The 72,089-nt window shown below is 35.0% G+C and overlaps 3 protein-coding genes and 4 long non-coding RNA genes across 8 annotated transcripts; 4 read left to right on the top strand and 3 right to left on the bottom strand.

Moving 5' to 3' along the window:
* The first annotated feature begins 15,393 nt into the window (after positions 1–15,393).
* LOC123308003 lies at positions 15,394–20,048 on the top strand. 2 transcript variants are annotated; one of them, XM_044890525.1, is made up of 3 exons: positions 15,394–15,533; positions 18,587–18,771; positions 19,078–20,048. In XM_044890525.1, exons 2-3 carry the CDS (start codon positions 18,694–18,696, stop codon positions 19,414–19,416), a joined length of 417 nt encoding a protein of 138 aa, XP_044746460.1. In that variant the 5' UTR covers positions 15,394–15,533; positions 18,587–18,693; the 3' UTR covers positions 19,417–20,048. The 2 variants fall into 2 exon arrangements, with proteins under 2 accessions (XP_044746460.1, XP_044746461.1); XM_044890526.1 differs by having other exon boundaries at positions 15,394–15,555.
* Positions 20,049–24,787: 4,739 nt separating this feature from the next.
* On the top strand, positions 24,788–25,548 carry LOC123308004. Its single transcript, XR_006537031.1, has 2 exons — positions 24,788–25,110; positions 25,211–25,548. It is a non-coding gene; the product is annotated as an uncharacterized LOC123308004 (long non-coding RNA).
* Positions 25,549–30,931: 5,383 nt separating this feature from the next.
* On the bottom strand, positions 30,932–31,424 carry LOC123308007. Its single transcript, XR_006537034.1, has 2 exons — positions 31,044–31,424; positions 30,932–30,980 (listed from the first exon to the last, which is right to left on the bottom strand). It is a non-coding gene; the product is annotated as an uncharacterized LOC123308007 (long non-coding RNA).
* Positions 31,425–31,749: 325 nt separating this feature from the next.
* Positions 31,750–33,454, bottom strand: LOC123307011. Its single transcript, XM_044889213.1, has 2 exons — positions 31,873–33,454; positions 31,750–31,778 (listed from the first exon to the last, which is right to left on the bottom strand). The coding sequence occupies exons 1-2, from the start codon at positions 33,452–33,454 to the stop codon at positions 31,750–31,752; spliced, it is 1,611 nt and encodes a 536-aa protein (XP_044745148.1).
* A 464-nt stretch (positions 33,455–33,918) lies between these two features.
* Positions 33,919–34,567, bottom strand: LOC123308005. Its single transcript, XR_006537032.1, has 2 exons — positions 34,031–34,567; positions 33,919–33,967 (listed from the first exon to the last, which is right to left on the bottom strand). It is a non-coding gene; the product is annotated as an uncharacterized LOC123308005 (long non-coding RNA).
* Positions 34,568–34,623: 56 nt separating this feature from the next.
* On the top strand, positions 34,624–37,645 carry LOC123307010. The gene is made up of 3 exons (XM_044889212.1): positions 34,624–35,364; positions 35,428–37,522; positions 37,617–37,645. Exons 2-3 carry the CDS (start codon positions 35,569–35,571, stop codon positions 37,643–37,645), a joined length of 1,983 nt encoding a protein of 660 aa, XP_044745147.1. The 5' UTR covers positions 34,624–35,364; positions 35,428–35,568.
* Positions 37,646–37,817: 172 nt separating this feature from the next.
* LOC123308006 lies at positions 37,818–38,463 on the top strand. Its single transcript, XR_006537033.1, has 2 exons — positions 37,818–38,351; positions 38,415–38,463. It is a non-coding gene; the product is annotated as an uncharacterized LOC123308006 (long non-coding RNA).
* The last annotated feature ends 33,626 nt before the right edge of the window (positions 38,464–72,089 follow it).

Raw genomic sequence — 72,089 nt, 5'->3', positions numbered from 1 at the left:
TTATCTAAATTCAATATGTAATTTCAAAAGAATTGACAGCTCGACTTTGCTTACTTTCAATCACTTTTTCACCAACGCTCTGTTGGCGCTGAGGGTTCAAAATGAAGAAGAATTCAACAGAATTTAAAATAATTCAAAATCTCGGTGAGCACATTAAACATTATCACCGAAGGAATAAAAACAGGACAGCAGACATGTCGAAAAATTGACAAAAATTATGAATTCGTCCTGTTCCTATTCCCTTGTGACAGGAGTACCATGCAAAGTGAAAATTGAATTTCTTAGAATGAATTATTTAGTTTTTCATGGCAATAACGAAATTTCAGTAAGGGATGTAAAAAAATAGAATTTGGGGCTTGAAAAATTATGATATACCGAGTATTGCCCTGAAAATATTGATATTTCATGAGTCATTTGAAACAGCATAAAATTTGAACAATCCCTTAAAATTTGATCGAAATCGGACCTTGCAGTCTAGATTTACAGTTATCGCAAATTTAGGCCAATGTTCATGAAGTAGATACTGACCATGGACGTTTGGGTCTCATTTCACCTCATTAGTTCAACAACTCGATTTGAAAAACGATACAGAGAGTCGACAAAACTTACTATTATTCAGATTTCAAATTGGAAGATAATGTCGAGAGCATATTTCAAAAGAATATAAATCCAGTTTATGAAGTGAAAAAGAAGAGCCTTCACTCCCAAAAAAATATTCTGGAAGGTAAATTACCTTTCTTAAACTTCGTTAATAATAGGATCATTCAGTTTCAAGCAATCTACTGGACAAAATGAATGATCCACATGTATATTCTGAATGAAAACGAACAAAAATGCACGATTAACTTCTAAAGTGAATGAATTCACCTGTACGTCTTCTAGGCATACGACATCTACTTATTATTTGATATCGATGCCATCGCCAAAGGGTCCTTTATGTACGATTCATATCTCGAGTACCAATCCAAAACTTCGATTTCCCCAGGTATGTGCTTTATAGTATGTATTTACACATCAATCATTCCATGTGCTTTGTGCTGCCGACTGTTCCATATGCAAATTAACATAGGACTTGCCCTCGTTTGTATCCGTGAACCGATTCTGAACGTACCGGTGTGATTTATACGTGTGATTTATCAAATGTTGTTTGGTTCCAAGGGACCTTCGGGCTTTTTAACAAGATTTCTGGAGAGACAATTAATGATATCTCAATGCATATATCCAGCTTCCGGCCAGTCTAGAATAAGGGGAGTCCGACGTTTTAATTAATGATCTATCGGCTTTGGCAGTATAAAGTTGAGCATCGAAATCCTTTTTAATGACGAAAGAGATTTCATCGTAAACTTTCAGATGCCAATTCGAATGCAGCTAATTCTCGTGAAATGAAAGGCTTATTTTTTTTTACTCAAATGTCTGTAATTTCCGAATTTTGAAACGAAAATTATTCCAAATATTTCGATTTGACTCATTCATTTTGACACAGAAAGAGTTTATTTTAGGGAGATGAATTTTCAAGGTAGGTTCACAGTCCTAATGCACAGATCTTCCATTGGCAAAAACCACTTAATGATTTTAGAATTATAGGCTACTGAATTTTTATTCAATATTCAAAGAATAGGTACCTTTTCAAAAATTAAGATAATCGATTTGCTCCTGCGTAAACTCTTGGCATTCATTTGTCAGGAGCAAATCAGATAGAAAAAATTGTTGCCTGACAATGAACGAAGAATGAAACTTTTTGGTTTCTCGCATATTCGTGCGGAAAATGACGCAAATGTTAAAGAGTAAATTCAATTCTGTCATGTCTTTATGCATCGAACGCGAACGGGTAACCATGGTAATGACATGCAGAATTACGTCTGTCATTATACAGAATGTTTAATTGGGAAACGGAAATACTTAGCAGGCGGATAGGTGGCAAAGAGGTGGTTCTGTAGATACCAAATCTATTGGCTCTTACTGTCTTCGTAACCGAGATACAGGATGTTTTATGAATTTTGCTCTTTCCTTCATGATGCCATATCAGACGAACCACCCGGTATATTTTCTTCATATTTGGCAAACACGTTTCTTATTCAAAGCTCAAACGTATCGTTCAATAACCGCAAAGAAAATCCAGGTGCGGGTTAACAAAAAATTATGAATCGTTTGAATCTTCGAAGCAACACAATTTAAAAGTCTATTGTGCCTCTTACCAGAGCTGTTTTCACAACTGCGAATAATCATAAAATACTCATTCAATCTTGGTTGGCACCCATCACTTTCACAAAAGAACATTGTCATTTAGAATAATTCCCTGACCGAAGAGAGCCAAATAACAAATCATTTGAAGAAGTTTTTAATTACATGCGAAGACATGGACGATTCACAACTGTAAAATGTAATGAACAAAATAAAGAAGACATATTGCCATGGAACATAATATTTTGAATGAAGATCAAAACAATCCAAAAATGAGCACTAGAAGGATCAGTAACGCCCTCAGTATAACCTATACCACCCCTTGGCGTTGATGGAAAAAACATCTATCTATATCCTTATCACATTCGACAAGTAGATTGGAGAATGGGGTGATATTGCTAGAATGCCCTTTAGTAGATGGGTGCTACAGTATTCTCAAATATTGAACAGATATCTGTTCACAGATGAAGTCTAATTTACGCCTGATGGTGTCTTCAATTTAAGAAATCATCATACCTGGGCAACCGAGAATCTCTATCTTGCAAAACAGTCTAATTCACAACATAAATTTCCGTTAACAAATGGTGCAGAGTGTGCAGAATGATGAGAATGTGAATACTGCTGGCATGTACTTTCATCACGATGGTGCATCGCCTCATTATAGGCTTATAGTTAGAGACTTTTCGAATAACAATTTTGGCAATTCATGGATTGGTCGGGGAAGCCTTCAAGGTCGCCTGATTTTAATTCCGTGGATTATTATGTCTGGGGTTACATGACATCACTAGTATATTCCTCTGAGATCAATACTCGGGATCATATTATTATAAAAATAGAAGAAGCTAGCCAGAAAATAAAGAACAATCCGAATATAATTCGGAAAGCATTTCTGAAAACGAGCAAGGAAATATTCAGACCAAGATGAAGGACATTTTGGGCAGTTCATGTAGTTTTTTCTTTTAATTTTGTATTTATGTTTGTTTTGTTCATTGTTTTATTATGAAAACATTCTTGTAACAAAAATAAAATCGACCTAATTCATTTCAATTCGTTCACTGAAACATTCAATAACAATATACAAGAAATATCAATTTCGATGATCATTATGAAAATACAAACTGAAATGGTCTGCAGCTGTAAAAAGGAAAACCAATATAATAAGTTGATGTTAAAATAATTATGGGTTAAGGATTCATCGCAATGTGTTCGCCAAGAGATTTGGGTCTGGCGTTCGTGGTTGCAGCTCATTTAGCGTTACTCAGGGTGCACCAAGAGGACGCGAAACATCATTGCACCCCATGTTTTTATTATATTTTTTAAACAATGTGTAAAATTCATACGAATATATAATTACATAATCCTAATCCTTATTAACTTAAATTAGACTTTTGTTTGTTACTCATTTGAATCTACATATAGCCATACAATATTAATATTACGCAATAGTGCACCTGCATCCTTATCTCTTTTAAGATAATCCAATGTTATAAATATCAATTCATTCAGGATGCAAGAGGAGAATTAATTCAGAAGTCAATCTGTTACTTAGCTTGTCTCATTACATAGAGTAGTCTCTAGTCATCGTTGTAAATTTCCATATTAAAGTTTGTGTTTTTAAAAACGGAATTTTCATCGTAAAAAATATAATTATATATATAATTATGGGTTCAATAGTTTTGGTACTTCATCAGTGGAAGTCACTTCAGACCACTTCCAGCAATCCAAGTTGTTAAAAACTTCACATATACACGTTTGCTAAATATAAAAAATATATCGGGTGGTCCATCTGATATGACATCAGAAAGAAATGAGCAAATTTCATAAAGCATCCTGTATATCGGTTACGAAGGCAGAAAAAGCGAATAAATGTGGTATCTCCAAAACCTCCACCGTTATGTACTTCCGTTTTCCAATGGAACACCCTGTATAAACAGCCGATGAAGAGAAATTTGCGTTTGGTAACCATTGAAAATTACAAATTTTTTATGATTTTTTTTTATTTCTGATCTGGCTCAGTCGACCTTTCGTTTGCATAGAAAGTGTAGCAATTCTCTACACTCGATTTGATTTACACCAGTGTAGAAGAGGAGTAGTTCCCCCTCTACACTGGTGTAAATCCAATCAGCAAACCAATACTAAAATCGAGTGTAGAAAAGTGCTACACTTTTCTCTCCTCAATTTGGAATATCACAGCATATGCAAATTTAAACTGAATAATTAGGAGTTTCATTCTTGAATTTTTCAAATGCACCGCGGAAAATCATTCTTCAATATAAGGTTTAAAAATTTAAATCGCTTCATTTCTAGTTTACGATTTGGCAACTGCGCCTACTAGTAGAAGAAAAGAACAATGGTTTGCTTATAAAATAACAGCTGTTGATTCACAGCCAACTTAGTAGCAACCGGCCATAAAAATCCCATAAAATTTTACGACCTTTCTCGTTCGTCCCAGACGTCATGGACAGCCATCTTTGTCTGTCTCATCAAGATAGTGTATTAGTTGTGCTTCCTTGGGCCTGTTCCGATATTGCTGTTAGTACTGGCCCGCAATCGAATAACAATAGAACTCGAACGACTGGGCCAATAGGCATCGTTTCTGAAATACTGACAGTACTGTTCAGCAATATCGGAACAGGCCCATTATCAACGCATATTTCAGTCGATGTTGCCAACTTGTGCAATAGAAACGAAACGCTTTAAATTTTAAATAGCCATTTTTATTTGTACTTAAAATATTTTTTTTTGGGAAATGGTTGAAATGGATATTTCAAAATGTGACGTTTCAAAGATATTCCATAACAAATACATTCTTTTCGTGAGAGAGAGTATTCCTTTTTCGCTCCCTGATGTCGATATAGTACCTAAATTTGCAGAACGTAAACGGTAGAGATCTGTAATTTCGAACAAAACTTAAACTCAGATCATGCGGTTAATACCGTTTCATTTTGTAACATTGTGCTAATATTATAGTGTGGATCTACTCAAACTTGACACCCCAATTCAATTATCCGGTTTGGAAATTATGATGTGGAAAAATTCTGTTGAGTTCTGATTGAAGGGAAAACAACCAGTCCTTGGTTTAACGGATTAGAGATTCTCACATCTTATGAGAATTAAAAATGTTCATTAATGAGAAATCAAATGTTAGCACTCTCATATACTCTTATATATGTACATGTAGGTATATGATTTTTTGCTCCTCAATTTAAAACTCTTGCAGTTTCATTTTGACCCTTCCCACACTGTTTCCAGTCCTCAATCCCATTGAAATGGCTTGGAACCAGCTACAAAGTGATCTGGATTCTCATCACCTCCGAATACAATTCAAGAACTCAGACGGCTTTTACCGTAACTCTGGAGAGAAACTGATCAAGGCTACTTAAACAATCTGATCGAAAATATGCAAAAGCATATTTTCTGTAGTTGATGATCGAGGAGGCCACACTCTTCTCTGAACTTCATTTTTTCAATTGTATGAGTGAGCGGATTTTGTAGATACTGTAAATACTAAAAATAAATTTTTACATGAAACTGTAAAACTTATGAGGTTTCCTTGTCGAGAGAATGAGTTAAATGAGTGAGTAAACATTTTGATTTCTCATATTTCAAAAATTGGTGAAAAAAATGAACATTGCCGTATGGTTTTAAAATTTTTGAATTTCATTAATTTTTATGGAATTCACAGTTTGAGAGTTGGACTAAGAATTGCGTGGAATATCCGTTGAAATTTTGAGTAGTAGAATTGTGTTCAATCAAATGATTTTTTCGGGGAATTACGACCAGTTTCTTCTGGGGAGAATTTTCTTGGGATATTCGAACTAGGGAACTTAAACGAAGCAAAATGCCAAAACTTGAATGATTATTATCAGCGCAACTTGAAGTGAGAACTTGTCAATCGAAAGTTATTAATTCTGTTATGGTTGAAAACGTGTTCTGAAAGCTCTTTGTCACATCAAGAACGCATTAACCTGCGATGTTACATAATGTTCTCTGGGGTCCCAACGCACTTGTCTTGCTTTAATTAAATTCCAGTTACGCTAATATCAATGTTCCCAGTACTTTGAAGCACCAAATCCTAATATACAAGAGTCCAGGCTCTACTCATCGGTACAAATTTGACCGAGTATCGACACACAGAGAGAGTGGCCCGATTAATTAATCAAATGTGTTGCTCTGGATATGACAAAAGTGACACATTGCAATTCCCAAGCCCGACATCGTCGGCCGTATTTGCGGGGCTTTCAATCACTGCTGAAACGTGACGACTACTTTATGTGGAGGCTCGCAACCCCTGGCTTGCCCCCAATCCTAGATTTCTGTATTGCGGGGAGGACCTTTAACATTGATGGATTCCTTCGACACCAGCTTTCACGGTTGTCCAAACAGATATGCATTTTGTAAACAAGATGCATGAATGAATCGGTTGCAACTTATGTATCTTTTACAAAGTTTACTAAGTATGAGTTAAATATTATTTTTTCTACGATTTTTGGCTCTTTGTTTCTTTGTACCCATTTTTTCGCATTTCTTTTTGTTTCGAAACAGTTACTTTTCAGCACTAGCTAGGGAAAAATCGCTTTCACGCACTATTGTAGGAAAGTGATATTCTCGAAACTAAAGGAATGCCCGATAGTCGGTTAAAATGGAAAGAATATTTCTAAGTGAGGTCAGAAGTCATCATGTTTAGGCGGATCGGCAACCGAATGCGAAGCTGAGCATTTTCAGTACTAATATAATTGACAAGCTACGAATCGAGTGACGTAACTCGTGATTTAGGCGGATCGGCCACCGAATGCGAAGTTGAGCGAAGCTGTGCTTTTTCAATGCTAAATCACGAGCTACGTCACTCGATTCGTAGCTTGCCAATTATATTAGTACTGAAAAAGCACAGCTTCGCTCAACTTCGCATTCGGTGGCCGATCTCCCTTAGAATGACCATGTAAATATTGGACAGTACATATGAGACACAGCATAATTCTTACACTGACATTTTTTTTATATTTTCTAGAAATTTTCAGTTTCTTATAGATTAACAGAAAAGTTGTATGATTTTCAGGAAGTAACGCGAAAACAAGTACCTACCCTTGTTCTAACAGAAGAAATCTCTATACAGTGTATCGCAATTGAAACATGCCATTCATACCTCATTCCTATGCCTTTTTCGCTCTGAGTATGGTAGTTCATTTCTTTTCGTACTTCGATTCATTTGCCGTCAACAAAATAAATTTTTGTTTTCCTTAATGGTGGATGAAAGATGAAAGATATATTCGTGAGACTACTAGGAATTACCAAATTTCATTGAAAAATTGTAATATTTTCTGTTAACATTTCAGAAATGCAATATATTGTATACCTGCATGAAAGGACAGATGAAATGCAGAATAAAATGCTCATTGAATTCTTCTGATTATGAAATTTAATTTATATAGCAGGGGGAAATTTTCGAAAAAACGAACCACACCTCTCCTGAGGGGGATAGTGTGGGGTTTCTCACTGTGTAGTTTATCTACACCCAAGGACATGTAGTATCAGTCTTCTGTGGTGTGAAATGCAACAACATTTGATGTTAATGTCACGGACGTCACAGTAATCTAAATTTTTTTAAAAGTTCATCACTTTACAAGGGGATGAGACAGTAACAAATCTTCTGAGTAACGTAACCATAGATTATATAAAAATAATTAGTCTATGAGCGTAACAACCTAACTTCAGTGATTTTTTTCATTCGTTTGTGTAGCTACACTGAAAATTAGGTGCTTCAAAGTGCCAGATAATAATAAGATAACACTACACCAAGAAACAGACGAAAGAACCTATTATTGTTTTCGAATGAAAGAAAATGGAACTCTTACTGTAACTTGCAAACTTCAAACGTTCATACGTCATAAATTTCTGAGGCTCATGAAAAAAAAAACAATTCATTTTAAAATGGGGATAGAAAATTTCTGAATTATTGATATTCAGGAAGCGTATATAAGGGTTATATATGCTTTAGTTTTCTACTAATTTGAAAAATAATTTAATTCCTTTTGAAACTCTAAGAATCTCTCGTCACTTGATTTCAACATTTCTTCCAAACCAGGCATCAAACAATATACAATCTCTTAGATAACTTCGACAGTACTAAAAAGGGGTCTACGCTGTTTCAGCAGTCAGTTCAAAAAAAAGCGAAAAGATATATCTTTCATTGTAACTCAATACAATCTGTTCGTCATCTCGGAAAGCTAGAAATATTTTTATTCGTCAAACAGGAAAATTATTTCATCGAATAACAATTCAATGTTCATTCATGTTATTTACTTTCCCGGATAAAATTATTTTTTCAATGAATCTTCACATACAAAATTCTCCGAAAAGTCTATTGGCTTCAATTCGAAACCTGGTGGAAGTTCGTAAAGTGCTGTCGCCTTTTAGACAAAAATGGAAACTACTGTAATCAAAGATTAGAGAGTTAGCTAACTCTATAATCTTTGATTGTAATATTCGTAACTTCTACTGATCGTTCAAGTGTTCTGGCAACACCCCACATTCTGGTAGTCTTTTCCCCCTTACGGATTATCCGAATGGCGAGAAAGTCAACTGGTATAAACTCCTCTGTGAATGAAAGGAAGAGTAAAAGGATTACGTCTTATTTTTATTTTGTAGGTAATGGTGGGTGTTTGGTTAATAATTTTCACTCTGAAAAATTAGAAATATCCTACCTTCGTCAATTTTTGCACAATTAATACAGCAATACATATTCTGAAGCTCTTTTCAAGTACTTTGAAAACAATTCTATATAAATTTTTTAAGAATTTGTCTTTGACCCGGAACGTTTGAATTTCAGTAGTGTGCGAATTCATGCTCAATAGAAATGTTCATATCTCCGTGCAAATTGCATTCACAGAGTTAAAGAAAAAAAATTTGTTTTGTTTTTTAATAAGCTATAAGTTTGTTCATAACTAGTTTTCCTGTAGAACCTATTGTTTTGGAATTATTCGTGAAAAGTCGATCACAATATTGGTTTCCTTCAGTGGAAAATCTTAGGTTTCAATCTAGAAAACTCGAAAACTGGTGCTTTTCCTACAAAATCTTTATACCACATTTTTGCTCGAATTGAATCCTCCTAACAATTTTTGGTGGTTATTTTGACCCTACTTGTCCAGTGATTTTTATTGTTTATAAATAATTGAATAATGAGCACACTGTCTTGATGAACCGTGAAATCAAATACACCCGAAATTAGAAAAAATTAAATTGACTTCATTAAAAAATTCCTTAGGGATAATCATTATCCGATAGATTTTATTGAAAAATCAATTTTAAATTCAGAGAGAAAAATGTCTAACCAATATCATAATAATAATCAGGAACAACCAACAAACTGTCAAGAACAACCAAATGTATGGAACGTAATTCCTTATGCTAATGGCCTTTAAGAAAAAATGGGAAGAATTGTTTCCAAATTCAACATAAAACATGAGAACTGTTTTTAAAACAAAAAATGATTTAAGATCTTTACTAACAAAAACTAAACCTTCGAAGGAAAAACAGAAATAAAAAAATTCTATTTATAACAGTCGCTGTATTTGTGGTGAAACTTATACAAGTGAAACCTCTAGATCCTAGAAATAAGAGAACGCGAACATAAAAATAATATTAAAAATAGAGAAATTAATAGATTACAGATCGCAGATCATGTTTGGAGACCACATGATGGATTGGGATAACACTAAAATTTTAATGACAGAATCGGATCATTGTAAACGAATTATTAATGAGTCCACGTGTATTTTGTTGGATCAAAATAATAATTTGGCCAATTGTTCGGTAGGAAGAGATCATATTTGGATAAATTTACTGAGGAGGGAACTGTCATCCGGTGATTTCAAAATTGAATGAATCAACGTTTTTATGCAGTTTCTGTTTCTGTGTATTGATAAGTAATGTCAAATAAAAGCTATAATTCAGAAGATTTTCGGAAATTGATCTGATGAAGGAGTCTGCTATAGACTCCGAAACGTTACTATATATAATATCAATGAATATGTTAACGGCGTGCAGACAATTATTGAATTCTGAAATTCAATTCAATAATTATTGAATTGAATTTCAGAATTTTCAGACATTAACTCCACTTCTCAACTATATATAATAATTATAATTTCAAAGTTCTTCTTTTCAGTTCATTGTCAGGCAAAAATTTTTCCTACTTGATTTGCTTGTGACAAATTAGTGCGAGAATTTACGCAGGAGGGAATCGATTATTTCAATTTTTAACTGATTTTTTTCCAGAGATTGGAAGTGAAAACCCTAAAAAGTTTCAGAATTGAAAAATTTACTGCAGAAATTTATTCTTGCATAGTTGTAACCTGGGTTCCGAGGTATGAACCATATACCGGGTGTCCCATAGCTTCTAGGCCAGCAGATATCTCAGTTACCTGCGGAAAAAAAAATTGAAAAAAATACTTGTCGTAGGAGACCATACGCTCTTTCATGCAGCATAGCAAAATCCACCCCCTGACAAACAACCCCTGAGAAACAACCCCTAACTTTTGTTTTTCAAATGGCACCCCCATGTTTGTTTGGCTTCAACTGACAGCTCTTTTTAATTCTCAATCAATGATATATCATAATATGTAGTTGTAAAGATAGTCACTCGATAAAATTGAATTCGTTAGTGGGTACTGTTAATTGGACTGATCGAATTAGTCCACATTGTAGAGACAAGAAAAAGTGGATGTTGAAAAAAAAGAGTCAATAAAATGTTAGAACTTTTTGTGCTTTGTTTTATTCCTACGGTATCTGGATGATAAATTGGTATCAGTCGTGATATTGTTGTTGTATATCAAAATGCCTTTCACCTTCACTCCCAACGAATACGTTGATATGCTGTTAATTTTTGGTGAATGCCGAAAGAATAAACGTGCTGCGGAGAGGCTGTATGAGCAGCGCTTTCCTGATCGTCGACAACCAGGTCGCAATACGTTTTCGTATGTAGAAAATACCATGCGAAGAGGATCATTTCCCGGAAAAACAGATCATTTGTATTTTTATTTTCCATAATTCTGCATGCCATTCTATCTACCATGATACATCATCATTACACTCATACGGGCAAACAGAGAGTTTTTTCTGAGGTTTTTATCTCTGTTTTTTTTTCATGTATCATACGAAAATATGTATGGTACCCCGTTGACATTTTTCCTCTGCTTACACTGAGATCTGGAACGAGAAACAGGTTTTTAGGATCTGTCTCTTGTTCCATTTCTTTACACCCGCTTCATTGTTATTTTCAGATTGTAAAAGTTTGTAACACTCTTTTTCAAAAGAATATATATATATATATATATATACATCATTGAATGAGAAATGAAAAAAACTGTAAGTTGAAGCACAACAAACATGGGGTGCCATTTGAAAAACAAAAGTTAGGGGTGGTTTCTCGGGGGTTGTTTGTCAGGGGTGGATTTTGCTATGCTGCATGAAAGAGCGTGTATGGTCTCCTACGACAAGTATTTTTTTCAATTTTTTTTTTCCGCAGGTAACTGAGATATTTGCTGGCCTAAAAGCTCTGGGACACCCGGTATAGCAGGCGCTCCACCATGGATGAAATTTCGAATAGGTAAGGAAGGTATACAAATTCTTAAGTTCGAGCTTTGAATATTCAACTCAAGGGTTCAAGTAATTAAGCAGCTAGTCACCAAGCACCAGATGCGCTTTGGCAAACGAGCCTCAGGCATGGAATGTACATTTTGAGATAAGGTAGACTTAAGCAGCTAACTATGATATATAAAATTATGACATTTAGTATTGTCGTACGCTGTAGGAAAATAACCTGCTGGTACCTGCGTATTGTCCAGTACCAACACTCTGCACTGGTTGTCGTTGAACATCATTAAAATTTGACAATAACAATGAAATATCTTACCTGAAGCCCATTTTACAGAGAATCAGTATACTCTTCTTGGAATAACGGACTAATAGACGGTTGAGACTGCTCATTTTCTGAGTAATTCGCACCTTTACTTGAATGCAAAAATATTTGATGATGACCGTCTTACTCACTTTATTGACGAGATGCTGTCTTTTGAAAGTATCTATTTCTGAGTATTTTCGAAGTGGTTTCAAATTGAGCCTCGTAATACTTCAACTTCTTTGAGGGTTCTTGTCAATCTCTCACTCGGTACCAAAGTGTTGTGTTGTGCTCCTCAGTCTCATCAACTCGCTAGTGTTTTTAAGGATTCGAAAGAAATTTCAATTCTGGAAATTATCAGTGTCGTGTCTCTTGAAGATGGATGAATCTGGTAAGTAACAACATGTAAGACATTCGAGTATTAGTGATTTCTTTTCTATTTAATCCTGATAGGAATAGGATTAGTTCAATATTGAATCGATATTTGACTTTTACACGTGTGAATCTTTTTGTAGTGGAATATAATAGTTTCTCAAAAACATTATTCACTTCATTGGAAAAATTCTACCAATAGTAATCAGCGCAAACAACCTTAATTTTACCCTTACCTATATGAAAAAATTTGACTACATATCTTCAAAAGAGAAGGAATCTATAACCATATATTCAACATTAGGATAATAAGTCGAAATTTCAATTATATCGTAATTTCATCGTAAGAATTCTATTTATCTATATATCGATGATGAATATCTACAGGGTGTCAATAGAAAATGGAAACATGCTCGACTCTTTATATAATTTAAGTTAACCAATTCTTGTTTATATGAAATACGGTCAAATAGGCATAATTAATTTGACTCAGAGAAAATGGCAAAAGTTCCTACTTCCGGGTAGATCGGAAATGGGCATAGGTACATAGGTACCATTCAAAAAATTCACGTTCTCTTGCTCATTATGAAAAATAATGCTTTTCCCAACTAGTTTCACAAATAACTATATATTATGTTGATAAATATGTGTAACAAATTCATAAGGCATACAAGAAATGCTTAAATACACGAAATATATCTTAAGGTTGTAGAGAGGAGTTTATACCACGGGATTTTCTCGCCGTCCGTATAGGCGTAAGGGAAAAAAGACTACCAGAATGTGTGGTGTCGCCAGAACACTTGAACGATAAGTAAAAGTTACGAATATTACAATAGTTTCCACTTTCGTCGAAATTCACCAGAATGCGAATTGTAGCCAATGGCGAGACTTTTCGAGAAATTTTTTCATCTGGAAATTCATAGAAGAGATAATTTAATCTCGGAAAGTTAATAACATGAATGAATATTTGTTCTTCAATGAAAAAAATTTTTTATTTTGTAAAAATAAAATTTCTAACTTTCCGACATGACGAACTGATTGAGTTGAGTTATAATAAAACCCCAAATAAATTAGTGGTTTCTGACGTAAGATATCCATTTTCTCATTTTGAACTGACCACTAAAACGGTGTAGACCAGTAGACCCCTCTTAAGAAGATTGAGTGGTCAGTTCAAAAAGCGAAAAGGTATATCTTACGTCAGAAACCACTAATTCATATGGGGTATTCATTATAACTCAATCCAATCCGTTCGTCATCTCGGAAAGCCAGAAATATTTCGTCAAACAGCAAAATTTTTTCGTTGGAGTATAAATGTTCCTTCATGTTATTCACTTTCCTAGGAAAAATGATTTTTTCAATGAATTTCCACATAAATATTTTTTTTCGAAAAGTCTCGCCATTATCTATAATTCTAAAATTACTGATATTGAAAAAAGAAGTTCATGAAGTGCTGCCATCTTTTCGACGGAAGTGGAAACTATTGTAAAATTCGTAACTTCTACTGATCGAGTGTTCTGGCAACACATTTTGGTAGTCTTTCCCCCCTTACGGCTTATACGGATGGCGAGAAAGTCTCATGGTATAAACTACTCTCAAGTCAAGATTCATACTTAACCGTTTTTACTACGAAAAAAGTATAAAGAGTATTTTTTCTTCGAACAAAATGAGGTACCTAAAAAAGAAGTTAATATAATTTATGATTTATTGAAATACTTGTTTTTTTATATTGGAATTATCTCGGAATTATCAAATCACGCATCTTGATTGAAATATTTAGTGTATTAATTTTCGCGTTATAACAATCAGTCAGTTTTTAAGGTTTAAAAAAAAAGATTGTATTCAATTCTTCCAATATCTTCAACTCCCTGTCTCTCGAAAACTAGTGCTACCTATGTCTATAAAACATTTTTATTTCTTTTTCAATTTTACGTGCCCATGAATTTGTGACTCTGAGTTTTATTAACACCTTGTATAGGTATTTATTTCGTAGTCCCACAAAAAATCTTGTATTTTTCAACTTCCCATGCCTCGTCAATGTTACGACTCATATTTCGGAAGAAGATTCCAAAAACTTAATAAAACTCTTTTTTTCTAAAAAATCAGCTATGTTGAGGGGACAATCAGTTAAAATTCCCCATGTTTCACATTTCTTCGTTTGAAGGTACTTCAATTTTGAATTATTAAACTTATCTGAATTTTCGACTTCTGCTCAGATAAGATGATGTACGTAGTACCAGTTCTGCATATCTTTTCACCAGAGTGTCCATGTCTGACAATGAATTTCCCTCCAAAATTGAAATAATATGGTCTTCGTCTTCAGTTATCTGTTCCCGAAAAGAGGTTTTTAAAAGAGACTCTAAAGAGAGAAAATGAAATACGAGATAAAATCTTTATCATTTTGTGTGATATGTTGCTGTCTTATCATAATAATTCATATTGTAGGTTTTTGATTGATGTGACCGATACTTGATTAAAATGCATAATTGAACTTTGAGCAGATTAGGACATAATTTTCACAAAAAAGAGTTTCTGAACCACGACTCACGTTAACCTTCACCCATCTGATGATGCTATTGTGATAGCGAAACACTTGTCGTGGTTTGAGAACTAATTTTTGTCTCATGGTCTTGAACACTTCTCAATTTTAATACATAGATGGTTCTTAGGAATTTTGTATTTTCAATTGTAGAGATTCTTGTGAAAAATATAACTAGTCAAGCAAAAAAATGATATCGCACATACGTGCAGTCATCGGTTATACTCGACTCGAGGTGTGAATCCTGAACCGATTGGAAATTGTTTAATGAGCATATGATGCGTCAATTCTCGAAATCATTCGTTCGTCAAACGTAAAAGTCCGTTACGTCATGAGCGTGGATTTCCGGAAATAGCAATTCCCAGGGAACGATTCCTTCCGAATCATCGCTCAAATGTTCGATCGACAACGAATGATCTCTATATCATACACTCGACGATTCAAGCACATGTTTCGTCGTTATTCAATAACCATCAAAACAAAGATAAACTTGTGTTACTGCTAGTAAATATATACATATTGGTGGAGCAGAAGAGATAGTGCCAGAAGGTTACGATAGACATTTTTATATGTAATTCAGGCAAAATATACGAGAAAATGATTAACCGTATCATCTTTTTATGTTTATATCGATTTCTGTCTGGTGAAATTAGCTGACAATATTTACATGAAAATTAACCCCCATAATTGGGGTTGTTTAACATAAAGAGGTCCTCCTCTTGTTCGAACATAAATAAAGCAATATTTATCAAAAACCCAAATAGAAAGAATCAAAATATAATTCTTTAAACTCTGCCTTAGTAGAATCATGGACACTGGACACTATACCTGTATGCGGAATCTTTAATTTAATCTTTCATGATCTTTGATATATTTCATTAATTTCTGAGGTTACTTCGAACAACTAAATAGATCGAAAAGTGGTGCAGTTGTGGCATAAACAAATAATAATACGAGTTCCGATCTTGCGTTTCGAAGCCAAACCCTCTGTCGGCCTTCAATCAGTGAAATAAGACTTGTTGATGATTTCTTTGGGACAGTTGATCTCATTATCATTGAGGAAGTATTTTAAGTTAGCATTCAATGATAATACACATGGTGATTCATAACTATTGGGATATATACTAAGGATTAAAATATATCGATAGAAACAAATATGCCTCGAAAAGAGGGTTCAAAGTTGAACGAAAATAGATTTTAATGTCACAGCAAAAATACATGACACTGAGAAATAAACACTTAAATTATCAATAGAAAAGAAAAAAATCACTTTGATCTTTTTCCACAGCAATATTGTCAAATTATTATTCCTTTAGCATGCAAGGTCTGAAAAACTATTTCTTTCATACATTGATGTATTCTATCAGTAGTCTCATCTCCGACCGAATAATTTCCGAAAATTTCCCCAATTCATGAAAACGTTTTCTAAGCTGAGTGAATTTTGAATTAACTTGATGGTAACTAATATATGGTTTAAAAAAAAGGTATCAATAACTTGAATTAATCGAATACAGTTGAACCCATCAAAATTCAGTTCTGTGAGCAGAAGCTCTTTTTTATGTACGTCGAATTTCGATTTTCATATTTTAAAATTTTTCATGTTATTATAATTTCAACTTCAGAATTAGTCTATTGAAACCGAAAATTTAAAGGTCTTTGTCGGAATGCACTCTATTCATTCAACAAATTGAAACGAATTATCAACATTCATTTCTTGATACTGCACGATGAACGGAAATTTCTTCGACGAAAAGAGGAAGACTCGTTGGTCTCGTGGGCATCACTAATTGTTACGGTATATATGATTTGACAAACGTCAGAACAGCAGAACTTCCACTTCCAAAAGAACGAATTTATTCGATGCCAGCAGTCGCTAGGATGAAGGAATTCACCCAAGCGCCATCTGGCAAGAACAAAGGAACGATTGAATTCACTTTTTAAACTCTCCAGAGTGAATACCTGTATGTAGAGACAACCTGCGTCTCTGCGTGTATGAATGTGTCGCAGGCTTATCATAATATCAGTCTTATTATAATACGCCTAGGCTTTTTCAATATGACTAGGCGAATTGTAAAACTAACAAAGTAAATGAAAATCTGACAATATGACTGATTATTTGAGACGTGTTATAATATGCCTGATGCTTCTTAGTCTTATTGTTATTGTACGTGATGTTTTTAGAATTTGACTGTATAAAATACATCGTATTATAATACGACTAGCAGTGTACCAGGCAAATCATAGAAATCCCTTATAGGACAAAAAAATGAATAATTATTGGTCCACCCTTATCACATTTGCTTGTATATTTCATATGGGATTTGATTTGGTTTGCGAGAACACTCTTCTCGCAATCCCCGTCCTTCGAATTTTGGAAATAATCTTGAAGCTTCCCTTGCGGAAATTACCCTATTTTTTTGGATATTAATTACTTCATAACTGTATCAATCTCATCCCTCGAAACCATCCGTTTAACAGTCCATGGGTGGTAAAATATTTTTGGAATCCAGAGGTCCTCTATCTAGGAACTTCGATTGCTACGGTTTGACCTATCTCAAGAAGTTTCAATTTCTCATTACTCACATTCAGCATTTTTTCTGCAGTCATTTTTGGCCCATTACATTACACTACAACTACTCTTTCTTTGGTCATTATCACTATTTCTTCATTTTTGCATAAATTGCACAATTAGCATGACAAGCCGTCAGTCCTTTTACCATACGACGAGTATAATCAATCAGAATCCAAAGTATTCGCGCGTTTTTGAATTTTGACAATAATAAGCCTAATGAGCAGCAGGCGTATTATAATACGTCTCAAATTGTCAGTCAAACTGTGAGATCCTGGATTATTGCTGTGATATTGCAATATGCCTAGTCGTATTGAAAAAGCCTAGGCGTATTATAATATGACTGATTTTACGATAAGCCTACGACATATGCATTGAGTACCTATTCTTTTCCTTCACCGTAGAGACTGCTGGTATCAGGTAAATGATCTCCAATCCACAGAAAATGGAAGAACTATAACCAAAACTTTTTTCAAGTTACAAAAATAAAACTTGTGATACACACTTACTTGGTCGTCAATACCGCAATAACATAAAGACAGAATTCTAAGTTTGAAGCCGCGAATTCTGATTTTCAACTCGAAACTTAAGACTTCAAACTGTGAAATTTCAACTCCAAGCTCGGAATTTTCAACATTAAACCCAAAATTTCCGTGTAGGAATTTCCTTCTTTGGAATCAAAAATAAAATAGCTGTGTAGTGTCCAACTCTGGAATCTCTTCTGCAATTTTTCGCTATTTTCTGTATCAATTAAGTTTTGGTGAGAGATTGATAAACATACAAAATGTATGATGTTTTGACTATCTACAATTTTTTCATTAATATTTTTGCTTTACGAAAAGCAATTTCGCTGGAAATGGTGAGAATTTCTTCCTCATTCTATTTTAGTTCATACCGAATTCTACGTAGAAAAATTCTTAGCGATATAAGGTTGTACTGCTTAGAATTTCTTCTCTCACAAAAAATATCTACGATTGTTTCACTAAAGTAAAGGATATAGGATTAATCTTCTAAATATGGTTCATTCTTTCAGAAATCCCATCAACATCAGGCCATTCCCAGCAGCCTTCTCATTCCAGAGATGCTAGTTACACTGTAGAAAATGAATCTACAGAAACCACTTCTAGGTCGGAAAGGAAGATGAGACCCGTGAAAATTGCAAAGAGGAGAGCTGGTCGTGAATTATTTAACACACTAGGACTCATGAAAGCCAAAAAGGTAAAAATTCTTATATAAAGTCTTAAAATCGGAAAAATTTATGTACCTACTCTTCCCACTCATTAACCACTAAAATGAATCAAATTTTTTGTCAACTATTCGACAAAAATATTATATACAAAGACTATGCAGGGTGTAATGAAATAGAAGTTTTAGGGCCTGATTCCCCATTAAAATATAGTGTGTTTTTTGATATTATCATGAACTATAATTCAGTAGAGATCATAAATATTCTTAATCATGCTGCATCTTTGAGTAGTTCAATTTTGCATGGCACCAGTTTTATTCTAAACATCTTTTTTACAGAAGGATTCGAACTGTTGGGAAATAGTAAATGGAGTTCTGAGCTCCAGAAAAAGGAATAGTTGTTCACCGAACTGTATAATTCATCGCGAGGAGTATAAACAGTTATCAGAAGCTGCAGTTGACGAAAAACTAAGGATTTTGCTAAAACCCATTTTTGAGGAATATCGAAATGCGAGTGGACAGCCATCCTCCTCATCTATGGGACGCGATCCAGAATGCCCTTCAGCAGATGATGTGCAAAGAATGTTCCAGAATCTATCGGTTCATTCAGAAGATCCTGCCTATTCTGAAATTATAAGAAAATTGCAAGCATATAATGAATTCCAATTTCCTTATTAATGAGAACATCCTAATATGCTTATTCATGCACATATTATCTATGTTATGGTGGGTTTATTCAGGCTTCCCAAGAACTAAGACCACGGGTTCAATATGTTCCACTTCGATTAGTTTTTTTCGTACGGTCGGATCATATAGCGTTACTTAAAACTAATACCTAAGAAAGGGACCAATCTTCTAGGCAGAAAGCGATCAGGTTAATGTCATCTGCCAATTAGAATGTTCAAATCTTAGGTCTTAGTTGCAGTAACACTGCATGAACCGACCCTGAGGTCTTAGTTCCTAGAAACGCTGCCTAAACCCACCATTACTTTCGCATTTGGAGGTATAAAAATCGAATTTTTCCTAGGATTTATTCTATTTCATTGTTTACAGATTTGACCAATCTTGCCGAATTTACTTTTTCTATTTTTAGTCATATGTACAGGGTAGGCAAAATTGGTGATACCTGAACTACAACTTTCAAACCCAACGAGATAGAGGAAAATGAATGCCACCTTACGTTCGTCTTTTTTGATGAAACTAAAAATGGCATCGACTGCATTCCTCTATCTTCTTATGTTTTCGTGTTATGGGCCAAAATTGAAATTTGGGCTATTTCAACTTTGGTCAATATCTCCGTTTCTGTTTATGATAGGATGTTGAAATGAAAACACTTTTTCGATAGCAATCCAGTGGTGTACTATGATTTCTTCCAACAGGTTTATTTTCAGAGCTATAATATAAAGCTGTGTTTTTTCTTATGAAAACAGTAGTTTAAAATGACTTATCGGCCATTTTTTCCCGTTTCAAAAATATATCATCATACATCGCTCTAAGATTCGTTCAGATATTATGAAAAAATAACAAATTTATGTTATAGCTCAGCAAATAAATCTTTTGGAAAAAAATTATAATATGCCACCGGATTGCTACCACAAATGTGCCTCCATAATGTTTTTATTTCAACATCCTAACACAAACAGAAACGGATATAATGATCAAAGTTGAAATCGTCCAAATTTAAATTTTGGCCTATAACTCGAAAACGAAAGAAGATAGTGAAATGCAGTTGATGGCACTATAAGATTCTCGAAAAAAGGAGGTTGTACCATGTGCCATTCATTTTCCTCTATCTCGTTGGGTTAAAAAGTTGTATATCACTAACTTTGCCCAACCTGTACGTAATAAGTTAGTTGTGATAGTTACGTACAAATTATACCAATGAATATTTATCGCCAAAAATTTTGTTACCTGCGCATAGTGAATACTTTTAATGACTTTACAAAAATTCAATACTGAAAATTGAAATATCTCTAATGGCCGTATTTATGCACCGTTTGATTAAACTTCGTTTAATTTCTAAAACGACGTTCAAGCATAGAATCCCTATGGAAAAAAATTCGTTTAAGGAATTAAATGAAACGGTGCATATGGCCATAAGTGAATTTCTTTTAACTAAATGTTTGCTTGCAACACAATTCTAATAACTAGTTTTTTCATATCAAAGCTTCTATTTTTAATATATCACCCATTATAGTAAATAAGTAGGTATTATTTTCGCTGATCAGATAAAGCAATGACGAAAACTTAAAGTTTCAAATTAATCTGTCGATGAAGTATCTGGATTAAAAATGTATAAATATATAATTTAAAATAGACCTACTGAAGATTATGTTTTCAAATAGAAAAGTGGTTGTATACCCTTGTTCAATGAAAACTATGCAAATTTACCCTTTACCCATTTTTTTAAATGAATTAATAATGAGTACATAGCTTTGAATCAATTTGAGGACATGATTTCACCACTCAACAGTACCATGAACATAGATTGAAGACTACAGATAATATCATGTTTTGCCACCATTGATCTGTTAATTCAAAATTACGACACGATAACTAATATCTGATGTTTATACACTTAGTGGAATAAAAATTTTTCTTCTATTTTGTCGTTTAAAGACGACCTTATTCATCCCATAGCAACAAGGGTAAGTTGACCTTTATCTATTCAGCGAATAAGAGTTTTTCTTTACTCACAAGTGAAATAAAGCAACATGAATATGAACCGACACTTTTCATGTCATTTCATAAATTAGATAATACTCTGGAAAGTTTTATGATTTGAATCTTAATCAAAATGAATTAAAATTTTGTGTACAACACGTCATTTTCAAATGTTTATTCATTCGAAGAAATAAATTTTGTGGTGACAAAAATCGGCAAGCGGTTTGTAAGGACTCATAATTAAATATGATTTAGTGTTCAGGGTGTACATACCCACACCTGGAGGCGATGTGCTGAGATGTAGAGTCATTACTCTGTAATCTGTGTTCGGGGTAACTGAGCGCAGTGGGTAAGGCTTAGTACCCATGAGGGCGTTGGACGCCGCGTTGAGCGCGCGTTTGTAGTTTTCACTTCGACCGTCGCGTTTGCAGCGCGCTTCGAGTTACTAGACTGTACATTGGAGCGTACACATGTACGCGCGCTCAACGCGGCGTCTAAGGCCTGCCGCAGACATGCAACTTTTCAGTTACGCGATAGTTGCGCAACAGTTTGATTCCAAGCGGTTCGAGGGCGCACACATACGCAATCGCTTAGTTTCTGTCGAGGCTGAAACTATTCGATCGCTATTTCGATCAGTTGCATGTCTGCGCGGCCCCATATAAATGCATTGTATTCACTTCTGCAACTAAACAGTTGCAAAACTAAAAACTGCATGTCTGCGGTAGGCCTTACGCTCTCATGTGTATATAGCCTAAGTGTGCGCAGTGCGTATATCTCGACTATGCAATGTATGAAAGAGGAGTTCATTTGGGTGAAGCAAGGGCGTAGAATCCCCAAATTAGTTTTTCTTAGTAGTGTGCCGTGCGAAGTTTCGTTAACTTTTTATTTGCAATCAATCAAATTCGATAGTTTTCTTGTTAATTTTTAGCATCTCTGCAAATTCTACCAGATCTAAGTTCCGAGTCCGACAGTGTTAAACAATATTTTATTCGATCATGGGCATATTAATCTAAATATATAATAAAAAATTTTAGGTTCTCTTAGCTGCTCAACTCTATAAGAACGTCAATTCAAATTTTGGCTTACTGGGGAAAGTGTGCGCGGATAAGTGTGCGCATAGATTCATTATATGGGTACATATTAGTTCAGTGAGGAATAAATTATGACATTGTTGATTTTCTTGGTTAAGACTCGATCAATATTGACCTATTAGTTCGGAAAAATATGAAGACTAACCAACAGGGGAATGTATCAAGTGTTGTGTTCACCAGGAATTGTGGCACGAACAATAATGCACTGCTTGTGAAAAGGCGCTTATGTATTGACAATAAACAGCATTTCTCTAATATTGTAACATTTTGATGACATTATTTTGTAATTTGTTTTGATTGTGTGGTTCACTGAGCACTGCGTTCACTTACCCCGTGAGGGTGCGCACACTTACCCGCGATACGGGGCATGCGAACGCACTCCGACTTTCACTATTAAATTTTTTTTGCGGAAAAAAAACGTTTTTGTTTGTTTGCTTTTTGATGTTTTTTTAAAGATTAGAAAATTCTCTATCTTATGAATATGTTTTAATTTTACTAGCTTCAACATTTGAAACAGGGTATGTCTTGAAAGGCAAAAGTGCGCACACAGTTGCCCCGAATGACTCTATGTATTGTACTACAAACTATAATATCCGCATTTTTATCGAATGGTAACTACCTCTGTTCTATTTATGTGGCCTGCCTATTTTATTTTCAAATGATAAATGATGATTGAGTACTAAATAAATTTACAGCCATTACAAAACTTTAGCACCGGCATCGATGTGGACACATACAAACTTGCATATGACAAATAAAATAGTAATAGTAATTTCTGAATTTTAAATGGTGACCAAAAGGCGATGATTGAGGTCTGTTAGGATTCGGCATTATTCCCAACACTGCTTCTGATTTATACCAATGAGAATTAATGAGCAACGAACAGCCGATACAAACCTTTTCAGACGACAGTGCACTTCAGTGTAGCATTTGGTTTGACTAGCCATTCTCCATTTGCGACCTGAATATCAAACGACAAGATATGGCTAGTGCCATATTATAACCATCATAACCGAATCTGGTTCCAGGAACCTCGTGAGCTGAAATAAGTCGAAAATGCAGTTATGCTATTTATTCAACCAAATTCCCACAAATCCGCTGCAGATATTAATGAATCAGTTGACATTGTGGTTACTCCTTGCGACTTGTTTGAGTGAATACTTTGCGGGACTGGCATTGCCACCTGGTGGACAATTGCAACTGGAAAAAAGCTGAGATTTGTGTTTAGAGCTCGCAAATATGTTTCAACCTTCAATTTGGAAATACTACGCGAGGCAGAAATATTGACCAGGATTAGAATATCTACTGCTTCCGTGTTTGGGGTTTGGGGTGCTTCAGCAACAACTTCTCTCGAACATATCGAAGAAAGGTGACTCCATATTATCAAGCGTTTGGTTCCTTTGTCACATCGGCACACCTGAATTCCACCGGTATACAGTCGAGCTTTGGACAACTAGAACGACTTGTTATAACCGCGCTGTTATATTTAGAACATCAAGACTTTAGAATTCTTTACCACCAGACGCTTTTCCAGAGGGCTTTGAACCGCAGACCTGCAAGTGCCATTTGAATAATATTGATAAATTTCTTTTTCTACACTCAATTGACCCACGGTGTTCCTCATATTTAGAACCAACCCACGTCGATCGTTTCAATGAAAAAAAAAAACATCCAGTAGGAGCCAATTTCAAATATCGTCTGAAAATAAAATCGAAAAATCCCTCCTATACATTATAAGAATGTAAAATTTCTGTCTACGATGTAATAAATGGTTAGCACAGAACCCTAATTTACAAGAAATGAAATGTCCTAAGTACTCAGAGGCAACACCTCATTCATATGCCGCCATATTTGGTCGGGAAGTAGATATTATTTATTGTGATTTATTGTGATAAATGTTCTTGTTCCCTTCTACATCTCGAAATTATATCTGAAATAGAAAAAAGAGAATGAATATAGAAAAAGCGTAGTAAATAATATAGTAACAAAAGTGATTGATGTAGAATGGGAATAATTAGAAATTTAGAGATCAAAAATAGTTCAACCAGCTTATCACAACAATTATCCGAATAGATTAAATATTCTACTTAGGTCGTTTCGTGAGTTATTGAATCCGCACTTGAATCTCCGGAATAATCCACCTCGTTATGAAGTATTGAAGGTAAGGTTAGCTAACCTATAATCTAACCTTTAATCTTTGTACGAAACGTCAACAGGTTGTCATCCAAAAGAATTAGGTTAATTTGGTTTCAACATAGACCTAATAAAATATGGACAGGCCCTGAGAGAGAGAGGTCACGAGTAGTACGTTAGAAAGAGATGGACATATGGTAGAAAATGTCAAAATCATATGTTTATTGTTTACTGTTCAGCTACTGTGTTTTCAATCGATATTTCATTCTCGTCACAAACAATTTAGCAGAAATCTAGGTTTTTAGAATCGACTGCTACATGCTAATAAAGCGAAAGTGATTTATTTTTGGAAATAATAGACCAATAAAGGAGTTTTTTTGTTATTTCATGTATGTACATATAGGACATGATTTACAAAGATTTACAAGGAATATACCTAGTCTACTTTCTATATTTCATAAGGCCACAGCAAGAATTTGTAGAGGTGACTTGAATTTCGAGATAGTAGATATATTATTGAATATTATAAGGAATGTTGTTCTAAACGAAGTAGTTACATATGTACCATCACATTCTATTTCAAGGCATGTCCGAAGAAAATACTTAACTCTAATCTGGATTCAATATTAGGAAAAGAAAAGATGTAAATCATTCAGTAAGCCCTGTGACATCGGCAAACTAAAAACTCAATATTTTCTGTTGATCAGTGTCACAGAAATCTAACACTGGAAAGCCACACGATAAAGAAACAGGAGCAGTAAAATATTACTGCCAGGAGTGCCAGAGAAGAGCAACTAAACCACCTGATGGAGAACCTATCAAAATAATTGAAAAAAAAATTGTGAATGATTAATCATCATATAAATATTTCCCTGGCAGTAAATTTCATATTATTTGTGAAAGTATCAATAAACATACTCAAAAGTATTGCCCTTTTCTCTATACCACACATGTTCTTGCTCAAGGAAGGTGAAATGTTTAAAAAATTCACTTTAACGATTAATTTTTCTCTGTGCAGCCAGAACGCAAAGCAGGGGTCCTTTTATCTTCCCAAATCACGAGTAATTTCAGTGTATATAAAATCAGACTCTGGCGAATGAGATAATAGTGTTGTTTTACACAACTCTCAAGTTTTTTACATTAATTAAAATCAGAAAAAAAAATTTCAGGTAGTATTTTTTTTATACGGAATCTATTATTTTATCAACACTTGGAAGTTTCAAGTACGAGAAAAATATAGTTGATTTGATAACATTTTCGAAGTTGATTTCAGTCAGAGACAACCTCTGTTGTTGTCTTCTCTTTCAGTACAAAAATTGCTTCAAATTAATAGAAAGTCTATAAATCTACCGACAACCACCCAAAAATGCAACATGGAGGTTCAGCGGGCTGGTAGAATTCCCGAGTTTACTCGATAACTTGGTTGAAGCGGCAACGTTGATTTATTCTCTACCAGCTACCAGCTTGACGTTTACTACCAGGGACTACTGTTATCTCTCTTTTCTACCACCCCCCTCTCTCTCGTTGGTATTCCTCGATGCGGTGAACGGGAAAACCACGTGAAGGCCTGTCCATGTATTATGGTCTATATTAGGTCTATGGGTTTCAACTGTCGCTGTCACTTATTCATCCGGAAATTCAAGTCGGCCATATTATTTGGTTGGAGATTAGATTGGACCAAAGAAGAGAGAGTTTCACCCCCCTGATGGTAATATAGAGATATATCAGGTGGTCAATTCAAATAGAAGGTGTTGTATTAAAAAAACACTATTTTCTTGTTAGAATTCTGTGGTAAAATTAATAGTTCTTCAACCTTTAACCCAGAATGAATACGCTGAAACCCATCAATTGATTTTCAATTACCCTCATTTTCCGTCAAGAAAATGAAGTTATTTTCTTCAACTATTCAGCCACAACTCCATCCAACTCTCGTTTTTTATATGGAGACACATGACATATGAACTCTAGTTGAAAAGCTCACGAAAACCGGAATCCCACGATTATCTTGATTTTTTAAATCAATCATTGGTTTGATATTTTTATGGGACTTTTAATTTTTCTGATGTCCACAAAATAGAAATAGAAAAATAATGATGAGGGATGCCATTTTTCGTGAGCTTTCCTCTTCAACCAAACTTACTTTTTGTGTTTAGTCTGATAACCACAAAATAAAATAATAAAAAACGAAGATTATGGTGAGATTCCATTTTCTGTGAGCTTTCTAACGAGTCCATATATGGTGTTTCTTTTCGAAACACGGAAATTGGATAGGGTTGAAGTAAAACCCTTCATGGATGTAATTGCCTGAAAATGAAGGTAATTAAAAATCAATTGATGGTTTAAGCGTTTTCATTTAGAGTTATTTTTTGAAGCAATATTAATTTCATTTAAGATATTTGCCCAACTTAGACTTCCTCGAGAAACATTAATATTTATGAATTCTAATTTACTCAACCAACAAGTCATAGAACAATTCCAAACGCTTTAATTTATTCAATTAAGAAGTTATACCCAACATTTAATTTGTGACAATGTTAATATAAAACTTTCGCAAGATTGAAACATTTAAAATTTTTTGTACAGGGTGGGCAAAATTGGTGATACCTGAATAACAACTTTTTCAACCCAAAGAGATAGAGGAAAATGCATGGCACCTTATGGTCGTCATTTTCGAGAAACTAATAATGCCATCAACTATATCACTCAATCTTCTTTTATTCTTTTGATTTCGTGTTATAAGTGAAAATTAAAATTTCAACTTTGGTCATTATCTCCGTTTCTGTTTAAGCTAGGATGTTGAAATGAAAACATTATACAGACATTTTTTTATAGCAATCCAGCGGCGTACTATGATTTTCTTCAACAGGTATATTTGCTGAGCTATAACATAAAGATATATTTTTTCTTATGAAAACAGTAGTTTAAAATTACTCAGAAACACTGAGGGCGATGTATGATATTTTTTTTGAAACGTTAAAAAAATGGCGATTCTCTCTAAGTCCTTTTAAACTACTGTTTTCATATGAAAAACACAGCTTCATGTTATAGCTCAGCAAATAAACATGTAGGAAAAAATCATAGTACACGCCACTGGATTGCTATCAAAAAATGTGTCTGTATAATGTCTTCATTTCAACATCCTAGCACAAACAGAAACGGAGATATTGACCAAAGTTGAAATAGTCAAAATTTAAATTTTGGCTTATATCTCAAAAACAAAAGAAGGTAGAAGAATGCAGTTGATGGCATTATTAGTTTCTCAAAAAAAGACGACATGAATGGTACATTCATTTTCCTCTATCTCATTGGGTTAAAAAGTTGTAGTTCAGGTATCACCAATTTTGCCCACCCTGTACAATTCAAACTTTTCATAATATTTTTCGATTCTATACATACGTCTCACTGACAACCTTCATCCTTCATGAGACACCCTATATACGTTTCCCTAAAAACTGGAATGGAATGAGCATATTAAATACAAGAAACAAATCTGAATCAATGTTAAATACAAGGAATGTTTGAATTTCTAATCGACGTATGTCTCTTTATTTTTATCTTTACAATCTGTCTAAAATAACTATCATAGCCCGCTCTCCTAGAAAAACCCCCTAGCAACTCAAATTATTTGAAAAAGAAGTATCTTGACGACGCGACGTAACATTCTTCCCCTCGCAGTTCAGTAGTTAGGTCTGTTCTATCACTCTCGCTAATTTTGTTACGGGTCGTTTTAAAATTCCATTCTTGGTTTTGACCGTCTGGACCAGGAAAAACTTCTTCAACTCTGCCTAATTTCCAAGAGTTTCTCAAGACATTATCTTCAATTATTATAACAATATCTCCCTTCGTGATTGGTTTACTATCATTACACCATACATTTCTCTTCGTCAGTCTTCGTAAGTACTCCTTCATCCATCTTTTCCAGTACTCATTTGTAATTCTTTGTACTTTCCTCCATTCTCGTTTCAATTCTATATTTCCCATTTCTCCAAAACAATCACCATTGGAGGTTCCAAGGAGGAAATGATTTGGCGTCAAAGCTTCCCAGTCATCTGGATCAGTAGAGACTTTAGTAATTGGTCTAGTGTTGATCATGTTCTCAATTTCAGCAAAGAGTGTCAACAATAGTTCGTCTTTTAACCTTTGTGTCGCTAAAATGACATGAAAGGTTTTTTTAACGGAACGAGTAAGTCGTTCCCATACTCCCCCCATGTGAGGAGCTGCATATCGTTTTCAACTTTATTTTGGTCAATGTTTCTAATAGCTCTTTTTAATTCATCCATAGCTCCACGTAGATTTGTACCATTGTCCGAAAAAATTGTTTTTGGTCGTCCTCGTCGTGCTATGAACCTTCTCAACGCCATGATTGTTGAGTCTGTAGAAAGGGAATGGGCTACTTCGAGATGGACTGCTCGGATCGTCAAACAAGTGAATAAAACTCCCCATATCTTTTCGTGTCTTCTACCAACTGTTACAGTTAGAGGTCCGAAGTAGTCAATTCCAGTAAATGTAAAGGGTTTCACTCTGGGTGTTAATCTTTCTACTGGCAGCTGTCCCATCACCGGTACTTGCGGTTTAGCTCTCCTTATTCTACAAAATTGACAGCTGGCAAAGACTGATTTAACAGCTGAGCGACCGTCTATGATCCAATAATTTTGCCTTAATTCATTGAGAACTAATTCAATTCCTTGGTGTCCGTATTTTTCATGATAATGCTGTATCAGGGGACGTGTGAAGGGGTGCTTATTTGGTAATATTATTGGATGCTTTGCAGATTCTTTCATGAAAGGTGCCAAATTAGTTCTTTCCTGAATCACTAGAATACCTCTACTATCGATCATGGTCATAAGATTGCGAAGTCTACTTTGTCTTTTAATTTTTTGTCTTCGTTGTATTTCCATGATTTCACCGGAGAAACTTTCTTTTTGGCACTGTCTAATCCAGAAAACCTCAGCTTCTTGAATGTCATCAAGTTTCAGCGCTTTTTCGATTCTGCTATCCAAAGATATTGAGTTCCTTAGTATTTTAATGAACTTTAAAACTCTAGCAGTGGTTCTTATTAATTTGATCCATTTAGAGAATCTTTTTATATCTGGTAGTGCAGATTGATCTTGAAAGATGGTCAAAACGCAATTTTCAAATTCTTCCTTGTTTCCACTGGAAGGATTCCGAGAAAAATTTTTTGTTGGCCATTTTGTCTTGTCTTTTTGGAGTAAGAACGTCGGCCCTGGGAACCAATTTTCGAAATTTATAGAGTTACTACCATCTTCATTGTATGTCCTTGTAGCTAGATCGGCAATGTTGAGTTTCGTTGGTATCCAATTCCATTCTTTTGTCTCGGACGATTCCTGAATTTCTCCAACTCTATGCGATTCAAATTGTCCCAACTGTCTTCCATCGCTACAAATCCAATAGAGCACTGTAGACGAGTTTGTCCAAAAATATGTTTGATTAATTTTAATATCAAGTTCGTTCTTGAGTGTCTTCGCTATTCTGGTTCCCATTACTGCTGCTTGTAATTCTAGCCTAGGAATAGATATGGGTTTGGTTGGAGAAACCCTGGCTTTGGCAAATACAAATGAAATGTCTATGCCGCAAGCATGTATTATTCGCAAATATGCAACAGCTGCAAACGCTTTTTTGCTGCTATCACAAAAGACATGCAATTCGATACTTTCAGCTACAGGAAGTTTAAGGGAATAACACCGCGGAATTTTTAAACTGATCACTTTTTGTAGATCTGCTAGCCATAATAACCATGTTTTATATATGTCGTCATCTATGAAGTCATCCCATCCAATGCCACTTCGCCAAATATCTTGGACCAAAATCCTGCCTCGAATTATGAAGTTCACAAGAAAACCGAGTGGATCAAAAACAGACATTATTATTCTCAGCACATGTCGTTTCGTAGGTCTCTCTCGATTCTGTTCAGGATGGAAATTCAACTTGAAAACGAGTTTATCTTCAGCTGAGATTCATGACAGTCCTAGAACTCTTTGCAGAGACATATCCATATCAATCTTTATTTAGATTTTCATCGAAGGACATCATTTTCATCAGTTCTTTTGAATTGGTAGTCCAATTCACCAATTCGAAACCTGCTTCAGATTGTGTTCTGCTTACTTCTGTTATAAGATTGTATGCTTCTAGAGGAGAATCAACACAGTCCAAATAATCATCAACATAATGACGTCTGGTTATTGCTTCTATTACTCTCTCCGATTCAGTAATTTGTCGATCGTATTCCTTCAACTAAAGATTGATAGTGGTCGTGGGATCGGAATAAATTTCACAAAGAACTCCAACTTCTTCTATGAGCGACGTTTCGCAACTTTATTGTTGCTTTCTCAAGCTCTAAAAAACATACAGACAACAGTGAATATACAAACATTACACAACAATAAAAAAATTCTCTACCTAGAATTCAACTGTGTTCCTCTAGTCCATGACAAAAAGATCGCAATAACATGTAGGTAAAACAGGTGACAGCGACACACTCCTTCCCGTCGTCAAATTCATACTGAATTTCATATTGTTGAATATTTATTATTATAGTACATCTGAACGGAAAAGAAATGCGCCTCCGTCATCGCTTTCATAAGAAGAGAAACATGAAAATACCGTTGAACAGAGAATTCAAAAAATCTCACGAACTGGACAAATATTGGACAAACTAACTATTCTACTTTGAACATCAATATTTCTTAAATAAAATTAAATTACACCTAAAACAAAAAAAAAAACTACCTGAATTTAATATTTTGTCGGGCGTACATATTTAGTATGTTGCTATATATAATGCTAAGATTAGCGCAGTCACTTCTTAGGTTGACAGTGTCGGCGAAGTTTATTTGGATCATCTCCCCCACGTTGCGTTTAAACCAATTGGCCTCCCGATCTAGCACTGTGACATCTTCGAATATAAAAGAGTGTCCAGTTTCAAAATGGTGTGAAGCTAACGCTGTTTTGTTTGGTTTATTCTGATTCTGGTTTTTACAATCGTTGGTATGTTGGCTTATCCGTGACTTTAGGTACTGTTTGGTCTGGCCAATATATGATTTCCAACAAGAACATGGTATCTTATATATTACGTTTGACAACGATAATAACGGTGTGGGATCTTTCAAACGCGTGTATAAACACTTGGTGGATCTGACATTGTAAAAGGCCAATTTGGTATTGCTGTCGAACACTGTACTTATTCTCTGTGAAAGCCCATCAATGAAAGGAAACTTGTAAAACTTACACGAAGGCTTTTCTGAGTTGTTAAAGGCCCTATGTTGTCTGAAGTAAGAATTTGAGCACTTATTCACGAATGTATTCGGGTAATTGTTCATCTTGAGAATGTTTTTAATAGTTCTCAAATTGGAGTCATGAAAGGTATGGTGACTGAGGTTCATCATTCTGTGAAGTAAACCCTTAACAGTACTCAACTTATGGCCAATAGGGTTGTAGGAGTGGTAATTTAAAATTCTGCCCGAGCTAGTTGGCTTGGTGAACCAATTCGTAAGTAGGGTTCCACACTCTTTTCTATGTACTTCAACATCTAGAAAGGCTAGTTTATTATCTCTTTCTGTCTCCATGGTAAACTGAAGTTTTGGGTTGAATGCATTGAAGTAATCTAGGATGGTATCGAATTCCTCCTCGGGCACTGCTGTGATCGAATCATCCACGTATAACCAGAAGAAGGGAAGAACAAAAGGCAAGTTCGCCAACACCGAAGACACCAACTCATCCATTGCTATCTCTGCTAGAATTGGACTAAGAGGGTTGCCCATGGCACTTCCGTCTAGCTGTAAATATATGTTCCCTCCAAAACTGAAGTAACTCGAATCGAAATAAAACTCGATCATTTCTAGAAATATCTTCTTTGGAATGTTCGTATATGCGGATATGTAAGACCATCGTTTAGAGAGTGTGCTCAGAACTAACCCTTTTGGAATATTTGTAAAGAGGGAAATGACATCTAATGAAATGAGCTTGTAGTGATCAGGCAGCTGTACATTGTTTAAGTTCTTCACAAACTCAAATGAACTCTTCACCTTGTAATTGAAAGTTGTTGTTACTGGTAAGAGTATCTGATGTAAAAAGGTTGCCAAGTTATAACAAGGGGCGTTAACACAGCTAACAATTGGTCTTAAGGCAAAATTTTCTTTATGTGTTTTTCTCAACCCGTAGATCTTAGGGGGGACCGAATTGTGAGTCATAATCTTCTTGCTAAGTGTTTTACTTATAAACTGATTCTCTACCAACTTTTTTGCAAACTCATTCACACGTTTTTGATATTTCATGGTAGGATCTTTGCAGGTTGGTTTATAGATGTTTCTGTCACTAAGCATTTCTTGCATTTTCTCTTCATAGTCCTTTTTGAGCATGATAACTGTTGAGTTCCCCTTCTCTGACCGTCCCACCAATAAGTCTGTGTGGGTTTTAAGAAACTGTTTGGTTTCATGCACCTCCTGCATCAGTCTTTTCGTGAATTTGGGCATTTCGTATCTCCTGTAAAAATTGGTCAGAATGTTGGTAGTGGACGCTCTCAGTCTATTCCTCTCATCTTCGTCACTTTCAAGATTAGATATACAATACTCCAGGTCCTTTATTATGGTATGAATTGGAATTTCTGAGATATTTAGGGGAAGGCCGAACTTAGGTCCTAACGATAAAATTCTGTGTACTGAATCCGGCAAGACCGCTTGGGTGTAGTTGTATATGAATTTATTACTATCTTTTATCAGAAAACTCGCCGTGGCATTCAACAGTTCCTCCACCTTTTTTAAAATTCCTCTCTTTATCATTTCGAATTTCTTGTCAAATTTAGTTTGGTTCATTCTTAGAATGTTTAAAAATATCTCCTGTGGCAGGAGTCCATCTAAAAGGTCTTTAAGTTCATGTATGGAGCGTAAGAGCTTTCTGTACTTCCATTCTGTAATATCTATTTCAATATTAAGGACTGATCTCCGGAAGATCATCGAAATGTTTTCTACTTTCCTCCTATAGGGGTGATCTTCTGTTTGAAGGAGTAATAAGCACCCAATATTATTGGTGATATGTTTAGGGAAAATTCCTCTGCTCCTGCATTGTAGGAGAAATATTCGCCTATTCTTGATTGAAGCAAGCTTCATAGTCTCATTTGATAGCTTTTTCAGTAAGTAATGTGTCCTGTTGCCGTATGTGTGCTTGATGTTAGTGAAAAAACCCATCTCTTGAAATTCAGTAATTTGTCGATCGTATTCCTTCAACTAAAGATTGATAGTGGTCGTGGGATCGGAATAAATTTCACAAAGAACTCCAACTTCTTCTATGAGCGACGTTTCGCAACTTTATTGTTGCTTTCTCAAGCTCTAAAAAACATACAGACAACAGTGAATATACAAACATTACACAACAATAAAAAAATTCTCTACCTAGAATTCAACTGTGTTCCTCTAGTCCATGACAAAAAGATCGCAATAACATGTAGGTAAAACAGGTGACAGCGACACACTCCTTCCCGTCGTCAAATTCATACTGAATTTCATATTGTTGAATATTTATTATTATAGTACATCTGAACGGAAAAGAAATGCGCCTCCGTCATCGCTTTCATAAGAAGAGAAACATGAAAATACCGTTGAACAGAGAATTCAAAAAATCTCACGAACTGGACAAATATTGGACAAACTAACTATTCTACTTTGAACATCAATATTTCTTAAATAAAATTAAATTACACCTAAAACAAAAAAAAAAAACTACCTGAATTTAATATTTTGTCGGGCGTACATATTTAGTATGTTGCTATATATAATGCTAAGATTAGCGCAGTCACTTCTTAGGTTGACAGTGTCGGCCAAGTTTATTTGGATCATCTCCCCCACGTTGCGTTTAAACCAATTGGCCTCCCGATCTAGCACTGTGACATCTTCGAATATAAAAGAGTGTCCAGTTTCAAAATGGTGTGAAGCTAACGCTGTTTTGTTTGGTTTATTCTGATTCTGGTTTTTACAATCGTTACAATGTCAGATCCACCAAGTGTTTATACACGCGTTTGAAAGATCCCACACCGTTATTATCGTTGTCAAACGTAATATATAAGATACCATGTTCTTGTGGGAAATCATATATTGGCCAGACCAAACAGTACCTAAAGTCACGGATAAGCCAACATACCAACGATTGTAAAAACCAGAATCAGAATAAACCAAACAAAACAGCGTTAGCTTCACACCATTTTGAAACTGGACACTCTTTTATATTCGAAGATGTCACAGTGCTAGATCGGGAGGCCAATTGGTTTAAACGCAACGTGGGGGAGATGATCCAAATAAACTTGGCCGACACTGTCAACCTAAGAAGTGACTGCGCTAATCTTAGCATTATATATAGCAACATACTAAATATGTACGCCCGACAAAATATTAAATTCAGGTAGTTTTTTTTTTTTGTTTTAGGTGTAATTTAATTTTATTTAAGAAATATTGATGTTCAAAGTAGAATAGTTAGTTTGTCCAATATTTGTCCAGTTCGTGAGATTTTTTGAATTCTCTGTTCAACGGTATTTTCATGTTTCTCTTCTTATGAAAGCGATGACGGAGGCGCATTTCTTTTCCGTTCAGATGTACTATAATAATAAATATTCAACAATATGAAATTCAGTATGAATTTGACGACGGGAAGGAGTGTGTCGCTGTCACCTGTTTTACCTACATGTTATTGCGATCTTTTTGTCATGGACTAGAGGAACACAGTTGAATTCTAGGTAGAGAATTTTTTTATTGTTGTGTAATGTTTGTATATTCACTGTTGTCTGTATGTTTTTTAGAGCTTGAGAAAGCAACAATAAAGTTGCGAAACGTCGCTCATAGAAGAAGTTGGAGTTCTTTGTGAAATTTATTCCGATCCCACGACCACTATCAATCTTTAGTTGAAGGAATACGATCGACAAATTACTGAATTTCAAGAGATGGGTTTTTTCACTAACATCAAGCACACATACGGCAACAGGACACATTACTTACTGAAAAAGCTATCAAATGAGACTATGAAGCTTGCTTCAATCAAGAATAGGCGAATATTTCTCCTACAATGCAGGAGCAGAGGAATTTTCCCTAAACATATCACCAATAATATTGGGTGCTTATTACTCCTTCAAACAGAAGATCACCCCTATAGGAGGAAAGTAGAAAACATTTCGATGATCTTCCGGAGATCAGTCCTTAATATTGAAATAGATATTACAGAATGGAAGTACAGAAAGCTCTTACGCTCCATACATGAACTTAAAGACCTTTTAGATGGACTCCTGCCACAGGAGATATTTTTAAACATTCTAAGAATGAACCAAACTAAATTTGACAAGAAATTCGAAATGATAAAGAGAGGAAATTTAAAAAAGGTGGAGGAACTGTTGAATGCCACGGCGAGTTTTCTGATAAAAGATAGTAATAAATTCATATACAACTACACCCAAGCGGTCTTGCCGGATTCAGTACACAGAATTTTATCGTTAGGACCTAAGTTCGGCCTTCCCCTAAATATCTCAGAAATTCCAATTCATACCATAATAAAGGACCTGGAGTATTGTATATCTAATCTTGAAAGTGACGAAGATGAGAGGAATAGACTGAGAGCGTCCACTACCAACATTCTGACCAATTTTTACAGGAGATACGAAATGCCCAAATTCACGAAAAGACTGATGCAGGAGGTGCATGAAACCAAACAGTTTCTTAAAACCCACACAGACTTATTGGTGGGACGGTCAGACAAGGGGAAATCAACAGTTATCATGCTCAAAAAGGACTATGAAGAGAAAATTCAAGAAATGCTTAGTGACAGAAACATCTATAAACCAACCTGCAAAGATCCTACCATGAAATATCAAAAACGTGTGAATGAGTTTGCAAAAAAGTTGGTAGAGAATCAGTTTATAAGTAAAACACTTAGCAAGAAGATTATGACTCACAATTCGGTCCCCCCTAAGATCTACGGGTTGAGAAAAACACATAAAGAAAATTTTGCCTTAAGACCAATTGTTAGCTGTGTTAACGCCCCTTGTTATAACTTGGCAACCTTTTTACATCAGATACTCTTACCAGTAACAACAACTTTCAATTACAAGGTGAAGAGTTCATTTGAGTTTGTGAAGAACTTAAACAATGTACAGCTGCCTGATCACTACAAGCTCATTTCATTAGATGTCATTTCCCTCTTTACAAATATTCCAAAAGGGTTAGTTCTGAGCACACTCTCTAAACGATGGTCTTACATATCCGCATATACGAACATTCCAAAGAAGATATTTCTAGAAATGATCGAGTTTTATTTCGATTCGAGTTACTTCAGTTTTGGAGGGAACATATATTTACAGCTAGACGGAAGTGCCATGGGCAACCCTCTTAGTCCAATTCTAGCAGAGATAGCAATGGATGAGTTGGTGTCTTCGGTGTTGGCGAACTTGCCTTTTGTTCTTCCCTTCTTCTGGTTATACGTGGATGATTCGATCACAGCAGTGCCCGAGGAGGAATTCGATACCATCCTAGATTACTTCAATGCATTCAACCCAAAACTTCAGTTTACCATGGAGACAGAAAGAGATAATAAACTAGCCTTTCTAGATGTTGAAGTACATAGAAAAGAGTGTGGAACCCTACTTACGAATTGGTTCACCAAGCCAACTAGCTCGGGCAGAATTTTAAATTACCACTCCTACAACCCTATTGGCCATAAGTTGAGTACTGTTAAGGGTTTACTTCACAGAATGATGAACCTCAGTCACCATACCTTTCATGACTCCAATTTGAGAACTATTAAAAACATTCTCAAGATGAACAATTACCCGAATACCTTCGTGAATAAGTGCTTAAATTCTTACTTCAGACAACATAGGGCCTTTAACAACTCAGAAAAGCCTCCGTGTAAGTTTTTCAAGTTTCCTTTCATTGATGGGCTTTCACAGAGAATAAGTACAGTGTTCGACAGCAATACCAAATTGGCCTTTTACAATGTCAGATCCACCAAGTGTTTATACACGCGTTTGAAAGATCCCACACCGTTATTATCGTTGTCAAACGTAATATATAAGATACCATGTTCTTGTGGGAAATCATATATTGGCCAGACTAAACAGTACCTAAAGTCACGGATAAGCCAACATACCAACGATTGTAAAAACCAGAATCAGAATAAACCAAACAAAACAGCGTTAGCTTCACACCATTTTGAAACTGGACACTCTTTTATATTCGAAGATGTCACAGTGCTAGATCGGGAGGCCAATTGGTTTAAACGCAACGTGGGGGAGATGATCCAAATAAACTTGGCCGACACTGTCAACCTAAGAAGTGACTGCGCTAATCTTAGCATTATATATAGCAACATACTAAATATGTACGCCCGACAAAATATTAAATTCAGGTAGTTTTTTTTTTTGTTTTAGGTGTAATTTAATTTTATTTAAGAAATATTGATGTTCAAAGTAGAATAGTTAGTTTGTCCAATATTTGTCCAGTTCGTGAGATTTTTTGAATTCTCTGTTCAACGGTATTTTCATGTTTCTCTTCTTATGAAAGCGATGACGGAGGCGCATTTCTTTTCCGTTCAGATGTACTATAATAATAAATATTCAACAATATGAAATTCAGTATGAATTTGACGACGGGAAGGAGTGTGTCGCTGTCACCTGTTTTACCTACATGTTATTGCGATCTTTTTGTCATGGACTAGAGGAACACAGTTGAATTCTAGGTAGAGAATTTTTTTATTGTTGTGTAATGTTTGTATATTCACTGTTGTCTGTATGTTTTTTAGAGCTTGAGAAAGCAACAATAAAGTTGCGAAACGTCGCTCATAGAAGAAGTTGGAGTTCTTTGTGAAATTTATTCCGATCCCACGACCACTATCAAACTCTCTCCGATGTTCCAACTTGACGAGCATTGCAATTTTTTACATATTGGGCACAAGTGGGGGAGCACGTAGCACCAAATGTCATGACCTGCATCTGATATACATCACAATGTCGATTTGTTTCACCGTTTCTCCACAAAAACCGTTGAGAATCTTGGTCTATTTCTATTATTCTTACTTGATGAAACATTTCTCGAATGTCACTAGAAAATGCAACTTTTCTTTCCCTGAATCTTATCAAAACTGCCACTAGAGATTGAAGGTAATCGGGACCAGCAAGAAGATTACTGTTCAAAGATATTCCATGAGATTTAGCTGCAGCGTCAAATACAAGTCGGAGTTTCTGGGGTTTATGTGGGTTGATTACACCAAAATGAGGAAGGTACCAAGTTCTTGCTCCTTCTTTCTTCGCTTCTTCTCCGGTCAGTTTGCGTGCATATCCTTTATCTATGTATTTCTGGATGTTATCGCAATATTTCTTTTTGAAGATATCATCTTTCAGCATCTGTTTTTCGACGCATAATAGTCTTCGATAGGCGACTGATTTACTTTCTGGTAATTTCATATCATCTTCTTTCCAAAGTAGTCCTATTTCGAATCTTTGCCCGATTCAATTTATGGTGCGTTTCATTACATCAACAGCTCTATCATTTTCTTTATCTCTTTTTGTTTGTGCTGAAGCCGAAACACCGAAGGCATCCAATGTGAATGATTCTTTCACTAACTTATGAAGCATTTCGTCTGAATAAGGATTGTCGCATACATGAAATTTTTCGTCGGAAAGATTATTGTCGCATATATGAAAAATATATTTTTCTTCTGTCCTGCCGGAAGTATTCCCATGAAGGATCCAGCCGAGGTGAGTCTTGGTTGCTATTGGTAGATGTTCAGGACCTTGGATGATTCGTCTAGGAAGAGTAAGTCTTATGTTATCCTGCCCTATAAGAATCATTGGCTGTTCACATATGTCCTCTAGCGGTATTCCATTCAAGAATGACAATTTTTGCCATTCTGAAGCTGAGACATGTTGTTTTGGTAGCGACAAATTTTTTACTGAACGGACGTTTTTCATTGTAAATGTTTTGGCTTCTTCATAGTTTCCTGAAATTTTCAAATTAACACATATCGAATCTTCGTGTCGTGCTGTCATCTGGTTGGTCCATTGAACACATAACGGTTGGACTTCCCCGTGAATATTGAGATCTTCAAGAAGTGAATGGTCTATTAGGCTAACAGAAGATGCTTCATCACACAAGGCGACTGTATGTATTTTTCTGCCATTACCAAAAATTTTGACATTTATCATTCTAAGCAGAACACTGCCACCATCTCTGGTAGTAAAGAGTGGTTCATAAGAGTTCACAGGACTTGCATTTTCTTGAATTTCTTCGTTTGGAATCTTAGTGGTTTCATCTTTATGTAAGTATCGATGATGGAGACGTTTACAACCATTGACGCCACAAATTTTCTTCAGCCGACATTTTACTGCCTGATGATTGTGTCTGAGACAGGAAAAGCATAATTTATTCTTCGTTACAGTTTTCCACCTGGTTTCAATATCGTCAGCTACAATGTTTTCACATTTATTTGTTGTGTGTCCGTTACTGCTGCAGTACCCACAATTCATTGAGTTTTGTGATGTAGATATCATCAAAGTCTTCTCGATCTTCTTATTATAAAAATTTTGTGTTCTCGATGTATTTTTTGTGTCATATGACGTTCTGGGCGTTGTAACAAAACATGCGGCATTGGCTATTTGCATTAACCATAAGGCAAAATCTTCAAGATTAACGTCACCTTTTTTCTTCAAAATTTCCTCGCCCCAACGAAGTTTCAACATATCAGGTAATTTCCGTAACATCATTTTCAAAACACTGGGATTCTGCAGATGGGCATCATAATTCAATGATTTTATCGTGCTGACTAATGAGTTCACATAACTTGCGAATTGTATGATTTTTTCCATATCATTTTCGCGAATTGGATAGAAGGTTTTCAATTTATCCAGAATTGTATCAATAATTTGGTCCGGTCTACCAAATCTCATTTCAAGAGTCTTAATTACTTGCTCAATGTTTTCAGGACTGATCATCATACCAGCAACGGCTTGTTTTGCTTCTCCCCTCAGACATTTCTGTAATTTCATCATTGACTCTTCCTTTGTATAGTCGCACATTGTGGATATCTTCCTGAAATGAGAGATGAATATCGGCCAGTCTTCTGATTTTCCATCAAATATTGGACATTCTCTTTCTATAGATTGTCGTGCAAAAAAAGCATCAGGTTTCACTTTTGTCGGCGCTGGATTAACAGTTCTCAAAACTTCACTCAAGGCTTTGCAAAGTTTATCAACATCTGATTCAACCTTATTTTGAATAACAGGGTTCGGGTAATCATCAATTTGACTGGGATTTATAGCATTGACCCAGTCCGAAACAATCTGATTTTTGTCTAACTCCTGATTGTGTATAGTTGTAGACACTGGAGGGTATTTTGAAGAGTGACGTTCTTCAACAGGATTACGAATTATATTTTCAGAATAAAAATTTGCATTCAACCTGCCTCGATTCGTCGATTTTGTCGCTGCTGAAGTTAATTCTGAACGTGTATCTTCCATTTCTATGATTTCAGCTTCTTTCACTGCACTCTCCATTTCGATTAACTTCAACTTCATTTTTTCCTTCTTCATTTGCATTTGCATTTCCATTTCCATCATTCTATTTTCTATTTCCATTTTTTGTTTTTCCGTTTCAAAGGCAAGTTTCTATCTTGGGTTTACACTTCTGGAATTTGAGTGTTTCGATTTCGTTGTATGAACAGAACTTGCTGTCTGGTGGGATGTCATGATGTCTTTCTCAAGGGTTTCTGTAACATCATTATCCTTCGCAAGCGCATTCATTCTTCCAAAACTCGTTGGCCACTCATAATTGGGATCAAGAGAACGCGTGCCGGCGTTTTCCCGTCTTTTTCTTCCATGGTTCAATTTCGTCTCAATCTTGTCCTGTTTACTGTCTTCCATAGGACTATTCTTAAAGCTCGAAAGACCAATGTTAAATACAAGAAACAAATCTGAATCAATGTTAAATACAAGGAATGTTTGAATTTCTAATCGACGTATGTCTCTTTATTTTTATCTTTACAATCTGTCTAAAATAACTATCATAGCCCGCTCTCCTAGAAAAACCCCCTAGCATTATTAGTTTCTCAAAAAAAGACGACATGAATGGTACATTCATTTTCCTCTATCTCATTGGGTTAAAAAGTTGTAGTTCAGGTATCACCAATTTTGCCCACCCTGTACAATTCAAACTTTTCATAATATTTTTCGATTCTATACATACGTCTCACTGACAACCTTCATCCTTCATGAGACACCCTATATACGTTTCCCTAAAAACTGGAATGGAATGAGCCACTAATCCTCAATGTGTTGAGAGTACAAATAATGAAAACATTCAAACTCGGGCATAAAATGGAATGATAAATCGAATCTCTTTCATCACCCATTTATATCTATCAGTTATTCGACCCATCATTCCAACAAATAATCACCCATTGTTCTTGGAAACGCCGGATGACGCCCCATTTGGTCAGTCGGTGTGAAATGGTTTAAACAACCCTACAAATCATAATCCCTTTCATATTCAAGAATGACCATGGTTTTTTATCTCGAACGCAATCATATAATAGTCTATTCAGGACCTAATTGATCTCGAACACCTCAGGTATAATCTCAGTGCCGTTTAGTCTTTGCATTATTAATGTCTGTTTATTTTGAGAGCCGACTTCACCACCAACCCTTCATCCAGATGCGTATAAAAAATTTCATTTATATGATATTTTTTTTACCTGCTTTTTATGACGAAATACGAAATGTATATGTTTTCGCTTTGAGATATCGCGTGCCGGAATTTTTTTCTGTGCATTTGGAAGTTGAATCTACGAAGGCGTAGAAGGGCCAAGAAAGTATTTCATTTTCAATCCAGAATTGACAGGATCTCGAGATCCCCATTTTGGCCGAATTCAACTCAGTCGTCATTTCTTCAAGGTTATGAATAGAACAAAAGACGCGAAAAGTTGAGCAATGTCACATTTTCGATTATATCGATCGGAAAAGGAACCATGAATGAATCCTCAGGAATTTTTTTGTAGAGGGATATTCTGACAAATAATGAGAGAATTATACTTAGTATGTTTGAAATAATTTCATTTCGAAAAAAGCATGATGATCATTCTCTAAAAATTTAAATATACCCAGAAAAGATACATATACCATGTTGTTTTCATTAATGATTTTCAAGTTGTTGAACGAAGTTTAATTCTGTTCCTATTCCTACCAAAAACTGTGCCAGAACTTCGTTTTCTAATTTATTGGTTTTTCAAAATCACGTTCGTGTTATATGCAAAAAGAAAGCAAGAAAAATAAATTCTGGAAATGTTATCTTACGAGTCGACCCCTCAGAATTTGATGAAATTATATAATAAAATATTTTGTCAAAAACTCTTCATGCGAAAATTATGGATAGGATTGCAATAAAGGATGTCTTGCTGCAATCTGATGAAGGAGTCTGATATAGACTCCGAAATGTTACTATACATAATTATAATTTTAAAGTTCCTTTTTTCAGTTTAGTGCAAGAATTTACGCAGGAGCAACCGGATATTTTCCAAGATTGTTTGTGAAAACCCTAAAATGTTTCAGAAAATTGCTGAAATCATGGTAAAACCAAATTATATATAAAAAATTATATTTGAATATTGAGGAAGAAACTTGTAGGGTTTATCGGGCTATTTCCATCATTGTGTATCTTTCTCTACAAATAGAAGTATCGGAGCCGGTCAACCTCAATCATGGGCTATGACCTGCTAGATTCACAGATTCAAATATTTGTAACGACACTTGGTTTTTGCAAGATCATTCAAGTCTCGTTTCAAATCCGTGAAGATTGATAGGACAGGTTCATGTAGTTTGTTATTTTATTCATTGATAATTGCCTTACACTACTGTTTATCACTTAGGTACTAGAGGTTATTTATTTATTTTATTTTATTAGAGCGGATTCGCATTACCATTATGACTCTCTGTGTTTCATATATGTATTTCGTGTTTTTAGATATTTCCGTGTATGGCGATCCTAATAATATTTGTTTGTTTCATTGTTTCAGTATTTATGACTTTGCCAGTTTCATACATTCCGAGTTTAAATATTTATTTTTATATACATACTTATTTTCGCTTGCGTCTATTCCATTGAGATCAGTTTGTGATAATATTTATGACTTTGTACATCTTATATATTCCTGATTCAGAAATTTAATCATATGTTAGACTTGGGCTGGGCGAAATGGCCATAATATAATAATAACAATGTTTATTCAGTAGGCAAATTATAACATCGGGTTTGTTCTGTCAAATAACATAGCTACCTGTCGATTTCATTATCACTGATAACCGCTGTATTGTTGATGATAACACTTGTATATTGAATATTTCCTTTGCTCGTAAACCCCTTATTTTGTGTCCAACTTTAATGAATTATTGTTTTCTAAATTTTTCAAATTTTATATAAAGAGTTAATTGATCTCCATAACACACCTGTCATAATAATTTTAAAAAACTTTATTTCAGCCTTGAAAAAAAACAAATCGTTCCGTAAAGTCGGCAATGTTATCATTTCCAATTTGAGAATACATCTGTTCAATTCCCTGAGATTTTTATTTTGTTCAAGTATTATTTTGTTAGTTTAGTTATATTCTGATCGTGATAAAGATAACGACAAAATTAAAAACAATAATACTTGGCTCTTTTGACGGATTCAGATCCTATTTGAGAAGGCTGAACTTTGAGAATTTTCTTTGAAAAAGTATATGTCCCGCAGTGTTTCAGCTATAACGCTTCGTCTAACTCAGATTCAATATGGTAGCTCGCTCTACAAGGGAATATCTGTGTGTTCTTCACATACATATTCGAACCCTGACCATTTCTCATTCAAGAGAATACCAACTACAAATGACGAGATTCATATTTGGTATCGTCCCGACGACCTACTATTAGTAGTAGATTATTATCAATTTTCCATAGTACTGTTTTATGATGTGTTGACGAAACACATCGTAAAAGTGATCGGCCGAAGAAGAAACCTCCAGAGTTCAGCAATAATGAAAATATGATGACAGAAGCTCCACAACAACAAGCACTCTGTTCGGGTTTTAGCTCAAGTGGCTGGAGTATATGTTGGCATTTGCCACACGATTTTGAAAAAAAGACATCCATTTGTTTCCATAGAGATTGACATGTTATCAGAAAATTGAAAAGGTTGTGATTACCTACCCTTGTAGCATCAAAAAAAAATTGGAGTTCAGTATGCATCAGTCAAAGCATTGAGTATTAATCTCAAGTATTAATTGAGTATTAATACTCAATGGTCAAAGGCAAAATGTGGGACATATTTTCACTTATGATACTTTAACAGCAGAATGTTATGAAGGGGAAAGCATCATGCCTTTTTATAGCTGAATTGAATTTTGATAAATTGTCCAATAGCCATATTCATCAAATTCAGTTCTAGTTCTCTAGTTTAGTCATGGATTTTCAGTAATAACCAAGTGAATTCAATATTTGTTGAGAATTAATAAACATATTGAGATTTTTACTAAGATTTATTCATATGACTGAAGTAGCTAGAAACTTTTCACAAAAAAAACATAATACCACAATCAATTCAAAATTCATGTCTCTTACATATGAAAATAGTGGACAGCTAAAATTTCACGAAGAATTTTTTTAACCGCCTCAGATTGCTTGGATTCTTGTCATCTTATTCGATGAAAGAAATGTACTTTCCGTACAAAATTACGATATATATGTATGTTAGGTTATCTATGATATGGGTTAATGTCATATATCATTGTTTATTTTGGGAAGATGAAATAATTTAAGGAAAGACATACGTTCAGCCTCCGAAAATCAACTTTCAAAATTTCATAGCTTACTTGACGACGAATTTTTTTGAACGCACGTTATTTTCATAAGCACTTTTTGATTTAGTGGGTAAGAGAAGTTCTTTGGCGCTTACGGCTAAATTTTCTACGCTTTCTACTCCAGCAGATTCATTTCTTGGATGACGTTTGTCACAAAATTGAGGAAGAAAACAACTTTGTTTGCTAAGGTCGCTGGTTACTAAGATAGGAAAATCAAAAGCACACTTTATGTTTTTCAATAATAAGCTATTTCAGAAAATAAAATTTCTGCATTGCAACTCTTTCAATGGCAACGTATTTTTTTAATTATATTTGTACCTTTCGGTTGCTTTCATCATTTTACAACCCTTGGAATGTCCCCGGTTCTCAAATTCAAGTGATATAAAAGAAAATTCATATTGAATTTTCAAGGTGAGTTTTGACCAAAGATTATAGAATAGAAAGATAGGAAACGCCCTCATATCTCTAGTACTAAAAACCGACTACATTTTGGTCAGTGAAAACACATTTGACAATGAGATGGCGCTGAAATCGTACTGTCAATACAGAAAACCTGTTTAAAAACAGTTTTCTGTTTTATAATTGAGGGGCGCGAAATTCGAATTCTATTCTTTGTTTTGAATTTCACTATCGACTTTGTTCAGATCATAAAACAAACATCCTGAACAAGAAAACAAAAGTGTGCTTTTTTGTGATCAGAATGTTGGTTTTCATCTGAACATTGTTCGGAATCAATTGATATCAATGAAACACGCTGTCGGATGTGCTATATTTTTATTTGCAATTTATAAGAAAAACACAAGAATTTTAAATTATGGACAATGGATAGAGCTTTGACTAGGACAAAAAAGTATATGGTGATCTGCTAAGGTGTAATTTCCATAAACATATTGAATCGGGGTAATAAAAGTCCATGGTTATTTCTGTTCAATACGTTGTTTTGAATTAATAAACTTAGTTGAATTTGTACAATTCATATCAGAAATTAATACAAAAAAATATTCCATATACCTACCATCATAGCATACACATTTCATTTACTTATATATTATTTACAGAATATTCAGAACCCCAACAAAAAAAAACTTTACTGAGGTATACATGACTTGTACATTAGCCCGTCAATAAAGTTTCTTTATAATTTCTTTAGAATATGATCCCTTTATGACACAATATACGAATTGATTAATGAATGAACAAAACACTCACAGCAGGTTTCATAGAACTTTGACTTTCCAAACAACAATTTGACAGTCACTCGATACCCAAAACGAAATCAATAAAACCTTTGCATTTCTGAATATATTAAAGGAGTACCAATTGGGAATATTTGAATGGGCGTATAAAAGTCATAGTTTCAATTTACGTGGATGAACAGTTCTCAATCGACTTGCAGTAAAATGTTCACTGCACATGGTGTGGGTAGTAGTGTTTGCAGGCCTTTACGCCCTGAAAATTTTATCCACTTCGTAGCACTGAAAATAAATATCAATGAATGATCTAGTCACATGTTATCAGTTTTAATACTTGCATTCCCATTTTCCTTAGTAAAATTCGTTTTATTTGACCCACAGTTCTTTACCATACAATAATTTTCGAACGATATTTTGAGGTTTTCGCCAAGATATTAGACAAAAATTTCAATAATCAGCAACTAGAACGAGCTTGATAAACAAAAGGCGCTACGAGAATCGAAACATTCAAAACCTCTTCGATCAAAATGGCCATCTGACATCTATTCTAATTTGAAACTATACGGAAATAATTTTAAACAAGAAAAAAAACTTGGGCATTAGAGGGTTAAATTATGAGTCTATGGATGAAACAATAATTTAATGCATGAAACACGAAAAAAACGCCTGAATAATGTCAAAACTCACCTTGAAAATTCAATATAAATTTCCTTTTATATCACTTGGACTTGAGAGCCGGGAGCATTCCAAGGATTTTTGTAAAATGATGAAGGCAACCGAAAGGCACAAATATAATTTAAAAAAATACGTTTCCATTGAAAGAATTTTTTCTATTATTTACGAGGTTAGCAAACGTTTCTGAACTCGTCCATTGTGAAAGGGAAGCTGGGTTCAAACTCAAAACTCAGCTTGAACTTGAACTTGAACTGTACAAGTGGGCCAATTATAAGAAAAAATTTCATGAATTCAGCGAGTTCAGAAGACTACAGAAATATCACTTCAGCGGTATATTTTTGAACTAAACCTCGTCAACTTAAATTGATAAAGTTTACGGAAAAAACCTGTACCTACGAACGACAGACGGATGATTGATAGTATTGATAATATTGTTGATAATGACGCCTTTACGCACATCAATAATTTATAATATTATTTTTAGCGGGTCCATCCCAATAATTGAATTTATTGACCGTCTGAACATTGCCGGACGTTTTTTCATTGTGTTATACAAGAGGTCCCGAAAGTAAACCGTCACACACTAACCATGAATTCAAAATAAAAAACTTATTCTATTTTCTTAACATATCATAGGCGAAACCAGCTTCTTTTCGGATTTAAAGGGTGTTGAAATTTAATAGAAATGCTAAAATTCGTAATTATTCTTTCGAGCTGATGATTTCAAATGAATTTCAATACAACAGTCTGGTCTACAAAAATTGCTCGAAATTTAGTGCATTCTGAGCCTCTAATTTTCGAGTTAACAGTGACAATATCAATAACTGAGCAATACATGATTTCGTTTTGCCACGGCCAACTTATAACAAAAGGACAATAATACGGGGCGCCAAATAGTTGTTTTCAGCTGCATTTAGGAAAATTTTGTACACTATATAATTTTTTCACTTAGTTTTTCAGTGAAACTTCAACACCCTGGAAATTAGAAACGAAGACGTAATTTAGGGACACTCTGTATTTCTTTCAGACGTAATGAAGGCAGTAAAGTTCAGATCTAATAATTTCCTTCAAGAACATATATAGGTAGGTATATTTTGGGCTAAACTCATTAAGTTAGATTCAGGATCTTAGAAAGTGATTATGAAGCAATTTTCTGACAATTTGGGTCGTTCATGATGTCATGAAGGGTTCACTGAGCTTATTAGCATCACATATGAAGAAGTTTTTTTCTAAAAACAAGGGGAATATTCTACCAATTACCTGTTGGAGCGATTATAATATGAGTTGCAAGAACCTGCTGTTGTTTCCAGACATATATTATGAGGAAAAGAATACAGTTTATATTTGGAATAAAAACCTATAATGCTTAAGTTTTTTCACTTATGGTTCTTGTCACGCAGTCACGGTCAACTCCAATAACTATGGATTGTACACGGGAGGTCTCGGAACACTTCTATCGGATTGGAATGTTGAAGTTTGGTGAACAAGATCTTATTTCCTCAAATTGGAGCCACTATTATTGAATTAATGGCATTAACGAGTACAAATGGAGTTTCCGAATCTATCCTGCATATTTTCATTTAAACATACACCGTTTCGAATATACAGGGTGTTAAAAAAAGAGAGGTCATTGCTAGGCTAAAATAAGTTGGGTTGTTTAGTGAAATTATTTTTTTATACCAAAATAGGTACAACCTGTACCTGTATCAAAATAGGTACAGGGTGGAAAAAAAAATTTCAACATTTTTTACGATTATATGAAATTTCTGAAATAGATAGAAAATTTTGCATTTGTGTAATTATTGCAGATGACACATCGAATGAATTTGTTTTCATCTGCTATAGATTCTTGATACTCGGTTGTTGTTCAACTTGACTTGTTTGGGTAAATTTTCTGGTAATATTTTCAGGTAAACTTGAAGAATTTTTTATCTTCACAAGATCAGGAACTCTTGGTTAAAGTCGATTGTACGGAATTCAAAATGTGTTGTTTTGTTTTTAAAAGTTGCCTTTGGCTTCAGGAAATTATTCAAAGCACAATTAAACATTTATTGAATAATAATAATAATAATAATTTATTCCACTATTCCCATATACATAATATAGGACCTCTAGGGGGCTATGTTGCCCGTACATAGGATGGCCCTTACAAACTAAAATATAATACAAGTCTAATTCTTCTTATACATATTTTTTTATGTGATCCCGGTTTTTGCATTTATTTTATTCTTCTTGCACATTTTTGTTTAAATTATGACTTTAGGTTTTTCCATCACAAAAGCATCATCTTTGCATTGCATTAATTGACTAATCAACTTTTATCTGTCTTATCACCTTATTTACTTGCTTTTTTAACACTTCATTTGTAACACTTAAGGTCTTTAAACTGTTTGGTAAAAGATTAAAATACTTTCTTGCATAACTCATGTAGCTCATTTTTCTTTTGGTTAATGTATTTCTTGGCACTTCAACACTTTTATTTCTTGTATCCACGGGAAAACTCCCATTGTCGTATTGATGAACTATTGCATTTATTGCGAACACCTGCTTATTTTGTAATGGGCTTCTGTTATCATGTTCTTGTATGCCTATTATTTTTATTATCCTGCATTGTGGACGTTCCAATGGTTCTAGTGCTGTCTTATGTAATCCTCCCCAACCAGTATTGAAGACCAGAAACATTTTTCTAATAAAAAAGTTATTAATTGAACAACAATAGCAAGAAGGAAATTCGAATAATTTTGACTAATAATAATTTTTTACGGAACAAATCCAACTCATTTTACCACCGTACCTATCATTAAAATATGCTGTCCGATAGTAAGAAATTAGAATCAAATACTCACATTGGAATTGCAGAGTATACAAATAATAACTTGACCTGAAGAGTGGCTGGTGGTTCTAGTTATATGATGTTCAGGAGGAATGAGATGGTAAATTTGATAAAATTAAAGATTATTCCGAACTCTGGCTTGGGACCTTGCCCAAGGATGTGTGTCAGGTTTTTAGTGAGTAGCCAAGAGCTTGAGACAAACTTCCCTGTCAGGGTTTGACTTTAAAATTTTTTCTGTCACACTGACTAAAAAAAATATGCATTTCCAAAAAATTCAATCCCCATTACATCATATCACAAATATAAAACATATAAAATACATATAGGTAAGATTACAATCGGTATAGCTCTATGAGAAATTTACAGAAAGAAGAGAAACTCACAGGTATTACTGTTGCGAATACCTTCTTCATCTTGAACCAACAACCAACAGATACAACTTATTGTCAATATGGAATGGCTAACTATTGCATTGGCGCAGGTAACCTGTAGAGTATAATTGTTATTGTCTTTCGTTATTACTTACCATTAATTTTATCTAGATTTAAGATTTTTATATCGTATAAGGTCAATATAGGTAATATGCTGCAAAAATCATTCGACTACAAATATAGAGAACAATTTATAAATGCGTACAGAATAAGAATGATTGAGGAAATTCTGGATATTCGATGTAACTATCTGATTATGACTGTTAATCTACTTTATTTATTTATTTCTTGTTGAAGATGAAGAAGGGACGAACCCGAAATAGTAAGGTGAATTAAACCGTATCACTTTTTCTGCTTCATTCCTATTGAGTACTGATATTTACACAGAAGAGTTATTAAAAATTAAAATTAATTGTCATTTCAGTACATGCATGCAGTTTTAGATAGATAGACAGATTCAAAAACGTTATTCGAAATGAAAGGATCATCGTTCATTCGATGAATTTTTCCATCCTTCTTGTCTTCAGTTTCTGCATATCAAAATAGATATTTGAAGGGTAAAATTCTTTGAATGGGAAAAAAGTCACATGGTGTACGATCACACGATTTTGTAGGAAATTCAGGTTCGGTATTGAGGCTAATGTGTGGATTCTGAAAAATATTCTTTAGAGTAGCTGCAATTTTTTATGCTCGATCTTGTTGAAAATTACTATTGACCATTCATAAAATGTCAATTCAGCTATAAAAGGTTTGCTTCTGTCTGATCACCAACACCAAACTCCAATTTTTGTCTTCTTTCAAAATCGTGTGAAATGTGCTAATGGAGAGTGCAACCAGTTGAAATGAAACTACTGGTTTATTTCAAAAATTAAAATGAATTCATTTTTGAACCTCACAAATTTTTGCATATCTGTAACCAATTGCGAAAAAATCGATGCTGAACGAAAGGCTGCTATTATCAAAATAAGAATTGAAAGGTATAGTAGCTACATTATATATTTTTCAATAATATCAATTCATTCAAGAAACATATAAATATAACTTTGAGTTTTTCACAAAAAGCTGAAAATTCTCTCCTCCTTCTGCAATGCAACACTCTAATCATTAGAGTCTAATGAAAAAAAATCTAAACTTTCAAAACACTTTAGCTTCATAATTAATCGTTTGTAAACCGATGTTCATATAACCTTTCTGCCTTTTATCTATTCAGGGAATATTCTTCTATAATGATTGCCCTGAATTTCGAAAAACTCTGTATATAACTTTCGACCTAAACGGTGCCGCATAATCTTCTTGGGCCGACCACTTCCTTTTTTTTGCGTTGAACACTAACTGTTTCACACAAAACGATAACACATCGCAGAACATTACTTGGGAGAGATTGATACTAATCTACAGCAACATTGCGACATTGAATCCTGAAATCACTGAAACATTTATCAATAGAATATCCTTCTATTGTCTCCCCATTTCTGAAGTAGGTTTTCATAAAACATTATTTTTGCACATTTTTAAAAACCAGAATTTATAATTCACTGATGATTTTGATACAAAAGCAATCCAGAACATTAACTGCAGTTTTACTCTCACTGGTAAATTGTATATCAGAAGCTGAGAATTACGTTGAGGCACAGATGAAATCAAAATTCCATAGCCTACTTGACGCCGAATTTTTTGAACGCACGTTATTCCGAAACGAACTAAGATTTCCAAATTCCAACAGAAGCCTGTCCCTTCTTTATGGCATTCAGGACAGTATTTATGAGTACAAAAATTGCAGTACTCTTATTTTTATCGTTTATAAATTCATGCTGGCAGGCAGAGAAATTAGTAAGCAATTGTATAAATTTGATATGACATAAGTATGTATAGGTATATCCGATAAAATGATGTCTTCGATAAAAAATAGCAGTATCTAACGATAATTGTCATTGGTATAATAACACTAGCTGACCCGGCAAACGTTGTTTTGCCATTTAAATAATTTCCATGTTGTATCATAAAAAAATAGAAATTAAAAATTTTGTCTAAAAAATAAAAAAAAAATTTAGGGGTGGACTACCCCTAACATTTAGGGGGAAGAAAAGTAGATGTTGGCCGATTCTCATAGATAGCTGACCCGGCAAACGTTGTTTTGCCATATAAATAATTTCCTAATGATTAAATTACTAAAATGGCTATTAAAAAATAAGGGTTGATCGTAGAAGGGTGAAAATTGAGGATTGTATGTATTTTTGTATGTTGTATCATAAAAAAATAGAAATTAAAAATTTTGTCTAAAAAATACAAAAAAAAATTTAGGGGTGGACTACCCCTAACATTTAGGGGGATGAAAAATAGATGTTGGCCGATTCTCATAGATACCGGATAAGCACAAAAAATTTCATCAAAATCGGTCAAGCCGTTTCGGAGGAGTATGGTAACGAAAACTATGACACGAGAATTTTATATATTAGATAAATAAATTTTTCTTCGAAGGGCAGATAACATATACACCCGCAATGTTACATTTTTTCTATTATAAGCTTAACATCTGCGGCTATATAAATCAACAATGCATGGATAGGGATAACAGAATTATGTTCAGCCTCCACAGTCAAATTTGTTATCGGCCACATTATTAATATATTTGAACGGCTCTTGAACGGTAACCCGTTGTTTAGAATAAAATGGGAACCGCCTCGTTTAGTCGATACGAATACCTTGTTAGGACCAGGTAAAGAAATCAACCCATCTTTTAATTTTTTTTCGAGGTCTTATAAAACGGTATCCATGGAAGGAAGAGTTAAAGGCCCCGGAGACATCATTCGATCAAAAATTGCTTCTGTTTCCAGTATAATAATTATTGAAAAATGATATAATGGTTTCTTTTATATATCTTTCTCTATTTCTATCATCTGTGGCGAAATCAATCGTCAACTGTCACTGATATACAAGATTATCAGGTTTGCAAGAATTGGTCTTTTATTCTGTTTATAGCTTTCAATATAAAATTAGAGAAAGAAGACCATGATCGTCATGGTCTTGGCATGTAGCTGCAACTGGAGTTGTAAACAAAAAATCGGACTGAAAAGTTATACGTAGCGGCTGTTACCTAGCATCAAAGATCCGGAAAGAACTAGTTAGTTATATACAGCGTACAATCTTTATGGGCAATTTTTCACTTTTTGATATTATACACCATTTCATCAATTTGCGATATTCTTTCTTTGAGTGATTCATTTATATTTGTAGATTTTTATGTCTTGTCAACAATGACCGTTTTCACCAAGGATCTAGGATAATTATATGTAACGTTAATATGTTGACCATGTTGCCCCAGAGCATAATAAAAATAATAATAATAATAATAATAATATACTTTATTTCAAGGAATCTCCATAAAAATTACAAAGATGCAAATGAAATCACGTCTAAACTTAACTGAAATACAACATTTACATGAAAAACTACAACATTCTCACTGCATGAAAAAACTCTTCTGAGGAATATGGTTCGATCTTAATGAGGAGAGTTTTCAATGATTTTTTAAAGCTATTCAAGTTTGTCAACACTTTCACATTATATGGAAGAAAGTTAATTGCATTAGCAAAATAAACTGATCTTAAGCTAAGTGGGTTTAAATATTTCACCAATACCCTTATTCCATAGCATATCTTACTTAATTTCATCGATAAGAATTCTATATGATCGTACCATTTCAAGAACCTGTCGATTTGAAGGCCTAAGAATTTAGTCGATTGACTCAAAATAATGCTTTTATCTGCTAACTGTATTGAATCGTCCAACTCTTTACGGGATCTATCTGTGCTGAATACTAGAACTGCGGTTTTGTCTTCATTCATGAGAAGTCTATTAGAATCGAGCCAATCTTTCACAATTGCAAATATCTCATCCGCTTTTTTGCTGATACTTAAAAAATCATTGCCCTCCACTAAAATATTGGTGTCATCTACGAAACAATAAATGATGACCAACAGGGCTTCAATCAAAAGACACAAATCATTCATAAAAAGAATAAACAATACTGGACCCAGCACGCTTCCCTGAGGTACGCCAATATTCACCTCTACCTGATCTGACTCTGACATCACACCATCTACTTGAACAGACACCTTCTGATGGCGACCTCCAAGGTAAGACTCAAACCACATTTTTGCCACACCGCGAATTCCCATATTCTCTAACTTTTGGAGCAGATAAGAATGGTTCAAACAATCATAAGCTCTTGACTGATCAATAAATAAACCCAATCCGAGTTTATCTTTTTCAATTATGCGGGTTATTTCCTGAGTAAACTGGAAAATGGCTGTGATCGGAGACCTACCCCCGAGGTATCCATGCTGAGAGTTACTGAATATATTATTTCCTTCAAGAAATTCTAAAAGCCTAGTTAACATTGCTTTCTCAAATATTTTCGAAAAACATGGTAGAAGACTTATAGGTCTATAATTTTCAACAGCACACTTATCTCCCTTTTTAAAAATGGGTTTTATAATAGAAATTTCCAATTGATCAGGAAAAATTCCATATACAAAGGAGTTATTAATTATATAAGACAGGATACATTTCAATTCTTCACTACAAGACTTTACCAGCCTCAAAGGAATTTCATCATAACCACTACAATTTTTATTTTTGAATTTTTTAATAATCTCTGTGATTTCCTCAGGAGTAACAGGTTTTATACTAAACATCTCCTGTATATTGGGTGAAAAATCCAAGAAAGGAATATTGGGTATTTTGTCCATCAATTGAGGAACAAGCATTTTAAAAAATTCCGAGAATTTAGGGGACACTTCAGATGGTGATCCCTGTACACCACAATTGTGATTGTGAGTTTTTCCAGTAAGTTCACCCACCAATGACCACATTGTTTTTGATTTATTATATAAGAGATTTTCGATTCCAAGAGTAATGCTTCATAGTGTTTTTTCTCTAATTTGTATAAATCATCATAGCATTTATGTTTGTTTCTCATCAATAATACACAGTCTAATTTATTTTTAGATTCTCTAATTTCTAAAGTGTTATACATCTCATTGGAGGATAACTTTTTTACATGAACCAATTTCAAAGGAAATCTCTCATTGAAAGTCAGTTTGAAAGTTCCCATGAAAGCATCCCATTGAGCATTGATATCATGATCACCGATTTGATAAACATTCCCCCAGTCCTGCTCCCCCAGATCGCTTTTGAAGGTATCAATGGACTCAGAGGTGAAAAATCTTTTATAAGAAGGTTTGTTAGGGTGAACTTCATTTAAATTCAATGTAATCTTCTGACCAAAGTGATCTGACAGAGCAGTCCGAAGAACCTGAGTCGTGAACTCTGAACAATGTAAATTTGTAAAAATATTGTCTATACAACTACTTGTATTATAAGTTACCCTCGTGGGTTCAAATATAGTTTGAGAAAGTTCAAACGAGCTCATGAGGGACAGAAAGTCAATTTTCTCACCAACATCACTGGATGGAGACAGGTCAATATTGAAATCACCAGTTATTATGATTTTTCCACTCACTCCTATGGAAGATAGAATCATCTCAAGTTTTTCCAACAGAATATCAAATCTTCCACTGCCTGGTCTATATACAGATATGATGACCAACTTTGTTTTCTCCAGGAGGCACTCCACAGCAGAACATTCGAAATGACCAACAACAGATAAATCGCTCAGATCTTTTCTTTCCTTGGAGTACTTTGTTCTCCTTGTATATATTGCTGAACCACCATGTTTACCCTTCTCTCGACAAACCGATGATACCAATTCAAAATTGTCTATGAAATTATCCAATTCATCATATGTTTTCCAATGTTCTGTTAAACATAATATAACACAATCATTATGAAAGGTTAGTAGATGCTGTAATGAATTGAAGGCAGTACTCAGGGCCTGAACATTATGGTGGATAATACTGATTTTGTTATTGGGAATATTAATCTGGTTCACCTTATCTATAAAAAATCAGAGGAGCTTTTATTCTTTTCATATGCATAAAAATTGAATCTTTTGATCCCGACGTTTTCAGGCCAAAAGTCAGTGTTGTATAGGTCATTTTTATAATTGAACGGAACTTTCACTAAGAAGCTTTTAAGATCTCCATGCTTTTTGACCAAAGATAGCTCCTTCACTTCGACATTTACATTCTTAAAATTTTTTTTCGTATTGATGTAGGTTTTGACTTGTTCTTCAGTTACATGTGGTTTCACTCTATTTATATAGAACCATGCCTTTTTTTCCTGACCGACGAAACCGTTTCCTGAATTATCCATTCTATTTGTTCCCAATCTGATACTCGGCCTCTTTTTTGATTTTTTGGATACTGTTTTCCAAGCAAACGGTGTTTGCTCATTCGAATTAATGTTTATTTCTTGTTGACTATTTTTGTTTTGAACAATTGAATTGGAATAAGTGCGGTTAGAACGGATGGAACTCGGAACTGTCTGCTATGTTGTACGATAAATGGCTATAAACAGTAGATGTTTAAAATAGAACTTAAGGGAAAGTAATACCTCAAGAATCTCCACGGCATTCACTAGTTCTTAATTTAAGCTTTAAATTTGTTACGTGAAGCCTTAATTTTTTTTTTAATGAAGTAAATGGATGTCTTGTTGTCACCCCGTCTCTTCTAGTTGTTTTTTTTATGAGAAAAAAGAACTTGAACTTTAGTGTAAATAAAACTTCTTTTCACAATAGTTTTTTGACGGTTTATCGACATATATCGATAAAAATAACGACGCGGTGACATCGGCGATTCAATTCTTTATATATTGCAAAGATTTTCATAGCGATATATCCCAAAATTACGCTGAAATTCAGAAATAACTGAAAATTATTCAATATTCCTAATAATACCTCTCACGTGGTAATTTCTACTTTTCAACTGACTCAATACGTAATTCAGGCTATTGCTCGAAGATGTGACGCATTTTCTTATTTGGGGTAGCATCCGTAAAGCAACCAATGTCAATCGTCTTGATCTCGAATCGTATGTACTACTTCCCCTTAAGGGCAGCGTACTCTTTACTTTACTTATGGCATAATAGGAACTAACAAGCTTTTTACTAATATTAGTGGTTTCATAACTCGGACTTGCAAAGTTGAAGTTATCTTATTATTATAATAGTGAAAAAGATAACCTTTTCACTTTTATCATAACAATAATACTACTTATGATGATATACTTAGGTAGACATAATAAGAACATTAAAAACATATGAGTTCTTCAATGTTCATCTCAGACAAGAATTATTAAGTTCCACAAAGGTGGGATATTGCATACCGGACAGTAAAACTTTCGTTCAAAAATTTTCCCCATATTTGTTCTTCATGGATGATTTCATGTGTCATTCGGAAAAATAATGACCTATCAATGACAATGAAAGTTGATTATTTTTCATTCAACAATTACATTCTGGTTATGCTCTAATATGTACTTACTACTTATCCATATCGAGTTAATCAAATAATCAATCGAAGCGTGATCGGATCGAAAAAATGAAGTCCTCAGCAGAACCGAACGTACCGTCCATTTCAGATTGAATAATGAAAAACGAAAGAAGGGATTTCAATATTTCCCAAATTAACAATCTGCATATTCAAATTGACCTTCATGAATTTTCATTCAATGGAAAAATTCGAATTAAAACGTTTTAATATAATTGACAAATACAGAGGGTTTGATGAATAATAAGTAGTGATTAAAATGTACTGCAGTGGATAAATTAAAGCAAATGAGGCGAACGCTGCTCCGAAACTTTGTTCGCCCAATAGAGATGACGGAGAATCAGATATCTGATTCATAAATTTCCATCAATGACGTAGCATACGGTTAGTATCAACTTGAATAAAAATTGACTAGTTCAATCTAGTATTGTTAGAATGAATGGTACGACACAGTTTTAAAAATTAATATTAATTGATTTTCACGGTAAAAATGAGAACAAGAGGAACTAAAACAGTGTGGTGCAACGAAAACTTCTCGATCTCGATTTTCCGGCTTTAAAATGAAAATGTGGAAAATCGTTCGAAATCGTCAATTTCTGATTCGAGGGGGGACAACTTTTCCGCTCTTTGCATCCCCGTAACTGCAACCCCCTAAAGGGGGTGAGCAGAACTCCTTGATTTTGAATAGGGATAAGGGGTGTTTTGATACCTCATGTGGAAGATCTTATCGAGTACCATATAATCCTTAAGTTTCGCTTCAAAATTTCCATCGATAACGAAATGAAAAGTATATTAGAGTGATTAGTTTATAATGCTGGAAAAGGGCAGCATTCACTTCCATGCAGTCATAAAAGTTTTGCTAAAAACGTACATCACTCAAGATGTTATGGTTTAATTTGATGGCATTCATTAATGATCCGAGTTCGCAAATCATCCAGTGACTCAGGATGGGTAGCGCAAATCTTGGATTTCAGATGACCCCAAAAAAAAAGCCCAGTGGAGCCCGGTCAGATGATCTGGGGAGCCACTCAATATGTCCCCTTCTCATAATCCAGATGTGAGGAAAATTTATGTCCAACAACTGACGCACCGATTGAACGAAATAAGGTGGTGCGCCATATCTTGTTGAAAAATCATCGTTTCATGGTCTTCTGCATTCTCCAGTATTTGCATGCGGGCTGGTTAAATAGATCAAAATAAATTTGGCATTTACCGGTTATAAAAGGAGAGCCGATTATGTGATTTCCATAAATATTAAAATCATATTGGATTTTCATTTGACCAATACTGACAGTTGGGCCAGTTTACAATGCCGTTAAGTTGAAATGAACACTTGTCCGAAAAAGAGATATCGAATATGTTAATTTGATTACCGTCAATCATTTCACTGACCACTTCACAGAACTGGAGTCTGCAGTCTGCGTTCGGGATCATTCTCATTCAGTCCCTGAACCAATCGTATAAACTTACAGTAGGTTGCCAAATTATTAGGGACAGTACTAGTTTTCTGTAATTTTCAAGTTTAAATTAATTTTATGAGCAAATAATTGATGTTAGGTATTGTAACTTCTTCTTTATTCATTGGAGGTTTTTACTAGGACAGGAAAACAACATATTCCATAGTCAAACGTTTTTATTTTTCCATAAACAATGATGACGAATAATAACTGAAAAAAATTTAATATTTGGTAATGCCGCCTTTGGCTGCAATTAAGGCTTCCAGACGTCGGGGCATGCTCTCAATACAAATTTTTGCATTTTGCTGTATTTTGGGGTTGTGATGCCACACCCTAATAAGGGTTTCAATCAGTTGCCGCTTGGTGGTGATGACTTCTTTGGCAACCTCACGTTTCGTGAGTTCCCAAAGGTTTTCAATGGGGTTCATATCTGGTGAATTCCCCGGCCAGGGCAAAACCTTCACGTTCTTGGCGGCCAGAAATGCGGTTACACTCCTGGCTTTATGGCACGGTGCTGAGTCGTGCATAAACACGTATTCCTCATCAGGAAACCATTCAGCAACCTGTGGTAAGAGCCGACTTTCAAGCACTCGCCTGTACTGGTCCTGCCTCATGGTCCCTTCGACGATGTAGAGACGTCCCATACCCTTGGCTGAGATCACAGACCACACCATGATGCTAACAGGGTGTTTAACCCTCTCTACAAGGCAGTCCGGGTGGAACTGCTCCCCTGGGCGTCGGCGGACGAATGAGCTCTTATCAACCAAAATTTGAAAAGTCGACTCATCAGAGAAGCATACCTGTAAAATATTATTATTACTACTAAAACACTATTGAGGAATACCACAGATTAATTGAAATCATAATTACTCGACTCCAATCCTCAACTGTCATATTTCGATGTTGTCTGGCCCATTGCAGTCGCTTTTTCTTCATTGCCTCTGTGAGGCGTGGTTTTTTGGTTGGACGATGACCGATCAGGTTCGTCGTTCATCATTGTAGTCAGCCGAGCCACACTCTTTTTGCGATTTTGGAGACAGATGTCCCTGATTTTGCGGTCAGTACGAGGAGTGGTGATTCTTTTTCTGCCACATCTACCGACTCGGACCGATTCAAGTGGCAGGTTTCTTTCGGTTTTTATATTGATTCGGTTGACTACTGACTTCGAAACACCTGTAAGTGATGCTATCTTTCTCTGCGAATATGTAGAGTGAAGAAGTAGGGTCTGTATCTCTCTAGATTTTCCTGGGGATATGTCTGAAGACTTGCCCATACTGAAAATATAAAATTTTGAGGTTATCATGGCACATTGTTCAGCACGCTGAAATTACCACAATATATTTAGCAGAACCAATAAATTAAGAAACTATACTTACGCTCAGATAATCCTGGACTGAAAAAACTCACAAGAAACGATTTTGAAAACCAATAATCAAGCTTCCTCTAAAAACCGTTTTCACCGAATGATAGGGAAACGTGTTATACCCTCAATTATTTGACATATAAGACAGACTAACAGTATTGCCACCTTTTAAAACAAATAATATCTAAATCGCAAAGAAAATCACGAAGGAAAAGCACAGTGTGATCAATTCGTTTACACAGAAAATCAATTTGAACTTGAAAAACACAAAAATCCAGTACTGTCCCTAATAATTTGGCAACCTACTGTATAAGGATGATATTCATGTTGTTGAAGGATTCTCATGATTGTTGTGCGTGAAACACATGATATGCTTTTTCTTATTTTCATGTATGCAAATTCTTTTATAGCAGCTTCAAAATCCAGACTCTTCGTTATATGACCTTCAATCCAAGGTATTTATAAAAACTGCAGCCTTCATAACTGTTAAAAAATTTTATTATACAGAGTGGGTTTCAAGTAAGGATATTCTGAAATCGTTAAGAAGTATATATTTTTCATGTAAGTTTCCCATATCTAAATTCCATATAATTTCAGGGTTATAGCTATATCTACATATTTACATTATCTTCGCCAAAAGTTGAAATGATACATTTCGATAGCTATGATTGAAAAAACTCGTTTAATTTGAATAATGTCTTAATGCTAGAGGTATGCTAACATTTGAGTAGAAGAAAAATGAGTAACTGTAGATAACATACAGTAAAGGCGATTTTACATCAAAAATAATTAATTTTGATTTTCTACTTATTTATTCAGATTATAAAATTGATGTCAAAAGATTAGTGCACAAAGTAATAGGAAGATTCTCCAAGAAAAATTAAAACAGTTTTGCACGTTCATCTATTCCATGAAAATATTAAAAAAACAGTTCACTTATCTTTTGGCATAAAAAAAAAGTTTTTATAAAATTTGTGGGAATGAGAAGAATAATAAATGCATATTTTTCCCAAGAACATTCGAAATATATGATTTATTCATTCATTTCTACAAATTACATGCAGCATATGAAGGGATAACCTATATCATAATCTGCACTAAACAGTTCATTATATATTCAAATATAATTCTTTTATGCTGGATATAATAAAATCATAGCTTTTTATGTTCCATTCCAGGACTACTTTGACAATTCAAGAAATGATTTATTGACCTACAGTTCGATAGCGCTTCTTTTTCAATAATACACCATTTCACTGAATAACCCCTTTATTGTCACACAAATAACCTTGCAAATAACTAATCGTTCAATATCTGCACTTCACTTTCAGTAATCATCTAATCAACTGGCATAACGTCTATGTCACTGAAATAACTAAATGATAATGAATACATATCCATTAGTTCAAAGTTAAAACGCTAATGGTGTCATACGAAGAACTCAAAATGATACATGGCAAATACAGAACAACGCTACAAATATGTTACGTGGATATCATGAAGCGGGAACAAATTTACAAAATGTGAATATAATTTGGATGCACAGGCACATATCAAATATCGTATAAGACACGTGATGCTAAAAAAATTAAACATAACAAAGATCCCTGTTACATCTCCTAAGAAAACATAACAGATAATAATAATGATATAATAATAAAGGGCCTTTATTTTGTATTCTATGAAATAAAATCATGAGGCGAAGTTCAGCCTATAGCTATTCTACTTAACCTCTTACAATAATTTTATCGAGAACAAATGCGAAAAAATCAAAAAACATTCAAAACATTCAAAAAACATAACAAAACAAGATGAAAAAAATATTTTCTACAAAAACAATAATCCTAACTATTCTGAGAAAGTGTCTTCTCAAATGTTCCCTAACACCATTCACAGAGTAACTATCGAATAGGTACTTAAAGCTCTTATATATACTGACAGCACAAAACGTGAAGGATCGCTGAAACATGGCTGATCTAAATCTGGGCAGAATAGGCCTATTCCTATGTCTCTCAGACACATCGTGTACATCTCCTCGAAATATAAGCTAATCACGCAAATATGGAGGGTTTGACCAAGTCAAAATTTTTTAATTGAAACAGCAAGCTGCAATCTGTACCAGCCATCGAAACTTAACCACTGGAGTTCCTTTATTTTACTAGAGATCCTGGAAAACTTGCGCAAACCGAATATGAATCAACAACATGCATTTTGAACGTTCTGAAGTCGGTACTTAGTTGTGGAGTCCAAGCAAGGATAGAACAGTATCAAACCATCATTCAATATAGACAGCACAAGGGACTCGCAGAGGTATTTACGCTAACAAAAACCCAGAATACGCCGATTCCTATACAGATGTCTCAGCATTCAGCATCCTTCAAATTGACAACATGTCGCTCGTACGTGGTCTGATTTGCTCTCGTTGTACGAGTAAAATTAATAGATAAGATGATACTGTTTACAGTATCATCGTATATATATCGTATATCATCGTATATATCATCGTATATCTGACATTTTAATGTCAGAGTTGTGAAAGTTCTTTTCATATCAAGTGTCTGAACATTGATATCGATGATTTCAATCAATTACGTGAAAGTGGAAATATAATGAAGTGGATTTGTGGAAGTTGCAGTGGCCCAGGCAATCCGAGTACCGCCCCATCAGGTAGCCGGGAGTCCTTGATCAGGGGTGATGATTCACTTCTGGTTTCTATTCATGAGATTGTCGAAAAACTAATGATCCCATTACGTTCTGAAATTTCCGATTTGAAGAACATTATAATACATCAAAGTAAACAGATATCGTCACTCATTGATGAAATTCATACGCTGAAACAACATAAAAAGAGTGATAACATTATCAAATCAGCTGTACGGAATTCCTCAGATGCGAATAATCAACCCAGTGATTCCGAGATAGGACCACATGCGGATGTCTCACCTTCTTCCGATGATGCATCTACAGCTGTTTCTAAAATAATACCCCATTTGACAAATACTGCTACTGTACTATCTCAGAAAGTTTCAGAGTCGGAGGGGTGGACAGTTGTGAAGAATAATAAGAAGACCAAATCTAAAATAAGTTCAAAGAAGGACAACACTGACAATGCTAAAGTGAGGCTGAGACATAGACCAATCACTGGAACCTCAAATTCGACTGCTCTCATTAGTGTCCCGAAAATACAACTATCTCATGTACACATATCGAGGTTCGATCCTGCAACAACTACAGATCAGTTGAAAGCTTTTCTGAATAATATTATTTCTGACCTGAGTATTGAAAAACTGAATTCCAAACAACCCAATATATACTCGTCTTTCAAAATTTCATTTCCAACCGAATTCGAATCCCATGTGATGAAATCTTCACTTTGGCCGGAGGGTATACTCATTAATAAATTTTTTCTGCGATCACATGGCACAATCTTCAGTAAACGTGATCAATAATGATTTATCCAATACAACCAATGATAAATTGAGGATTTTACAACTGAATGTCCAAAGTATGACAAATAAGATCAACAGCATTGAAGTCTTCCTCCATTCGGTCAATCCTGACTTTATCAGCATTGTGGAACATTGGTGTTCTCCTGAAAGAATCCAGTTTATGAACCTGGCTGGTTATCGACTTGCTGCTGAATATTGCAGACCGGTACGTGAGCATGGTGGATGTGCGGTGTTCTACAAGTGTCAATATGATGTTCATCCTCTAAATGTTAGTAAGTTTTCGGTGGAAATGCACTGTAAACTATGCGGAGTCAAGATCAAGATAGGTAAAATCACTTACTGTGTTCTGAGTGTCTATAGACCACCATCAGGTGATGTAATGATTTTCATGAATGTTTTAGAATATGTCTTGAACTATTCTACTTCAGTTTCAAATGTTCTATTCTTATGTGGAGATTTTAACATTAATTATCTTCTCCTGGATGACAGTAGGAAAAAGCTATTAGATGATTTGTTCATTAGTTATAATTTGAATATTTGCTCATGTGAGCCAACCCGAATATTAACTAATAAGAATGGATTCACTACTTCGAGTAAAGTTGATTACATTGTAACTGACGGAGGACTAGATGGAGTTAAGTCCTTTGTTAGTGAGCCTTACATAGGCGATCACAAAGCTCTTACTCTCGATTACTTCGTGAAGAATTTCAAGAATGCTACTTCGAATAAAACCTTTATATATAGGACTGTCTCAAATGATAACTTGAATCATCTTGCTTCTCTTGTCTCAAGTACCGACTTTGGGATCATCTATCGTGGTCTGTCCACTGAGGACAATTTCAGAAATTTCATCGACATCCTGAAATCTTTAGTTGATGCTTCTTGTCCATTGAGGAATCGTAGGCCTTCCTATGGTACTCAGCCAAAGTGGATTAACGACCAGATTATTAGTGCTAGAGATAAATTAAGAAACCTGCATTGGCTTGTTCAGAACACAAATTCATTAGAAGTGCGAGATAATTATAAATGTGCCAAAAAGCAATACCATCAATTGCTGAATTATATAATACTAAATTACAATATCATATTAATCTGTTATCAAATTCAGTCAATATAAATCGAACAGTCTGGAAAATTGTCGGCAACCATCTAGATGATCGACATGCGACCTCTGCAGGAATTTCTCTTGAGTTGGATGGTGAGGTGGTTTCCTGTCCCGAGGCAGTAACTGAAGTATTCGCTGAATATTTCACTGAGGTCAATGAGAGATCCTTGCTGGATTACTATGGAACGAACATTTCGACTTCTTGTACCACACAAAAACTATCAGATCCTAACTTTTTCTTTTTTCCGGTATTACCGGATGAGGTCATGACTGTTATTAAATGTTTGAAGAATAGTGGTAGCACAGGTCCTGATGCAATCTCTTCTAGAATGCTCAAGACAATAGGTCCTCTTATAGCCGAGCACTTGGCTTTTCTGATCAATGATTCCATTACATCGGGTTGTTTCCCTTCAGTTTTGAAGCTTGCAAAGGTTATACCAGTGCACAAAAAGGGACTTACGACCGACATTGCGAACTATCGTCCCATTTCTATTTTAAGCCAGCTGTCTAAAGTCTTTGAGAAAATTGTATATCGACGAATGTGTGATTTCCTCATGAATTTTTCGATATTATCGAATCATCAACATGTCTTCCGGGCAGGAAGGTCGACGCAAACTGCTTGCTCTGAATTTATTGAGTTTGTCCATTGCTCCTTGGACGAGTCCTATCATGTCATGGGTATTTTTTTCGATCTCTCAAGGGCTTTCGATTGTTTACAACACCATTCCATCGTGGACAAGCTTTATCAGATGTGATTCCGTGGGATATTTCTAGAATGGATACGGAGTTACCTATCGAACCGTAATATATTTGTAAATCATGGCAATTATAACTCAAGAAAATATCGCAACAAGCTTGGTGTCCCTCAGGGGTTAGTTTTGGGTCCACTCCTGTTTTTGTTGTTTATAAATGACTTACCGGAACACCTAATCGCCCTAATCATTATTTTATTCGCTGATGATACTTCTTTGGCTGTCCGATCGAGAAATCTAGACGAACTGAGGTTGATCTGTGAGGAGCTTATCCAACAGTTCATTTCATGGTGTAGACGTAATTCTCTCATTGTCAATTTGAATAAAACCCAAATTATTAAGTTTCCTTACCGAGAAACAAATCAATCCTTGACACCAATGTTGAAAGTTGCTGATCAATCCTTCAAAACAGTTGAGTGTGTTAAGTTCCTGGGACTATATGTTGATAGGTTCTTGAGATGGGACTTCCACATTGATCATCTTTGCAAAACTTTAAGCAAGTCGTACTATGCCATTCATCGTTTGAAGGGAACACTCCCAATAGATGCGCTATTGAATGTTTATTACTCCTTAGTGTACAGTCATCTCACTTACAACATCATTCTTTGGGGTGATTCGCCGGATATAGATAGAGTATTCATTATGCAGAAGAGGATTATACGTATGATTTTCAATATTCGACCTAGAAACTCCTGCAGAGAAATCTTCAAAAATTTCAAAATTCTCACGCTTCCATCCATTTATATTTTGAATTGCCTCCTGTATGTGCGATCGAATTTGCATAAACTCATGAGGTGTTCTGATTTCCATAATTATAAAACTCGACATTTCAATACGATCAGTGTCCCTAGGCACTCCACCTCCAAATTCAAATCTTCCCCAACACTTGCGGGTATCTCTTTGTACAATCACTTGTTGTATAATCACTTACCTGATAGATTCAAGAATTTGAAATTAAAACAATTCAAAACGAATATCAAAGAATTGTTATGCACCGGAAGCTTTTACAACACATCTGAATATTTTTCAGATGAGCTTCTTTGAGAGATTGCTATTTTTTTGTTATATTTAGATTTAGATTTAGTTGTTTTTCGATTGTTATATTTGGGTACAATTAATTTTCTATATAATTGTTGTTTGTTGACATATCCTATGTATCTTTGTGATATCTCAAAGGATGAATAAATGACTTTAGCCTTGCGGCTTTCACACTCCTCTCCAGAGGAAAATTCACTTATCCCAGATATCTTAGATATCGAAAGGATTAAGCTCTGTTGGAACCCTTTCCAGGTTTTCGGGCTCGTGGTGGTGGTCGGGTCCGGGTCGCTCCTCGCCTCCCTGCTGTAGGTTGGATTCCTGCTCCACCCGCACTTCCTGTCGGCGCAGACGGTGTACCTCTGCATTCCCCATGTACTTGCGTACAGTTCTCGCCGTTCCGAGCAGTACTGCCTTCTGCATGACTCTATAGATATTTTCGTCCAACTGAAGTTTCCTCAAGTTCTCCAGTAGTTTCTTCGGTATCAGGCCTGTAGATGAAATGACAATAGGGATGGTCTTGATATCTTTCAGCTTCCACTGTCTTCTGGTTTGTTCCTCGAGATCTCTGTATTTTGAAATTTTTTCAGTGTGCCTATCTAGAAGATTGTTATTATTTGGAATCGCCACATCGATGAAAAATGCTCTGTCCTCATCCTTATTGAGCAATATGAGGTCTGGTCTATTATGGGTTATTTTCCGGTCTGTCAGAACCGTGCGATCCCAGTAGAGCTTGTGATGTTCATTTTCCAATATAGCATCCGGATGGTAACTGTAATAAGGAACCTTATTTGAACTTAGAAGTTGGTGTTTTAGTGCCAATTCTTGGTGAAGAATCTTGGCAACAGCATCATGTCTATTTTTGTACTCCGTGCCCGCGAACTTCTGACATCCCCCGGTGATGTGCTGGATAGTTTTATGTGTCGCACAGCCATAACGACAGCTATCGTCCGCCACTGAGGCATCCTTGGCCATATATTTCATGTAATTTTTTGTTGGAATCACCTGATCCTGGATGGCGAGCATGAAGCCCTCTGTCTCAGGAAACAACCTTCCGGAAGTCAACCAGTAGTACGACGCAGATATGTCGACGTAATCATGGTTGACCTCGTTCTGGTGCCTTCCATGCAAAGGTTTGCCAATCAGTTTCTGCATTTTACTTTCTGCAGAGTGTTCGACGGTTTCCAAGTGATCCTGTTGTAGCTTTAACGGTGTAGAACTATCAGCAACACAAACTACTCGATGGAGTTCTGACGAAGCAGCCTTGCTCAGGAAATATTTTCGAAGTCCTTCAATTTCCTGGGACATACGGTTGGACAAATCAACAATTCCTCTACCCCCAAGATGTCGTGGCAGCTCTGTCCGTTCTATTGAGCTTTTGGGGTGATGTTTATTGTGTTTAGTCAGCATCGTTCTTATTTTTCTCTGTAGTGCTGCTAAATAGGTGGTCATCCAAGAGATGATACCGAATGAATAGCTCAGCGCCGAGCAAGCGTAGGTGTTAATCGCTTTAATCAGATTCTTGCTGTTAAGACCAGTTCTCATTATCCTTCTCAATCTTCGGGTGAACTCCTCCGTTAATTCTTTCTTCATCTGGGTCTGATTGATTTTTCTTGCCTGTTTTATGCCTAGATACTTGTATGTGTCTCCTTCCTTCAATGCTTCAATTTCTGCACCTTCCTTGAGTTTGAACGTACCATCTTCTATTTTCCCTCTCGTTATGTTGAGCAGTCGACATTTTTCTAATCCAAACTTCATTTTGATGTCTTCCGAAAATCCTTCCACCATTTTCAGCATCTGTTGCATTTGTTTTTTGGTAGATGCGAAGAGTTTCAAATCGTCCATGTAAAGTAGATGATTCAGTTTCATCATAGTTCTACTGCCGCTTTTGATGGAAAATCCGTAGTCCGTAGAATTCAATCTATGAGACAAGGGATTCAGGGCCATGCAGAACCACAGAGGGCTCAGCGAGTCTCCTTGGAAAATTCCGCGTCTTATTGGAATAGGTCCTGTTGTAATGGAGCAATCTGTTGCTTTCATTTGAAAATTATTATTATTATTATTATTATTATCAGTGCAGAGTACGACTTCTTTACGAGCAGCGCAACATGCTCCGCAAATATCAGTCTGCAGTCGAAAATGATGCCAAAAATCATGCAGCTGTTAGCAAACGGAATTCGCTCATCACTAGAAAAAAGCAACGAAACGGACTTCGGGATATTCAACTTGAGATTATTGGCACAGGAGTACTCTACTAATCTGGACAAATCTGCATTGATCTTCGTCACCGCTACATCAACATCAGAGGGATGAAAAGAAAGTCGAATCTGCACATCATCTTCATAAAAGTATATCATCACATACATAACTACCCTATACATATCGGCTATATAAATTAAAAATAGAATAGGTCCAAGGATTGAACCCTGCGGAACACCGGAGGTTACGGGGGAAATATCAGAAAACTTATCACCTACACGAACTCTCTGAAATCTGCCAACGAGATAAGTTCGAAAGAATGGCAGAGCACCCACACTGAAACCGTAAAAAGATAATTCAGCACACAAGAGCTCGTGGTCGAGACTGTCGAGAGTGTCAAATTCATTAGCAAAAAATCTAATGAGGTCAATATCGTGTATTGTCCCTCATCCAACGCCCTGACTATGTCATCCGCCACATTCAATAACAGTGTTGTAGTACTGAAACCCCTTCTGAAGCCTGATTGACTGGCTGTTATAATATTAGCTCCAGTAATGTACCTATATATTTTCTAACTAAGAATTTTTTCAAGGATCTTCGACATGCAAGGTAGAGGCTTAATAATAGAACATTTCCAAGCACTAGGAAAGTAACAAGCTTCGATACAAACATTAATAATATGTGTGAGATAAGGCAATATAATGTCAGTCGTTACCTGCAACATCTTCGCCGAAATATTATCACATCCAACAGCATTAGACCCGAGACCAAACAACCATTCTAATCTAGTCCAGGTCCTGAGAAGCGAGTTTGAATTCGATATGAGCATGATAATTAAAGGTGTTGGAACTGTAATAATTCGCCGTTTCGGGACAAGCGTTTGGTTGACTGAAAACAGAAGAGAAATATTTATGCGTCCAACCTATTATTGAAGACCTGAAGAACATATACATACAATCATAAACTCCGAAGTGGGATATTTTCCAGCATCTCCAGGCAGAATTTAATCTTCAACAGAATATGTTTATGGATATGATTTTTCTCTACTATTTGTATCCATCATATAAGTATTTTTTTAATATAGTTGTAGCCTCTACTTTTTACCATCTTTTAATAATAATAATAACTGAGCTAAATAACAACGCCATTGTTTCTAGAAACAAGCGCGTAAGTAAGCCAAAATGAATAACGGGAAAAGATATTGGATCCGTGTTTCGAGATATTAATCGATTCGGAAAAAGCAATTCTTTAAATTGAATTAGCGATAGCCATGGTTTCGAAACGAGGAAAGGTGTAGACCATTAGCGATTGTCAATACGAACTGGTAAACAAATACTTTCCGCTCGTCCAATTACAGTAACTTGCGAGATTTCTTTCCATTGCAGCCGATTTTCATTACTAAAAAGCCACATAACTTGGAACTGATTCGATTGTCTACGACTGAAAAATAAAGAACGTGAACTCAGTAAAGTTTTTGAATACCATTGTTTCCCAGGAATCCTTCCCGTTTTGCATACACGAAATTTACATACAGCGCATCCCTAATGAAACACGACAGTCTTCAAAACAAGTGAGCTTGCCAATTTAGTATCGTGTTTTGATAAATATGTTCATTATGTGCTAACTCCAATTAATAGAATAAAATAATTCCAATAATTGTATTATCTTGATTGTCTATAGGTACCGAAGTACCCCTCGAAAGCTCTTTGAGGACTACCCCCTGTTCTAAAGCCTGTCATCTGCTGGTTTTTAATAACGAACTGGGAATGAAGTGGTATTTGAATATTATGTTGATGGAAGTAAAACCTATGATCGTTATTATAAACTAGCAGATTTAGGACAGGATGAACAGGGAATGGTCCAATCCCGTCTGTGGTACTATGTACGCTTTGTTACTTTGTCCAAAGATTATAGAGTTAGGTAACTCTAAAACCAGTAAATGACGTCCTGTTCCGTGATAACTAGAAATTTTTTCTCTAGCCCAGGATGGAACTCGGTACCACTGAGCTACGGACGCAATTAATTCCAATTTTGTTTTCCTAAGAACTAACACGAAAGGTTGAGTGTGGCATTTTTGAAAAGGTAATCGAATTACCTTGGAAACAAGGTTTCACTTAATCCCGCTGTTACTATATACTTGACCGTACCTCGCGAATTTTGTCATTTTTATTTCTTGAATTCTTATTTTTCTTCTCTAAAAACTTTTTACATATAGGCTATGAGTGAATGTGTGGTGCTGTCCTGAATCCTTCTACTCGGTTAGCTAACCAGTCAAGAGGATTAAGGCCCAGGATTTTCTGAGGATATCTATCATTCAAGGTAGGCACTATCTCAACCCCCAGCATCGCGTTTTCACTTCAATTTCTTCGTTTTCTCATGCTCTTGTCGTGCCACCCACTTTTCATCTGAGATTTTTGGGTTGGGGGGCCAGGGATTCTGATCGCCTTATTTTTTTCAGCACAACACCTTCAACATTATCCTTTGTTTTGTGAAACTCATTAGTCAGCTAGATATAAATCTTTGCGAGTTTTCGATGAAAACTCTAAAACTATATTCAAAAAGAAATTTCAATGAATTCTTCAACAACAAAATGAGCTGTTCAGTTATGGGCTGCAATAAACTCTTTTAAGTTTGTGGTTTGTTTAACGGTAGCAAG

Source organism: Coccinella septempunctata, chromosome 2 (assembly GCF_907165205.1).
Source record: "Coccinella septempunctata chromosome 2, icCocSept1.1, whole genome shotgun sequence".
Lineage (NCBI taxonomy): Eukaryota > Metazoa > Arthropoda > Insecta > Coleoptera > Coccinellidae > Coccinella > Coccinella septempunctata.
The sequence above is the reverse complement of the archived record's forward strand: the minus strand, read 5'-3'. Positions and strand labels throughout refer to the sequence as shown.

Coding starts and splice junctions, on each gene's coding strand:
- LOC123308003 (XM_044890525.1), top strand. CDS start 18,694: ATGAGACCCGTGAAAATTGCAAAGAGGAGAGCTGGTCGTGAATTATTT. Junction 18,772..19,077: donor GACTCATGAAAGCCAAAAAG/GTAAAAATTCTT, acceptor TCTTTTTTACAG/AAGGATTCGAACTGTTGGGA.
- LOC123307011 (XM_044889213.1), bottom strand. CDS start 33,454: ATGAACCAAACTAAATTTGACAAGAAATTCGAAATGATAAAGAGAGGA. Junction 31,779..31,872: donor CAACTCAGAAAAGCCTTCGT/GTAAGTTTTACA, acceptor TTACAATGTCAG/ATCCACCAAGTGTTTATACA.
- LOC123307010 (XM_044889212.1), top strand. CDS start 35,569: ATGGGTTTTTTCACTAACATCAAGCACACATACGGCAACAGGACACAT. Junction 37,523..37,616: donor CAACTCAGAAAAGCCTCCGT/GTAAGTTTTTCA, acceptor TTACAATGTCAG/ATCCACCAAGTGTTTATACA.